Genomic DNA, 71,279 nt, shown 5'->3' with positions numbered 1-71,279 from the left:
GGGATCCAATAGGAAAGCGCAGAGCAACGACGGGCATGAAAGGGGTGGGGCTTATTTGTCCGCTGACACCGGCGTAAGAGTAGAAGCGTAAAATCTAGTGACTTAGGCATTCTTATAGTAAATTTATTCTTGATAATAATAAACAAAGACCTGGTACACTTTATCTTCAGCTAGTCTTGCACTTACCAAAAGTAAACTTCACTTGAATATACTCACAAATATGTGAAGTTTTCTTTCATATCTGATGGTAAAAAGTTATTGTAAACAAAAGCAGTGAATATCCCAAAATTGCTTAAACATGTCAAGTGAAATCCACAAGGCCGTTTGGTATTTAATCGCTCGTGCAGAATCTCAGTTCCACAAGGATAGAGTATAATCTCAAAGTAATCGTTTCGTCTTAAGACCTTTGATATCGTGTCATTCGATAAGAGAACTTCATATGGCAACAGTGATTCCTCTGGATTGCTCTGAATTTTTCGCCAAATTTGTTTAACTTCTGGTATGGTACTAAACTGCATTAACAGAAATTTATAAGAGTGTGTAAATGATCTAGTAGATAAATTTATCCTCCTCTCCTTGCCCACTTGCGTAGTTTAGTAAATATTCTTGTTTTAATTCGTTTGAATAGTTTTAATGATTTAAATGAAGAGCCGAATTCAGATATGAAGTGTAATAAAAAATTCTTCACCTCTAGAAAGTTAGCAGCACTCGAGCTCCTTTCTACCAATGGAATAGATTCAGGAAATCTTTCAAAATCTTGAAATGATTTAATGAAATCCAGTAGTTTAGTGATGATGATAGCTGAAAGTAGGACCGCCGAGAGAGCCAAACATAAGAATCTGGTACCCAATTTCCAAAAGGTTATTAAAGCTCGTTGACTTAATCTATTGCCTTCATTTTCCAACTCTGGACACCCTAAATATTTTGGTCAAAATTTTTTTAAAAGGCAAAGTTAAAATAACGGAAATTAACCACTCACATGTGTTAAGCAGTGGCCCCATGAACACCATAAATGCCTTTATAAAGCAATTTTTTACTTTTAACCTTGGATTTGCGTTATGCCCAATCATCGCGTAGAATACGATGCAAGCGAGTAATAGCAATAAAAGAACGAGCCACACCTGAAAAAATAAGCAATTCTAACTTTATTTTTGGGATCGCAGTGCCAAATGTCTCCTTGCATTTTCGGCAGTTTAAGAAATGTTGCTTACCGTTCCATTAAATACATTTAAAAACGGAAAAAGTGGATGCTTGTGACTTTGTTCCCCCACGAGAATTGATAAATAATTCATGTGTAAAGGACTCGTGAAATCTACGACTGAAAACCTAAAATAATCCATAGCAAACGGACCAACAGCAACATGAACTTCCTGCGTTAAATTTTGTTAGTTTTATATATAAAATCTCCCTCAGCAAGTGAAGACCTGGCTCTTACATTTCTGTGTACAATTCCAATCATACCACTAAATGAACCATTTGAAAATCGGTTTCCCCAAATCCCGATGGGTTCCTCAACGTATTCACATCTACAGTGTGGAAGAGATCAGAGCAACACCTACCTTTGTGGAAAACCCCCAAAACCCCTGACGGACTACTTCACTGCAGTAGATTTTCGAGCTCGTATACAGGGTGTGACATGTGTCATTGTATGCAAATGAGAACGTGCAACAAGTATCATAGTGAATATCATTTAATGATACGCACTTTGAAACGTTAAAGACCTACGATTAAGCTTAGGAACTAAGGCATCACACTACAAATTAAAGGGCTGTTTGGTAAACCCATCAGCGTAAATGTTCGATGTGCCTACCGTCGTGTTGTAGGCACTCTTCAAGACGATTGTCCATGCCTTGTATTACGTTTTCTAGCATTTGAGGAGTGATTCGTTCAATTGCGCTTCGAATTCTGGCCGTCAAGTCGTCTTCATTTAAAGGTTCTGTTGCAAACACCTTCCCCTTAACATATCCCCATAAGAAGAAATCAAGTGGGGTTAGGTCAGGGGATCTTGCTGGCCACGGAATTGGTCCACCTCTACCGATCGAACGGTTTGGAAAGTGCTCAGTTAGCCATTGGCGAACATTGACCGCCCAATGTGGTGGCGCACCATCCTGCTGGAACCACAGGTCCCGCATCACTGCTAATGGTAATGCGTCTATCGCATCACAAAACTCGTGGCTTTGGCCTACTTAGATAAGGAATCCATACGGGTTACGAAGGTCAGAATTTTCCGCGGCACTGAGAATTCGGCACATTATTCAATCAAACGTACGCGTCGTTACTAGCAGCTTAGTTCGTATAAACGTTGTAAGTCCTGTGTCGTAGACGAATGGCAGCCTACTCCAACCGAGAAAAATTGGACATGACGTTTATTTTGGGTGAATGTCGCGGTAACGTTCAACAAGCGGCATTGCTTTATGCCGAACGCTTCCCAAACCGACGAAGGCCGGTTCGAAGAACCTTCACGAACATTAGAGACAACCTACGAGATTTCGGGATGGTACGGTAAACCGATATAACTTACATTACTGGACCCAACGAAATCCATACTGGTTACGGCAACATTACCATCAAATTCGATGGAAGATAAATGTTTGGTGTGGCATTCTGGGGAACAGAATCATCGGACCTTTCTTCTTCGAGGACAACATAACTGGTGACAGGTATTTGTACTTCCTGCGCCACGAGTTTAGTGATGCGATAGACGCATTACCATTAGCAGTGATGCGGGACCTGTGGTTCCAGCAGCATGGTGCGCCACCACACTGGGCGGTCAATGTTCGCCAATGGCTAATTGAGCACTTTCCAAACCGTTGGATCGGTAGAGGTGGACCAATTCCGTGGCCAGCAAGATCCCCTGACCTAACCCCACTTGATTTCTTCCTATGGGGATATGTTAAGGGGAAGGTGTTTGCAACAGAACCTTTAAATGTAGACGACTTGAAGGCCAGAATTCGAAGCGCAATTGAACGAATCACTCCTCAAATGCTAGAAAACGTAATACAAGGCATGGACAATCGTCTTGAAGAGTGCCTACACCACGACGGTAGGCACATCGAACATTTACGCTGATGGGTTTACCAAACAGCCCTTTAATTTGTAGTGTGATGCCTTAGTTCCTAAGCTTAATCGTAGGTCTTTAACGTTACAAAGTGCGTATCATTAAACGATATTCACTATGATACTTGTTGCACGTTCTCATTTGCATACAATGACACATGTCACACCCTGTATACGAGCTCGAAAATGTACTGCAGTGAAGTAGTCCGTAAGGGGTTTTGGGGGTTTTCCACAAAGGTAGGTGTTGCTCTGATTATAATGAAATTTTAATATTTGTGTCAGTTAATACGCTTTTGTTTTGAAGCTGTTTGAACAAATATCGGGCCATGCTCTATTGTAATATTTACTGTCGCCCATTATCCTAGGGCTTTTATATTGTTATGGGGCAAAGGTAAGTTTTCAGGGCTTTAGATATTAAGAAAATATATTTATATTATTAATACCTGATTTTTAGTTTCTTCATAAAATGATCCAAAAGATTTACCATTGCTCCTTGCAAAGCAAATATTTCACCATTTTCATTTTTCTTGTAGGAAATCCACGGTGTCCACTGTTTAAGCAAAATAAATTTCAGACGTATGAAACCACCAGTATGAAATTTATTACATTAATCATGGCTTATTAAATAAAGCTATAGGTTTAGTGTTATTTTTGACACAAATATACACAGTAACAGTTTAATCTTGGAAACAAGTAGGCTAAGTAGCGATCTTTCGATTGATGCGTGTAGTTTCAAGATCAAGTCATTAATAATTAATGAAGTGCATGTTTCAATTAGAGCTTACCTCATATATTGCAGCAAGAAGAGTTTGATTGATGATTGTTAATTTGTACAAACGCATTTAGTTGAACAGTAGAAAAATTTAATAATTTTCAAACGGCGTTTTCAGACTTGGCTCTGACATTGAAAGCATCAAGAATTTGATTTTACCTGTAACATTTACCCAAAACATTTTACAAACTATAACGGACGATCAAAACTATTATGGCGTGAACTCAAACACATAATTAATTCCGCTGCTGTATTAACGATGTTTCGTTAAATATTCATAAAATCTTAAAATTTGGCACTCAATATACCTTGAAAGATCAGAAGGCCTTTAAACGGGTCTATGTTCACAAATTTTTATCGCAGAAAGTAGGAAACCACTAGATTATTCTGTAAATCTATAACCTCGAAGAAAGAATTTCCCTCAAACAGGGAATTATTGAACAACCATTTATATGGTATCTTGTGATCATACTGGCCCAAAAATGCCCTTAAGCACCAAGCTCAGCAAAGATGATTTAAAAAATATAGAAAATTAATCCAAAAGTGTTTTTTAAATAATTTCGACATTTCTTCAAAACCTCAACTTTCAACTTAGAAACTTTATAGATAGTAAATAAATCTATAGTGATATAATTTCGAGGGGTCGGATGTTTTGGAAAAAGTGTACGGGATTTCGAAATCCAATTTGATTTCTTCGGATTTTGTTTGATTTCAAAATTCGTTAAAATCCAGATGATTTTGCTATTTTTCCCTTGATTTCGTCGGATTTTGAGATTTATTTCGTGATTTCATGACTTTTTTTTCATTTCGGATTTCGGGATTATTTTATTTTGGATTTCGTGAAATTTTTAATGGATTTCGCGATTTCCTTACTGACTTTGTCATTTCGCTTCTGATTTTGTGATTTATTTACTGATTTTATGATTTCGTATTTTTTAAGGGAATTCGAAATCAGCAAAAATACTTTTGATTTCTTTCCGGATTTCTTATTTTGTTACTGATTTCGGATTTCTTAAGTTGGATTTCACGGGATTTCGTGAATTACTGACCCTCGTATAATTTAGTTAAAATTAATATTATAGAAAACAACCAACACATTACCTTATTTCCTCCGATTTAATTTTCCTACGCATATTCAGCAAAAATACTGAAAGAACGCAAATAGCGTAATACGTCAAATAATCTATTGTAATAGAATTAAACGGGTGCGCCTTGCCCTACTTGGAACATTTAATCAATACTTTCTCACGCTTATAGTGTTACGTGCTTTTAAAGCTTATAAAATTACTATAAACAGAACTATTAAACTACGTCAGCTAAAGTAGTTCCTGTATATGAAACATACCTATGTATTGTTAATCTCAATCAAGAAGTGATATCTAGTTTACTAGGGAGAAGGTATAAGATGCCTATTCGCGGGCCATAGTCCCAGTCCCCCTTTCAAAATGCAAGGTGGGACGTAAAAGGAGGCCGGGCTATTTCGCCTCTCCTCAGTCGGAAAATACGTAATTTTCGTCATTCGCGTCGCGCTGACGTGGGGTTTCAAGAACCAATGAGATGCTGGTTGAAATTTAGAGGCGGGTATTAACTCCGGCCCCACGTTTGGACTGGAAATAAAGCTGGAAATGTGGCGAATTTATACCTTCTCCCTAATAAACTAGATGTCACTTCTTGTCTCAATCAATACTTCAATAGACCGTAGTGCCACAGCCTACAGGCTTCGAAATAAGACAATTATATAAGTCAAAACTACTTTATTAACTGTTTGGGCCAGTTTTTTAATCGAAAACATGACCGTCTCTGGTCCCAAAGACTAGTTTACTAATTATAACATTACAATTTTAAATACATTTTTACTCGAGTAGTGCACTTTAATATATACTCTAATACTGAATAGTGCTTTAGTTTTTCAAGACACAATTAGGTGCAACGCGGTCTAATGGAATAGAGGTGGGAAAAAACTTTATTTCAAAGCCTTGTTAAGGCTGGTTTACATTGGTAAAACAAGATGACCCAGTCATATTACTTTTTACCGCTTTCTAGTGACAAGAATTAGTATTACTATATACATTATAAGATGATCCCAGCTAATTTAGAATTTCGGGGTTTTTTTTCATTGTTTATAAAATAGCATTCATATTATGAATAAAATCAGTCTAGTAATAAACTACAGTAACTTACTCATTAGGTTCATTTTAAACTTAACCTACAGAACTTTATCTTAATTAAATTACAGAATAATATTTATTAAACTAGGGTTGGTACTGGCAAATGTGAACGATTCTATTTTTTCTTTAAAATTGTGTAGCTAATTTTTGGGCGGCTTAAATTCCTTTTAAAAGGCTCTAAAAGGCTCTATTTGTAGATATAAGCTTTAGCAAGAGTAAAAATAATCCCACGATAACAAACCTTTAATCGTTAGATAGATCACGTTTTTCACTATAAAATTGATATTAATATCTGTGGTTTCGATTCGGAATTCGATTTTATAAATAGAGTTGGAAAAAACCAAGTAAAAATTGCAAATGTTTCAAGGCTAATTAGAATCCTTTTTAAGCTATTTTACTAAAAAATAAAAAGTAAAAGTGGTGTAAAGAATCTACGTTCGGAGAATATTAACTTTAAAATACATCATTGACCCAAAAAAGACTCAAATTTCGCGCCATTAGTAAGTTTATCAATTTAGCGGTAAGAGAGCGGTAGCTACCACTATTTATTGGGCGGGAAAGCGAGAAAACGAGACAGCTGTTATGCGAGGTATCGAAATAAATAGGACTTCTCAACAAATTATTGAACATTTTGACTCGGCTATTGTTTTAACTATATTATCCTATTATCACTTATCACATCTGCGTAAACTTTAATCTAGGTGCATGAATTTTGGCCCTACGTAATGGTAGCTCCATCAGGGTTGCCACGGAATTTTCAGAAACAAATTCCCTGACTTTTCCAGGTTTCCACTGACCTTTTTCTCAGATTTTCCCTGACCTTTTAGGCCGAAAGTGTGAATGTTTACTGCACGTTTTAAGTGCTTATAATTAAATAAACTCTCAACATCAAGTTTTCCCATGTATTTGTTGCACGAAAACAAATAAGAAACATTTTAACTATAAATAATATATAAAGAAATATATAAATAAGAGCATTTACTTTACAAAAACAATTCTAGACATTTTTAAGGATTATTCTAGAGTTGTCTGTGTTGAGAGAGCATGAGGAGAAACTTTCATTACTCTTTCAATAAAGACTTATTCCCAGAAGTTTTATCCACTAAATCAAATTCCCTGACCTTTTCGGCCCATTTTTAAATTCCCTGACTTTTCCAGATTTTCCAGGATTTCCAGGTACTGTGGCAACCCTGTCCTTTCCTAGGGCCTTTTTTATTCCTCCCATTTGATTATCATTGTTGTTCACATTTGGGTCCAGTGTTCAGTCACTACCTCCTTCAGTATTTAGGGTCAGGGTGTTTACATTTACCAGCGATTGTTCACATTTGGGGTCCGCTACGGGGATTGGGAAATAGGATATTGTGCAAAATTTAAGAGAGTTAAAAAGCTGAAAACATAGCGAATTTTGTCTAAAGAATCATATTTAATATCCTGAAAGTTTCTGGGGTCTAACGTTAGCTCCACGGAAGTTTTTCAAAGATTTGTAAAAAGTGTTCACAATTACCAGTACCAACCCTATAGTAACTTCCTCAATCGGTTAGTTTTAAACTTAACTAAACTACATCATTACTTGGAAAGTTATCATAAACTATAGTATCATGAAAATATAAATTAAATTATAGTATGATATTAATTAAATTAAAGTATAATATTAATTAAATTAAAGAATAATATTAATTAAATTAAAGAATAATATTAATTAAATTAAAGTATAATATTAATTAATCTAAAGTAAATTCCTCAATTAACTTACTTGAAACATCATTATTTATAATTATCATTAACCTCACTCGTGAATATATATTTATTTTAATCTTAATTATAATACAGAATAATATATATTGAACTTCCTCAATCGGTTTAATTTGAGGAAGTATATTGGAAAATGCTATTTAAGAACACGTGAAACTAAAGTCCACGACTAAAAAGTTACGCTAGAGTTCGTGCACTACCTGGAATAGTTGGAAAAGACAGGGAAATTGAAAATGGGCCTAAAAAGTCAGGGAACTTTCAGGGAAAAATATTTTGGAGGGAAATTGAAACAATATCAGGGTGACCACAAAATGTGCTGTCTGATACTTGACGACGGAGCGAGTTAAATTAAATTAAATTCAAACAAAATAGTTTATATAACAATAGCAACTCTTGCATATGTGATTCGGTTGAATTTAGCCATAAACATTGTATGAGGGAGCCTTTGACCTAAATCATCTCAACCCATAGATTGGGTTTCATTACGAGACACACTTTTGTAGTGTCTCTAATTACAAACATAAGTCCTAATTATGGAAATCGGTGCAAAGACCTGTCACTAGTTATTTTCAGGTAGTCTTGCACTTATCAATAGTACACTTCACTAATTGTATATACTCACAAATGAGTTAAGTTTTCTATCATGTCTGAAGGTAAAAATTTATTGTAAGCAAAAGTGTTGAATATCCCAAAATTGCTTAAACACGTTAAGTGAAATCCACAAGGCTGTTTACTATTAAATCTCTCATTCAGAATCTCGGTTGCTGAAGAATAGAGTATAATCTCAAAGTAATCGTTTCGTCTTAAGACCTTTGATATCGTGTCATTCGATAAGAGAACTTCATACGGCAACAGTTGTTTGTTTTGGATTTTTCGCCAAATTCTTTTGACTTCTGGTATGTTGCTAAACTGCATAAAGAGAAATTTATTAGTGTTGGATGAATAAACCAGTAGCCAAATGTATCCTCCTTTCTTGCCTACACAGAAAAAAAAGTGTTTAGGTTTGCAACATCTGAACATGTTATAAAGTTAAACATTGGTGTGAGGTAATGTTTATTGCTTCAATATTGATGTCTAATTACATCGGTTTCTCTAAGGATCCTTAAAATGTGTTCCAAACAGAAACACTTCTTATTTTATCATGTTTAAGAGGTAAAAACAGAATAATCTTAACACTAAGCTAAACATCAACGCTTGCCAGGTGTTTTTTAAAGTAACATGTTTTTAATACGTTGGTATATGGTTTAAATTTTTTAAATCTTTATTTTATTAAGAATTATAATATTTAAGAAAAACAATGAAAACGTGGAGGTATATTTTACCACAAGGTGAATAATCTAACACCTTGTGGCTATATTCATAATGTAAGCCACAATGACTTTCATTTTATATTGAGAAAAGGACTTCCTTTACTCAAATTTTGTGCAAAATATATGTTTAAAGTGATGGTTCGACATGAAGAATAAATAAGCTTTCTTGGCTTTAATAATAAAACAACATTTCCAACAGGTCGGCTAGATTTGTTTAAATAGGTATATTCCCATTGCGCAGAATTCCATTAGACCGAATCCCGCCAAAGTTACTTATGAATTTAGCCCAAGCGCGGGTTTGATGTCGTTTGAATTGTAAATATCAAAGTCACTTTGATATTTACAATTCAAACGACGCAATTTGTCGAATTAAGAGACCTTCAAAAGTCCTAGCGTTTTCAATACATTCGTACTGCCTTGGAAGCGCCACTATTTGACAACTATGCAACAAGATGATAATAAAAAACGACCTCGGAAAGTTTTCAACACCGTGCCTTCTAAATACTGTATATACAGAAAAAGTGAAAATTGGACTTGGGTTAAGCATTAAACAAAAACACTTTCGTCCAAGAAACGTTTTTTTTTTCAAATCCAGGTTAGGTTAGTAATATTTTATAAATCATTTAACATTGTTACGCCTTTTCCAAAATATTGATGTTTATCTTCATTGACTTCTCAAATAATATGCCTATTCCAAAACGTTACAGTTCGGTTAGGTTTGGTTTGGCTTGGTTAGAAGTACGTCTCTTTCTCTTCAGGGCGGTTATACACTTCAAGTAAAGTAAAACGGCTGGCTTAAAGTATTTTCATAAAGAATATAACATAAAAAATAAATCAATATTAGCAATTAGTTTTATTGTGTCATATTTTGCTGATTTATTACTATTTCGTTCTTATAATCCTTAGTTCTAAAATAATAATTTAGAAAATGTTTGGATCTAGTGTTCATTTTACGTAGGCCGGAAATTTTTTTAAAATACTTTAATTTACATTCCATCGGGAAAAACCCAAAGTGCGGGTTTTTCGGTGCAATCAGATTGTCCTATTGGACAGCATCGTAAATCCGCCGAAGTGAGAGTTTTTCGGTCGAATGGGGTTGGTTCGGTTGAATGGGATTCGGCGCAATGTTACTGAAGTGTTTAAATTAAGCTAAGTTGAAGTGCAACGGAAATTGTGTTTTCCCACGAGAAGCGGCGCGGGATTTTCTGAAAACGATGTATCTTATTTCGCAGGAATTATTTCAACCTATGTATTTAAACCGACGCACGTCGTAACTTGCAAATATCTTTAAAACTAAGCTTATAAACCCTTAAACATGATTAAGCAGAGCTTATAAACCTTTAGTCATGTTTAAAACCTAAACATATAATCCTGATAACATGCTATACAACTAGACATATAATCGTGTAAACACGTTTTGTTACTAAGCATTATAGCACAATAACATGACATATACCACCTTAAACATGTTTAAATACTAGATATGACAAGCGATCAACACATTTGAACCTAAACATAAGGTGTTGCAAACCTAAACACCATTCTTATTTAAACATGAGTGTTTTTAAACATGATAAAATATCTCTTGCATTTTCGTGTTTAGGCAAGTGTTCAGTTTCTAAACACTTTTTTTTCTGTGTACTTGCGTAGGGTTATATGCAGTGCCAAACTTAGATATAAAATATATTAAAGTTCTTTACCTCTAAAAAGTTAGCGACACTCGAGCTGCTGTCTACTAATGGAATAGATTCAGGAAATCTTTCAAAATCTTGAAATGATTTAATGAAATCTACTGGTCTATTGATGATGATAACGGAAAGCAAGACAGCCGAGAGCGCCAAGCAAATGAAGCGTGAACCCAATTTCCAAAAGGTTATTAAAGCTCGTTGGCTCAATCTTTTGCCTTCATTTTCGAATTCCGGACACACTAAATATTTTCGTCATAAATTATATTAAAAGTCAAATTTAAAATAACGGATATTAACCGCTCACATGTGTTGCACAGGGGTGCCATAAACACCATAAATGCCTTTATAAAGCAATTTTTTGCTTTTGACCTCTGATTTGCGTTATACCCAATCATCGCGTAGAATACGATGCAAGCAAGTAATAGCAATAAATGAACGAGCCAGACCTGAAAAAAATGCAATTCGCATTTCTTTCTTTTTTTCTACTTGCATCATTGCCAGTTTAAGAAATACTGCTTACCGTTCCATTAAATACTTCTAAAAATGGAGAAAGTGGATGCTTGTGACTTCGTTCCCCCACGAGAATCGATATATAATTCATGTGTAAAGGACTCGAGAAATCTACGACTGATTTCCCCAAATCCCGTTGGGTTCCTCAACGTAAACAAATCTGTAATGAAATTTTAATATTTGTGTCTGCAGAAGTTGATGACTTCTTATCCTGGGAAGTATTGGACACTAAGGCATTATATAGTATCCATCCCTGCAAGTCAAAATTGCCTATTACAATCGTAAAAGAGGGTCGAAAGTTTCCTCCCCACTAGGAAAACTATCCAATCTACTGAAAAAAATCCCACGCCGAGAGGCTGTGGCTCTCAAACTGTGGGGCGTGTTCAAAACTTCTTCAGCGCCAATCGTTGAAAAGCCGTCTGCAGGGCTAGAACTCTATGAAAATCCATTACAATTCGTTGGCCTAGGACCCCACACTAGTTTGACCGGAATTTCTAGCAGTATATTAAAACAGTGGTTCTTGTCACCGTTTCTGATTCGCTACCTAAAACCACAGGACGCACCTTAAAGTTTCGTTACTTGCCCGCTGCTGGCGCGCAAATCAGCCTGCCAGTACAAAATGAGAGAAGCGCCGTTGGTGGCGCGGTGATCGGACCTAAAAAGAAGTTGGCTAACAAAGATGGTTCCGGATATGGTTAGAGTCCAATACTTCCCAGGATAAGAATTCATAAACTTCTGGTGTCTGGTAATATGCTTCTGTTATGAAAACCATAGAACAGCTGTTTTTAAGTATTAAGAAAATATATTTATATTAATACCTGATTTTTAGTTTCTCCATAAAATGTTCCAAAAGATTTACCATCGCTCCTTGTAAAGCAAATATTTCACCATTTTCATTTTTCTTGTAGGAAATCCATGGTGTCCTCTGTTTATACAAATTAAATTTCACGAGTATTATACTCCGCAAGGCTAATTAACCTAAGGCTCGGCTAATTAATATATTAATAATTAAATATAATTTATATTAATTATTTTTATCGTCTGTAATTTACGACAATTCTAGTTAAATCGTTTTAAGAAACGTTATTGTTAAAATCATTTTAAACATATTGTTGACGTTTGAATTCCTGCGTGTGCTTCGTTAAAACTTTTTGGAAATTTAGGGTATGTAATGGGGATTAATTCACGAAAATAAGAAAACCCGCAATTGCGTGAACCTTTGACGTATCAGCTTATTCTTATATACTTATAACGGAGTATTTATCGATCGATGCGTTTGTAGTTTCGAGATCAAGCCATTTATACCCAAGTGCAATTTATTTCAAAAATAATTAAATAAGAGCTTACCTCGTATATTGCATCAAGAAGAGTTCGATTGATGATTGATACTGTTGACAAATCCATGTTGTTCAACGCTACAGAATTATAATTTTCAAACAGATGTTAATGACTTCCTACGCGTATTTATACTTGACTCAAACAAAGATTGAAAGCATGAATAATTTGACATTTACTGTAGCATTTACCCAAACATTTCACAAAATATAACCGTCATGGTGTCAAACTTAAAAATTTATTTATCCCCGATGTTTCGTTAAATATTTATAAAATCTTTAAATGAGGCACCTGACGTTCCTTGAAAGATCAGAAAGCCTATAATCTGGTCTATTTTCACAAGTGCGTTTCCCTTAAAGTAGGAAACCACTAGATTATTCTGTCAATATATAACCTCACCGATAGAATTTCTCTTGCGACCTATTCACGGCTTGTTACCTGAGCCATGGGCAGGAAGGTAATCATTCGCAGAGGGGGATCGACAGTATTCTGGGGTAAAGGAAGGCTTCTCATATTACACGGCGCGAGCAAATTTGAACGAAGTCAACTTTTTGTTTTTTATTTTTATACTGTTGTTCATAGGAACTATAAAGATAGTAAAGAAATATCTACTGATATAATTTACTTAGAATTTGTGGTATAGTAATAAGCAACACTTTACCTTATTTTCCGTGATTAAATGTTTTATATGCAGATTGAGCAAAGAGTACTTCTAATATGAAAGAGCGCAAATAGCGTAATGCGGAAAAACAGTGTATTTTAGAAAATGAATTAAAGCGGTTTGCCTCGCCCTACTTAGAACAGTAAATCAATATTTTCTTACACTCAGTGTTAAGAAGTTTTAAAGATTATAAAATTACTGTAAACAGTACTATTAAACTACGTCAGCTATATTAGTACCAGTACATGAAACATAACCTTTGTTTTTTAAATCTCAATCAATACTTTCATAGACCGTAGTGCTACAGCCTAACAGGCTTCGAAATAAAACAATTCTTGAAGTCAAAAAGCCCTTTATTAACTGCTTGGGCCAGTTTTTATTAATTCTAACTTCTCTTATAATTTTAGATGGGGATGGTTAAATTTTTAACCATTATAATCTTACATAAATTTCGACTCACGTGGTGAACATTAATATACACTATTCGGTTCACTTTGTATTCCATTAAACAAAACGAGTTTTGCTACGCATTCCTTAAAAACTGCATTTATACATTATCCCTAACTCTCTTTCAAACCCACAAAGGACCAGAAAATATAGCTGTTGCAATTTTAAATTAAGTTTGATCGATATGACAAGTTTGGTTTTAGTTGCGTAGTTCAAGCATTTCTAGTGATTGGATTTTTTTAAAAAGGTGATATATATGGGTCATAGACATTTTTATAAAATTTCGGATTGAGTATAAGACGAAAATCCCTGATCAGATTTTTTTAATTACAGCGACCGTTTTCGCAACAAATGTTTCTTACATTCTATTTCCGCAAAGAAAACACACGCGCAGAACAGTCCACTAAAGTAAAAAATAAAGATGCCAAACACATTATCAAGTTCGATTTGGATAACTCCCTCTTCATGCTGATTTTGGAGGCAACGGTGAAAGTTTTATGAGACCATTTGCAACTAGATTAATGGCTCTAAATTCATAAAACATAGAAAAACGTTATGTACTAAATTAGTTAATTGCTATTTAAGAACACGTGAAACTAAAAAGGTTACGTCAGGGTTCATACAAGACGTGCAAAATATTATTTTATTCGGAGCCTCCGAAATGAACTAGGCCCATGAGTGTAGCGAAGCGAGAATGTTTTTTAACTAATTTAGTTCGCCGTGTTTTCCCGCTTGGTGGTTCTTTTAGTATCGTAAAATAAACATAAGTTCAGCCTCATGACCCCGTCGACTGCCACAATATTAGGGCAAGTTATAGACGTAGAGCGGTGAAGCCGAGGTCGCGGATAGTTCAAAAAGGTTTTAGATTTCCGAAGACCTTTATTAAACAATCAAAGAAGTAAAGGATAAAAAACTTAAGGTTTAAAAAATGAAAGGTTATGAAGGGTAAAAGAATCCTCTAATGGTATATGAAGCTGTGAATTAGCAGCTTCAAGAAGTTTTGTTTTACGATGTTAAAATCTCATAATTAACTTTTTTGGTCCATACAATCTAACCAATAGATTCAATAATAAGTGAATATCTCCTAAAAAAATTACGTTAATTTAAAGGTGAAACCTTTCTCTTTCATAAAAGTTTTATAATTGGCCGCTAAAATATCAACGATAATCTATGGAACGGCCTAGTTCATTTCGGAGGCTCCGTTTTCCAAAAGGTCATTAAAACTCGTTGGCTCAGTCTTTTGCCTTCCCTTTCGAACTCCAGGCAACCTTAATATTTTTGCCATAAATTGAATTAAAAGCCTAATTTAAATAACAGAAATTAACCACTGACATGTGTGCTTGTGACTTTGTTTCCCCACTAGAATTGATAAATAATTCATGTTTAGAGGACTCGTGAAATCTACGACTGAAAACCTAAAATAATCCATAGTGAACGGACCGACAGCAACATGAACTTCCTGCGTTTAAACTTCGTCAGTTTCATGGATAAAGTCTGCCTCGGCAAGTGAAGACATGGCTCTTACATTTTTGTGTACCATTCCAATCATACCATCAAATGAACCATTTGAAAGTCGCTTTCCCCAAATCCCATTGGGTTCCTCAACGTAATCAAATATGTAATGAAATTTTATGATTTGTGTCTTTGTTATGAAAACCATAGAACAGATAGCTGTTTGGACAAATATCGGGCCCATCAAAATAATTTCACCCATCATCCTAGGGCTTTTATATTGTAATTTGGTAATTTTAAGCTTTTAAGGCATTAAGTATTGAGAAAATTTATATATATATTAATACCTGATTTTTAGTTTCTTCATAAAATGTTCCAAAAGATTTACCATTGCTCCTTGTAAAGCAAATATTTCACCATTTTCATTTTTCTTCACCAGTCAAAAAGTTAATCGGCGAGAAAATCATTCAAAACACCCTTACAACGCAGGTATGAGGCAACTTAAGAATATCCCAGGCTTGTCCAATACTATTAACTATATTAAGAGTTTATTTGAAGTTAAAATTAATTTATTGACGGTTAATTTCAATAGTAACTAAAAAATATATCCTATGTTTCGCGCATCTTACTCATTCATAGTAGAGACACATTGAAAAAAAAAAAAAAAAAAAATAGAACTAAAAAACTGTTCCAAAACTAAAAGTCGTAAACAATAAAACGGGACTTGTCTTTCTTTTTGAAAGGAGCAGTTTTATGCCAGACCCGCCACTGGGGAAAGAAGGTTTTTTCCGCAGGACGCTCTTAACCGGTTAAAACGGGCCCTGGGTAAAACGTGCCAACCCTGGAAAGCTCATAAGGATCTTTCGATCGATACGTAGGTAGTCTGAAGATCAACTCATTAATAATTAAGTGCAATTAATTCCTAAAATATTTAATTAAGAGCTTACCTCGTATACTGCAGCAAGAAGAGTTTGATTGATGATTGCTCATGTTGGCAAACCCATTTAGTTGAACGGTACAAAATTGTTATTATTTTCAAACGGATGTTAGTTACTTATTCCGCATACTCAGAGATTGAAAGCCTCAATAATTAGATTTTTACTGTAGCATTTACCGAAAACATTTCACAAAATATAACGGACGATCAAATCCATCGTGGCATGATCTCAAACACAAATTATTTATCCTCGATTTTTCAATTAGGCATACATTTTCATCCCTATGTAAAAAATCACTAGGATATTCTGTCAATCTATAACCCCGTCAAAGGAATTCTCTCAAACAGATTCATGTTTTAGGTATATTACTGGCCCAAAAATGTGCAGAATTTCCATAAGCACCCAAGAAAAAGGGTGACCTTAGCTCAGCAAAGACAAATTTAATTAAATCAAACCAATTTGCTTTTAGAAAATAATTTCGATATTTCTTCAATACCTCAACGTTTAACTTTAGAAAATGAAAGAACTAGTTTGTTCGTAGAAACTATACAGTAAAGAAATATCTACCTACTGGAACAATTTCGTTAAAACCTAGTCGTGTAGAAAACGATCAACGCATTACCATATTTACCCAAGTATAATTTCGTTATGCGTATATTGAGGAAAAATACCACTTCTACGCAATAGAGGAAATTCCTTCCTAGGCGTGTTCAGCCTTGACTCATAGATTGAAAGCGTCATTAATTATATTTTTACTGTAGCTTTTACCGAAAACATTTCACAAAATATTACGGTCTGTTAAAACCATCATGGCATGTTCTCAAACACAAATTAATTTCGCTGCTAGATTATTTATCCTCGATTTTTCAATTAGGCACTAGATGTTCGTTGAAAGAACAAAAAGCCCATAAACTGGTCTATTTAATTTCGCTGCTAGATTATTTATCCTCGATTTTTCAATTAGGCACTAGATGTTCGTTGAAAGAACAAAAAGCCCATAAACTGGTCTATTTTCACAAATGTTTATCCCTTAAATAGGAAATCACTATAGATATTCTGTCAATCTATAATGTCACCGAAACAGCAATTTCCCTCAAACAGATTCATATCTTAATTCATATTTTAGGTTATTAATCAACACACTGAAAGGTGAACATACTGGCCCAAAAATGTGTAGAGTTCGTACAAACACCCAAGAAAAAGACAAATATAATTAATTTAATTTAAACCATTTGAATAATTTCGACTTAAGAAAAATAAAGAACTACTTTGTTCATAGAAACTATATGTATAGTAAAGAAGTGTGTATACTTTAACAATTTCGTTAAAAACCTGTCGTATAGAAAGCAACCAACACATTACCATAAGGAGATTATCTCTCTCTCTAAGGGCCCAAGCGCATCTATTAGCAAAAACCTCTAGTTCTGCTAGATGTGACGTTGATTTTGTATAGGGGCTCCTTCCGAATTTTTCGTGAAATTCGCGGGAGAGAAAAATAATTTTCAAAATCAGCCACGACCGATATCCTAAGCCGGTCGTGGTCTAAGCGGTTTGGAATCAAACTAAATCAGGCGGGGAGGGGAGAGAGGAAGGGCTGGGTTTGTTTACATTTCGCAAGCTATGGCTCTGTCGTCTGTCTGTAGTGAGTTATCTGAGACCATCTGTACGGTTGGAATAATGTGTAGCTGGTGGTTGTGCTGCGTGGACAGTCATGGACAAATTAAAAGAATTGATAAGTGAGATAAACGATAAATCAAAGTTAGAAGAACATATTAAAAAAAACCCCACAAGAAATGAAGCTAACATGAGATTATTAGAATCTGATGGCGTGAAGTTAGGCCTTGGCGAGCTTCTAAAATTGGCCTTCCAAAACAAGTCTCTCATGTGTTATTTACGAGAGGTTACTGAAGCCAACGTTAAAGAAAAATTTCTTTACGAAAACTCTCTAATAGATAGTTTTCACACGCGGAGGATTCATACCATTTACACCAGGAGGCCGGGCCATCTGGCGGACAAAAACCCGTCTGCTATTGTCCTCCAGAAAGCCCGGCTTCCTGGTGTAAATGGTATGAATCCTCCATGTGTGAAAACTATCTAATGGCTCTCAAAATTATTTGGAGGAATTATTTAATTTCTACATGGCAGTAACTTTCAGGTAATATATGCTTTTTATTCTTACCTAATTTGTCTTCAAATTCCAGTTTCTACAACATTACCATTTTGGCAGTATCATAACATCAATAAGCACTCTTGTTATTTTGATACCCACAGTACTGTATAAGCATGACTTTTCATTTGATTGTAACTGTTTTTTCGTATATTATTTAGGTTTTCCCAAGAATTTCAATTAGAAAAGCCCAAACCAAAGCCCGATACCGCTACTATTCAAAAGGAAAGTCTCAGTGCTTTGATTAGATTGATTGGTGGGACATTTGAAGGTCTTCGAAAAATCTCTAAAACACAAATGGCAAACCACAGGCTTAAACCGTTAACCAGGAAAAACCACGAAAGAGTGTATCGGTTGACCTTAGCAATTAAAATGACCGATGAAGAGAAAGCGAATGGTGATTTGCCTATAGAACTAGTGAAACGGGACAGAGGAGGCATGTGCTACCCTAAGAAGACATTCTATTCTTATGTAACTGAGTTAAACGACACAATAAGGCGCATTTCAACTAAGGATGGGTTTAAAAAACATGGAAAAAATATTATTATGGTAAGTCTATAGTTTATGAAAGTCTAATTAGGCCTAACAAATGCGTATAATTATTAATATGGGTTGATTTCATAATATAGAATTGTGTTGCTGGAGTAAAACATAATAAAAACATAAGGAAACTATTTGTGGATGGAGTCGCCTCTCTCAACATTGAAAACCAGCTGTCTGATGATGCCGTAAATTTATGTTTTCAAGTATGGACCCGAAAAGTAACTCACGCCAGGATTCAAGAACTTTTCTCTGTGTACTCTAAAAATTTACAATTAGGGGGTCAAACACTCCGAGATAAGTTATACCAATTTGCCAAAAAAGCAGAACTGAAAAAGAAAATCAAAGCTTTGGAGGATTCAGAGGAACTCATAAAACAGACAGAAAAAGCAAGGCCAAAAACTCAAAGGTCCAAGAAAAAAGTAAAACAACTAACAGAAAAAGATAGTGAGCCCATTATCTTAAGAAAAAAATGTGAAAAGCTCCCAACTAAAGCCAAGAAAAAATCTGAAAAGCTGTCAGCTAAAGCTAATAAAGAATCCGAAAAGCTAACAGCCAAAGCAAGAAAGGCAGCAGAAAAACAGGAGCTTAAAGTCAGAAAGGAAATCGAAAAACAGTCAGTTAAAGCCAAAAAGGCAGCCGAGAAACAGGCTGCGAAAGCCAAAAGTGAAGCTGAAAAGCAACTAAGGAAGGCCAAAAAGCAGGCACCTAACCAATCGACAGAAAAGCTGACTAGAAAGGCCAATTGCAAGAAAAAACGTATTCCTTGCAATGAAATTAACGACAATAACTGTGATATTATTATGCCAAGTCAAACAAATAATTATCGTATAGTTAGTTAGTGAGCCTAAACGAAATCCTAATAATACTTACGAAAATAGTCAGCTTACGCTTTGTAACAATGCACTGAATTTTTCACCTAGCATTTGCCACTATTATCACGGGTCTAATAGTCAATCAACCGACGTTGATATGACAAATTATACTACAGCCTACAACTATTCTATTGCAATAAGTCAAGGATCTAATATACATTCAAGAGACGATAATATGACTAATTATCCTACAGAACCAATCTCTACCTACAACTACTCTAGTCCAATATTTCAATCAACCGCTGTTGCTACGACTACAGAAACTATCTGTTCCTACAACTACTCTAGTCCAATTAGTAGAAAATTTATTGATACTGAAACAAGTGATACATCTCTTTCTGTTGTGAAAAAACTTATATTTTTTGATACTATCACTTGTGATTACAATATTTAAGCTGGTTTAAAAGTTAATAAATAAATTGTTTAACTTTGGGTCCATGAAACGTATTTATTCACATTTTAAAAAAGACAATTATATAACAAATTCAGATATCCTTCAAGGAAAGAAATAACTTTTCGTCGCGACAGTCATGACTAGAAACATTGTCACTAACCACATTATGCTTAACATAAACAGATTTAAGTGCTGGAGTGTAATTTAATCCACTTAATTTGCTTCCAGTAGCGTATTTTAGCTGTGAAAAATAAGATTCCATTAATCCTTAGTGGTGCGACAAAATAATCTGGATAGCGAGACAAAAAATCCTTTACAAACATCTGGAAACCAAAAACAGAAATCCTCAGAAGATCCCACGTTTGCCATGAAAGAAAGGACCTCTGTTGCGGGTCTTCTAAGTTTATTTCCGGATCTTTGCCCTTGATTTCACAGGCCCATTCGACGAAATAGCAGTATCCTTCCTTAATTGAAAGCATCGCTTTATTGTCTACGCTTTAAATTTTTTCGTGTGAAAGTAGACCATTTTCAAAGATTTTATTACAGGCGCGTAAATAGTTGCAGCACTCCCTAGCTCGCTTTCTGGCTTCCAATAAATCAGTTTCCTTACTGTAACCAAAGGCATACAGCTCTGCAAGAACAGCTTCTTGTTGCATGATTTTGCTAGGTTTCACATTCAATTTTGTCCACTGATCTCGAATTATGTAGCTATCATGCAATCGGGGAACGGATCTAAGTATAGCCAGCTTTGGCTCTTTCGTCGTCCCTAAATTTCATTTCACGGATGTCTTCCCAGCCAAAATAAGAATCATTCTTTTGAAAACTTTTTGTTCCATTTTGTCTAGATGAACGCAGGGTACTAATCATACTTTTAAGTTCGTGGGTTGGACATACCACCCAGTATATATTCCTATTAAGTAAAAATGGGTTGCGGAAAAATGCTTCAATTTCAAATCCTTTATCTGCATCAGCCATGCTGGTTCCAAAGAACCCTTGTAATTCATGGTTGCTTTAATGGTAGCAAGGTTGGTGCTCGCACCGTCGCAAACCAAGCAAGAGGTTTTAAATCCAAATGCGTTTAGGACTCTTATAGTTTCCATTATGCAACCCATCAGAAGGTTTTGTTTAGCAGAGCTGTCTAAAGTGAAATAAGGCCTTATCAGATCGTAACCTGAAGTTAGGTCACGCCACATGAACTGCAGAACATACGAAGTTGGCCTTGGTGCCATTGAATTAGTCAAAAGATCGCTTAAGAATGGATACTCTGATTTGTCCATCGCAAAACCTTGAAGCATATGATTACTTGAATTCCATAAAACTTTCTCAATGACCTTCACTTCGTCAAATATAAGCGCACCATCACCCTTTGGGGTTCGCTTATTTTCTTTACGCGTCTTTTCTTGAAAAACGTTATACCTTTCTTGCTGCTCGCTTAAATAAACTTGATCGATGCCAGGCTGGTTGTTAAGGTGCTTGGACAGGTTTTTCAAAGTATTCGTACATGGTAGATTTAAAATCTTGAAAGATTTTAAAGCCTTATACGCTGCTGGACTTCTATGGTATATGGCCAATGCTATTCTTAAGGTGATAGTATTCCATCTATTGGCCATGCTTGAATTGTCGCACTCAATTTGATTTTTGAAAAATTCAGCTTTATCGGTTCGGAATGAGTCCTTGTCCCAAAAATTTCTTAGAACTTCGCTGTGTGGTCCAACATATTTTAAAGCCTTATCAACTTCATCTCTATGGTCACGGTTTATAATTTCAGTAATTGTTCTCATTTCTTCTGATTGAGAAGCCCCTAACAAAATACTTCTGTGCGCAAGCTGTGATTCTAATTTCTTAACTCGGTGGTTCAAAAAAGACCTGGCTTGAGAAATTCTTCTCAACCTGATCCTTTTGGTTTGCGGAGTAACATTTGTTAATGGACATTCGCTGTTGATTTTCCTTCTTTTTTCTTTTTTCGTTGGTGTTTCTTCCCGTTTTCTTTTAAAGGGCTTTGCCATCGAATTTGTACTTCTATTGCAGTTAACACACTTAACCGTGTTTTTTGTGAAATTTCTATCACTCGTGTACCACACTGGACATGAATCAGACCGAAGTCTTATAAACGGGTGCCTGTGCAAAGTTGCTCCGTGGGGGATTCGTTCAGTTTCATTAAATTTAATGCCAGGACAATAAACGTAATTTTTGCCACTAATTATTTCCAGAATATTCTCAAGATCAACTCCCCAATTAGAATTAGATGGTGACAAATCCAAAATACAAACTGGTCGAAAAACAACATATAAATATGTTTTCCCACTTTCATGAAACACCGCATAAACAGGATCAACATTATCTTGAACTTTCCCAAAATTATTGTTGTTTGAAGCTGTTACAGTGCGTTCTCCCAAAATATTTCTACGAAACTAAAAGAAATAATAACAAAACTTTAATTGGGAGTTCTATTAGCAAGGTTGCCACAAAATTTCAAAATAAAACTCCTTGACTTTTCCAGGCCAAAATTTATCAATGTTAAAGGCATTTGTTTTTAAAACGCTGGTTTTTAAACGTTGGAATTGCACAAGAAAAAAATGTCTATTAGTTTTTCTTTTCCATAAGGGGCTGTTCATGAATTACGTCACGCGTCCAGCCGGGTTTTGCCAAAGTTTAAAAAGTCCAGTAATTTTTTGTTAAAAATGGGACATTTTGTGGCTAGTTTAATAAATAAATTTGTGAAGGGTAAGATTTTGGTAAGTAATTTTAGGGTGGTTGATACATGTGACGATGTGTGAGGGGGGGAGAAATCGGATTTTTTTTATGTAACGTAATTTGTGAACAGCCCTTAAACACGACAAGATGCTCCGCTATTTTCTCCTGACAAACCCTAATGTCTCGTTTCTTTCAGCCCATTTTGAAATTCCCAGATTTTTCCTGGCCTGTGGCAACTCTGCTTAACAACAATTAATGCTAGTAAATAATACTTTTAAATCCAGATTGAGACGAATACATTTTTCAACAGTTATCGAAAAAATGTTCTGTGTAGTTTTGACACTATCAATGAGATTAACTAAGGTCTCTTTCTCGTGTAATGAATTAAATATGTCGAAAACATCTGTTTGCACACTTGCATTCTCTGACATAGTCATGCATGCATAATTTCCTTTAAAATCTGTCTGCATTAATTTGTTTGAATCTGATATAATATATTTAAATTTCAATAGATTAATTAAATTAGCATAGGCCTATATCAAAAACTTACATGCTTTAAGTACAGGTTCGGTAATCTTTACTGGATTAGTTTGAGTTCTTTCATTCTTCTCTAAATATATGTAAACACATTTAGATTTTATTTAAGGACATCAATTTGAAAAGAAGTAATTATCCCGGGGGTTGGGGGGGGAAATTGATGACGTCACGTGATGGTGTTGGCGGGGGGATGGGAGTGGGGGGGAATTGATGACGTCACGTGATGTTGTTGGCGGGAAATTTGAATTGTTGAGCCACCTGGTGGTGGTTTTCTTGATAACGTCACGTGGCTGATACCTGTAGGGATAGACTTATGCTATTGTAGGCTAATGCTATGGTAGATTCTGAAAGGTAGGCTTATGCTAGGTTATTCTAGGCTTATTATTATTACAATCAGATTTTAAATCAAAAAACATTTAATTAGCGTGATAATAACATACATAATTAAGTTAAATTAAATTAATAATAAATTAGTTAAATATTTAAAAAAACCTCCTCCTTAAACTTGATTCTAGCCGTATCTGAAGATGTGTTTTTCTATACCGTACTAATAAAGCGCCGTTGGTAGGAAGTCGAACCCTGGAATGGAAACTCAAATGTTGTTGAAACAACACAGAGCTGGACGCATTACCACCAGGCAACCACACGGTTTGTTAATAAGCTCCTTTTACACTTTTTAGTCGCCGTATATGATTTTGAAATTGTTTAGCAATTTTCATATCGTTAATTTTTTGATTTGCGGTAAAAGCTTTTAGGAAAGCTTTCGTACTTTTCTTCTTACTTCTATGAATACGATAGAGGGCGCTATACTGCCCACATACGCTACTTTCTAACCTCTGAAGTTGTCGCTTACCAAAAGTCCATTTTCTACAGTTTAAAGATAAAAATCTTCTTATACTAGGCAGAAATGGTGGTAAACCGTAGCTATCGAAATAATACCCTACACGAGCTCCATCTATGAAGGCCGATACCCAGTGAGACCCCTTTTCATAGTGCTGATCTAAATGTATAATTAACGATGCGGGATATCTGGTAACCTTAAGTAACCTATTTGATGCGAAAACACCCAAAAAGTTGGGCGTATCTGATAAAGCGAGAATCAAGTCTACGGTGGTAGTTGCTTTTAATAATCTACAATTACGTTTCTATTTTTATCGATTTGAATCATGCTTTGAAATTCGGCGTATACAATGCAGACTGCGGCTTCCGACAAATGTTTAGCGAATCCCATGTCCAATCTTAATTGTCCTTGCTTAACGGGGTTCCAGTGGTTTGTTTCGCTAGCCGATAGGTCCGGTGTCGGATCAAAAGCGTAGAGGGTTAACTCATTGGGAGTAATATCGTTACCGTCGTCTTTATAATGAATACCCGTGCCCGCGAACAATGTTTGATAAGCTTGTATATACAAGTTTTTACCGAAATCAGGAGTCAACGGTTTCGAAGGTATTTGTTCGTTATCGAGGTACAGAGACAAAAAATTTAAATCCCAAGTTTTAAAGTTAAAGGGATTCAGAGCGTAACTGCCCTTGAACGCCGCGTTGGATACTATTCCAATAATGACGCGATTAGGCTGAGGGCCTAGATATATATTGTTAAAACTCTCGGTGCTACTTCCGGTAGAGATAGTTTTAGTTTTAAGTTCGGTGCGCGTAAAATTATATTTGGCAGTACCGTTATTAAGCGCTGCTTCATGTGCTAACAATATTTTAGGACTGAGTTTAACCTTACGTACCGCGAGTGCAGCGTCTAGTATCTTGACTTTACAGTTTTTGAGAGTGGCTGTTTCTTCACACATTAAGGCAAACTCGTCCTTGTTGCGAGTAAACACGACTTTAAGGTCCACCCCGTTTAAGAGATATTCGGGAATATTAAACACGTCGCTAAACACGGGTGTAAAAAATTGAATCACGGCCGATTTAGCAGTTTTAGCCATTCGAGCGACGAAACCTTTATTTGAAAAGTCGTCGAACTTTCCGGCTTCGTCCTTTTCCCATCCGGCCATCATGAGGTGAGATTTTTGGCCGCGGGTCTGTAATTTGAGACAGTTTCGATAAAAGAAGTGAAGGCGTAGTTTTGGGCGGCTGAAGAAACTCGGGTATTGTTCAAGTAAACATCGCAAGTTCTCCACAATGCATGGCCAGCGTTGTTCACGAAAGCTACCACGGCTGCATCAGGAAGATCACTTCCCTCTTTGTTGGTGATTTTGACTTTGTTGTAATGCATGGTGTGGGCTACATCGATGTAGCTATCTCCATTGCCCGAGATGAGGTATTCGAGGGTAGAGCTATCACCAATGGCCCCCAAGGGTTTGGCCCATACACCTTGAGCATGTTCGACACTAGTTTGAATCGCCACAGGGGCAAAAATGTCCAATTCACTCTTAAGAGCTTGGAGAGAAAACATGATTTTTTCAGGAGCTAAATATATCGCGTGGCGTCTGCTTTGAATGACGGTGATAAACTGATAGGCGTTTAACTTTGCGTCTCTTTATCTTTAATCCTGAACCTTGCTAAGGAGCAGTCATGTTCTCATAAGTTTCCTGCAATCTCTTTTTCGCGGCACTTTTCACATTCTGACCTTGCATTACGTCACCAAGAATCTTTTGTCCCGTACTAATGGCTCTAGGTGCCAAATACTTTGCACCTCTAATTAATAAGGGGCGTGCCCATCTAAATAACCCTTTCAGGGCGCTCCCTATCCCGTGACCTTTTTGGTGGGGGGTCCCGACAAATACTTTTGACACCCCTCCACCCCCTACCTGATCTATAATTTCTATAATTTCAGCTAGCTAGCTAATTGGACCAAGTCATCTTGCGACTTATTGCCACTTATCTAACGCCTTTACAATGCATAGACGGGTGGTGGCTAGCCCCTACGCCACAGCTAACCGACAGCGCCCTATACTAACTATTGCCGTTAACCTCTGCAAGTTTTAATGGAAAGGAGAAACCGGGTTAGACCGCGGAGGAAAACTCCTTTAACAAGCGGGGAGAGAACTTGCAAACTCTACGCAGAAGGATTGCTTCCCAGATTTTTCACCCGGTGCCACAGTCCGGGATCGAACCCGGGATCCTCTTGCTGCGAGGCGAACGCGCTAACCGCTACGCCACCCCATCTAAATAATACCTCCTATACTCGCAACGAGACTCTAATGTTTGGGGTTTTGGCATGGTCTAAAGTGTAGTTTACAGGTCGACGTTCCAAACTCGAATGACGCGGCTTGGCCTAAACTATTCCTTATATCAATGTCTATAGTATGAAAGTAACGTTTAGCAACTTTAACGTACTGGGGAGAGTTGGATGATTTAGTTATAGTCGAACCGTGAGGTTTTTCGCTGTCTACGCCTACTATATCGGAATAAATAAACAATTGGTCGGGAATATAATAATTTAAATGAGCGGGAACAGAGCTTCTTTACGATGGGCTGGTTTTATCTGAAGGGCAAGAGAAAGACGTACTTTGGCCTTTTGGGGTTTTAAATCCTAATATCCTTTTCAAAGTGGGAGAAAGAGCCAAGATACCGTTAGGTTGAATAGTTAAAGAAATGTAATCAGAGAGAGGATCCGAATCAAATTTAAACTTTGAACCGTATTGAAAGCCGCTTAATCCGGAAGCTATTTGTTTAAGGAGGGCTTCTAATGATTTGTAATAACCCCCGGGAACTATAAAGGCCTCGGCTTTAACAATAGGCTGTGATTTTCCGTCCCGACCTTTTTTATTTTCATGCGAGACCACCTGCACGTGACCTTTCTCACTGGGTATGTTAAAAAAGGACATTGGGTACAAAACTTCTACTAGAGCTACCTCCCAGTCATCCCCGATCAGCTCTATAGCCTGGGGCAACTTGGTAGTGTACGAAGAGATCTTGTTGTTGTCATAATTTTTCATGCTAGCGTTGCTTGGTAGCGTTAGGTAAAAGGGAGACTGCATCTTTAGCCGGAATCCAACAGTTCATAGAAGGGGGATAGCCTAACCACTTTACAAAGAGCTCCTTTTGTCCTCTCCTAGTCCGCTTACGAATTACGTTCTCGATCTTGTACGTCTCGGGTCTAGCTACCGACTGAAGTTCCATCCCGTAAAACACCCCCTTTATTGGTTCCCCGTTTAAATCTTCTAGTTTGAATACCGGAGGGCGTCTCTCTATTTTAAGGACATTGGTGCCAGTAACTTCCAAAGGAGTCATTTTTATCGCGGAATGCACCGAGTTATTGTAAGCATTTACCAGGTCATCTAAAACATCTATATATCTATTGGTATTCTTTTCTGTAAAATACCTGTACATGCGTGACTTTAAAGTTTGATTTAATCTTTCTACCATACACGCTTTTATATCGTCATTCTCAGTTGTAAAAAATATAACCCCTTTCTCTTTCAAGTATCCTTGTAATTGGGAATTTCTAAATTCGGTACCTTTATCCGTCTGTAGCTTCCTAGGAACCCTTTCTCTAAAGACAGACTTAAAAGCCTCAACCGTTTCAACACCGCTTTTTGATTTTAAAGGCACGGCCCAAGCTCTTCTGCTAAAGCAATCTATTACGGTTAATATGTATTTGTATCCGTCGTTGTACTGACTCAAAGAACGCATGTCGTTCAAACCAGCCTGATATTGATCTCCTATGTTAGTTACAACCACCTTGTTTCTTTTAAACTTTCTGAAAACTCTCTTATGTAAAGTGTACGCGTCTTTTCCCTTTAACCAATCTAGTACTTGTTTCTTACTAATCCCCTTTAATTTTACTGCTAAATATAATTTTTCAGCACCCCCGAAACTGGCGGGGTGGGAAGGGTTAAAGTAGATACCTTCTAAAATTCTGGAGATTTTACGTACGCTGCCCATTTCGGAGACTCGGTTTTAAGTTTTTTAGCTGCTGCCTTGACACTAACTTTGGGAGCTCTAGTTCTTTTGATTTTAATTTGTTTGGGTACTGTATTTGAGGCTAGAGTGGAAAAACTAGAAAGTAGGTTTGTAAATGCGTAAAAACCTCTAGGGTTTGGGTCTTTGTTAGAGGAAGGCTTGACAAATTCTAAAGCTATATCTCTAAAATTCGAGCCGGGTATTATTGCATCATTAACTATAATTTCCCCCTATCTGTCCACCTAAGCTTTTCAGGGGTAGTGGACATCTGATCAATGATACTTTGTACATGCCCTATATATTTAAGGGGGATATCGTCTAACCAAGCCAAGTTATAATAGTTGGATGTCGGTTGGGGGACCGTGGGTATTGGTTGGCTAGCGATTATATGTAAATTATTATATCTTTGTAGAGTCTGTTCGTATAAGCGCCATTTTGAAGCTTCGTCTAAATCTTTACGAGCTAAAATAACATTCATCTCATTGTCCAATTCCGAAACTGCTTGTTGTTGGGGGTGGGGAAAGGGGTCGCTTTTAAAGGTAGAGCTAGGGACAAGGACCATTTTCTGAGCGTACTGCATTTTTACTGACTACGTCCTGTTATGGCGCCGATAATAGAGGAAACGAGAGGGAAAAGGAAAGAAAAGAAACTAGCGCCCTCCTGAACTAGTATATCACGTTTTGTTTTCCAAGATATTCTCTTATTAGCAATTTTTCTAAGTTTTGCTGAATGCCTAGCTAATCTAGCTTTTTGGCTTTTATTTAATTTAACGTTACCGTGTAAAGTATTTTCAACACACTATGAGATTGCGTCAATTAAGGGTTTCTTGGCGTTACGAAATATGATCCTACGTTGTTTTCGAGGGGATTTGGTAATAACGGAGAGCAAATTTCTTTGCGACCGAACGGCATAAGGCATAGTTACTAAATGAAGAGATGGCTAAACACCCGTCTATTATTATAATTATTTGGGAATGTAAACTTCGCAAGGGCTGTCGGGAAATATTCCAGTCCTAAGTCTATGATTCTCGGGGCATCTTTGGTGTAGATCGAATAATAAATATCCGAAAGGTAAACTAGTAGCGTCACGGTAGGCGTGGACAGCGAAACGCCATTTATCTACAAACATTGGTCTAGCTAGCTTTGCAATTTGTCTCTAGGAGATTTCATAAGAATAAGATAATGAGCGTTCAAAGAAACATCTCTAGAGTCTTTGGATCGATGGAATACGTTTTGGACGATGTAAATTACACTCAAGTTGCGATGATGCGTTCCCTTGGTAAAAAGAGAACCAACTTCTCCTTTGTTCTCGGTCATCAAGTCATCAATGATTAAAAGGCATGGCTTACCGCCTGTATACTCTGATAAATCTGGCATACCTTGTTTGAAAACCACAAATTTTCTCAAACTTTCGAAAAAATGTTGCCATTCACCGTAGAACCAATGTATTTCGCTTATATTAGGGGAAAACATGGCTTCCCTATTCTCTAATATTTTTAAAACTAATTGAGTTTTCCCGCTTTGAGACGGGCCTGCTATCACCATGTTAAAAGGATGGTAGAAAGGATACATGACCTTACCCTTTGACTTTCAACGAACGAATGAGATAAAGATTGTAAAAGTTTGTATATATATATGTATATATGGACGAGATCGACACGAAAAATGAACAATTGCAATTTCGAAAATACATGAGGGTATTTAAGGAAGCATTGACGAAAAAATTAGTTAATCACAGGACATTTCACCGAGACAAAAATGAGTAATTGATAATATTGATCAAAAAAACAATATGGCTAGACTTTATATAATGACTAAATACATGTTGACTAGATAAATATATAAATAAATAAATATCACCGGGACTGACTAGATAAATAAATAAATAAATAAATAAATAAATAATTAAATAAATAAAGAAGAGACCCCCCACAGAAATAGATACGGTCGAATGTGCTCAAACTCGGTAACCGTAAGGTAGCGTGCGGAAATCTTCAATTAACCTAACCTTATCCACCACAGTTCTATAAACCTTAGATTGGTCTACACTTATAACAGTGTGATCAGCCTTTCGGCGTATTTGCTTGGGGATTGGTACTTGGATTGGTTCCGCCGGCGGTTCGTAAATGCCTATAAGCCCCATTAACCTATCCATGTTAACCAAATCTCTGGTGGTATGGTTAAGTCGGAACCCCTTAACCTTCATCTCGACGGCTGTCGATCCAGTATCAGGGTTCACAACTCGGTATGCGTAGCTCTTACATCCACCACTCGCATATTCTTCGATGTAGGCCTGGGGTCCGTACTTTTCAAGCTCATTGGTCATTTCACCGAGGAAATTCCCAGTTTCGATTTCGACGCCCCCTGGTGTGTAAACGTACAGTATCGAATCAGTGTCTGTATATAAAACAGACTCACCCAAGCGTTCTAAGTAGGAATAAAGCTTAATCCTGGCCATGGCAGTGGTATACGCTGCGATCGGAACACTGACATTTTTATTAATTGGGTCAATCTCGTTGATATAACACCACTTAGCAACGCAAATGTCGTCGCTAACTGGTATCAACGTCTTGACCTCAATTGCTGGGTCATAGAACAAGTTAAAGAACTTCTGTGGATCATCGAAGACTTCTACCTTGTCAAGCCGAGTCCTCTCACCAAATTTGCCCCAAAACGAATTCAAACACAGTTTGGCAATGGTACGCTTGCCAGCGTTCTTCTCGATACAGCTAGGATCAAGTTTTACCCCTTCATTTTCATAGTACTCGGCTACGTATTGATCTTTCTGCGCTTGGGTTACTACGTCAGAAGGCCAGCCGCTACTTTCCTGTTTTAGCTTCAGAAAGCAGTTGACGTAATTGTTAAAAAGCCCGCCTGATTTAGTTACGGGGTCGTACTGAGATATTTTGTACGACCAGGCCTCGTGGATTTTAACAACCACGTAACCCTTTCTAACCGCTAAATGGACTTCGTCCGCCACAAACGTCCCCCTAATAACTCTTTCCTCGTCGGAATGTGTGCAATCCCCCTGATATTTGTTTTCAGCACACAGCTGACACAAGGCAAAGCACAATTTCCCCCCGATCTTTTGGGGTAAAACGGGGTGGAAGAGGTTACGAGGGGGCAGGATATCCAGTTTAATAAAACCTTCAATCTCGTTAATGGGTGGGAAGTTGTCTGTCAAGATCGTAGGGTGGCCGTAAGGTAGTTTGCCGTATTTGTTACACCATGGATATAGACTGGTGACGTCGACATATCGAATCTCCTCTCCCGGCTTAACCTTGTGATGAAGACACAGAGCGGAAGTACGTCCCCCGAAAAATGCGTTGCGGGGATTGAGTGGTTCCCACGCATCGATTTGGACATGAATCGAAGAGAGAAAGGTGTTAATTTCGGGCTTTTGCTCCCTCAATTTGTGGAATACACATTCCCACATTTTGATTACCTTATACCCCAGCTCCCTAAGCCTCTTATTGCAGTTCAAAGTATCAGTATAGCGGGAGTGCAAAGTTTGGGTGACGTCACCGTGCAAAACCAGGTCTCTGTTTACCGGGAAATAGGTTCTACACCCGTGCCAAAAACAACCTTGGAATTGGTAGACGACCTTTTGATCTGCGCCAAGATCGTCTAATAGAAGCCCGTCGACTTTAATGTTCAAAATTTTAGGTTCCGAACCGTTAAAGGCCGACTTAATAATGAACCCGCGCTTATGGGATTCCCACCTCAACCACTCGATGGCTACTTTAGACTGAGGGTCTTTCATTCTATAGCCGTGAGGTGGAACAATTCCAATTGAATTTGGCGCTAGGTGGTCCTTCCTGAAAACGGCGTTGCAAAGCCCGGCAATTGTCACGGCAGTGGTAAAAGGGTTAACGTCCGCAATCTTCTCAAAAATCCCCTGTACTTTAAACACCCCTCTCTTAAAATCCTAACGTCCAAACGACAATAATGGATCAATTCTTCAACATAGTTGGAACATTTTTGGCTTCAACTTGTTCGTTGTACCAAGAAATTAAAACCGAACGTTGTTTTTCGGTTAGCCTGTCTGGCGCGTAAGATTCTAATAGAGGCATGCTTTCCCTCAAGACATAATTTGTACTCGTAGGATCTTTTGGATCAAACACGTGTTCGGGAACAAAGTTGAAGAGCAAGTGCGGGAAATGTCCCTTATTTAAATTAGGGTCTAAACCAAAAGTGGATACAAAGCTAGATAAGGGGGAAGGAATGAAATTTAAACTATCTACACAGAAAAAAGAGTGTTTAGGTTTGCAACATCTGAACATGTTGTAAAGTTAAACATTGGTGTGAGGTTATGTTTATTTCTTCAATGTTGATGTCTAATTACATCTCTGTTTCTCTATGGATCCTTAAAATGTGTTCCAAATAGGAACACTTCTTATTTTATCGCGTTTAAGAGGTAAACACAGAATTATCTTAACACTAATACGCTTATTTAATTTAACATGTTTTTAAAACGTTGGTGTATAGCTTAAATTTTTTTAAATCTTTATTTTAAAAATAATTATAATATTTTAGAAAAACAACTAAAAAGTGGAGGTATATTTTACCACAAGGTGAATAATGTAACACTTCGTGGCTATAATAATAACGTAAGCCACAATGACTTTCATTTTATATTGAGAAAAGGACTTCCTTTACTCAAATTTTGAGCAAAATATATGTTTAAAGTGATGGTTCGACATGAAGAATAAATAAGCTTTCTTGGCTTTAAGAATAGAACCACATTTCCAACAGGTCGGCTAGATTTGTTTAAATAGGTATATTCCCATTGCGCAGAATTCCATTAGACCGAATCCCGCCAAAGTTACTAATGAATTTAGCCCAAGCGCGGGTTTGATGTCGTTTGAATTGTAAATATCAAAGTCACTTTGATATTTACAATTCAAACGACGCAATTTGTCGAATTAAGAGACCTTCAAAAGTCCTAGCGTTTTCAATACATTCGTACTGCCTTGGAAGCGCCACTATTTGACAACTATGCAACAAGATGATAATAAAAAACGACCTCGGAAAGTTTTCAACACCGTGTCTTCTAAATACTGTATATAATACAATAGTATACAGAAAAAGTGAAAATTGGACTTGGGTTAAGCATTTAACAAAAACACTTTCGTCCAATAAAACCTTTTTGATCAAAACCAGGTTAGGTTCGTAATATTTTATAAATCATTTAAAATTGTTAAGCCTTTTCCAAATATTGATGTTTATCTTTATTGACTTCTCAAATAATATGCCTTTTCCAAAAAGTTACTGTTCGGTTAGGTTTGGTTTGGTTTGGTTAGGACGTCTCTTCCTCTTTGGGGCGGTTATACACTTCAAGTACAGTAAAACGGCTGGCTTAAAGTATTTTCATAATGAATATAACATAAAAAGTAAATCAATATTAGCAATTGATTTTTTTATGTCATATATTGCTGATTTATTACTATTTTGTTCTTATAATCCTTAGTTCTAAAATAATAATTTCGAAAATGTTTCGATCTAGTGTTCATTTTACGTAAGCCGTAAATTGTTTTAAGTTAATTTAATTTAAATTCCATCGGGAAAACCCGGAAGTGCGGGATTTGCGGTGCAATGGGATTGTCCCATTGAACAGCATCGTAAATCCGCCAAAGTGAGGGTTTTCGGTCGAATCTGGTTCGTTCGGTTGAACGGGATTCGGCGCAATGCTACTGAACGTTTAAATAAAGCGAAGTTGAAGTTCAACGGAAATTTGGTTTTCGCAGGAATTAATTCAACCTATGTATTTAAACCGACACCATTCAAATATTTCAAGATAAACCTGCAAATATCTTTAAAACTAAGCTTATAAACCCTTAAACACGATAGGAAGCTAAGCTTATATACCTTTAGTCATGTTTAAAACCTAAACATATAATCCTGAAAACATGTTATACAACTAGGCATATAATCGTGTAAACACGTTTTGTTACTAAGCATTATAGCACAATAACATGACATATACCACCTTAAACATGTTTAAATACTATATATGACAAGTGATCAACACATTTTGAATCTAAACATAAGGTGTTGTAAACCTAAACACCATTTTTTTTTAAACATGAGTGTTTTTAAACATGATAAAATATCTGTTGCATTTTCGTGTTTAGGCAAGTGCTTAGTTTCTAAGGACCTTTTTTCTGTGTATAAATGTCAAATTCTCATGTCGAATTTGCATAATCTTCGTTCCCGTCATTATCACTTGAGGGCGCCACGCTTTGATGGCTAACATGGCTTTGTACAGAAATTGTAAATCATAGCCCTTCTTATTATGGGCGATAACCGTTATTTTGGGAGAATTGTGGAATTCTTTAAGATAATTTAAAAAATCCAGAACAGGATCATTCCCGAGAAACACCCGTTCTCGAGGGCCGCAGGTGGCGCAATTAAATTGATCAGATTTCTCGAGAATGCATTGATCACAGATTTTTTGAGAAATACATAAGATAGGAGTGTGTAGGAAAGCATTAGGGTTTGAAGGGTCTGGGGTATTTTGAACACATTCGAGATCATAAAAGATAGTAACCGCAGGATGGGTCTTAGCATTTTTAGACGCAGGGTGGGCTTTAGAGTCGGTAACCTGCATGAAACAATAGTGGGGGTGTGGGTTGAATTTATTACAGATGACGCAATAAACTTCTCCGCAAGAATGGGGTGACTTGCGTTTCCCCATATCTATTGTTTTTGCGCAACGGGGGCAATTAAAAACCCTTTGGCATACGGATAAGGTTTTGCTTCCACTAGCCTTATGGGCGTCAAAGCATTCTTGCCCCCTAAAGTCGCGATGGCAGGTCCCGCATCTAATTTCTCCCCCTTCGCAATCTTCGGCCCTTTGACAGGAATAACAATACTTGTTGCAAGCGTGAGTAAAGTCAAAGTTGTTATATCCCACAAGGCACCTCTCGCAGAAATAATGAAAATTGAAGAGAGGTTTAGGTTTAGTGATGACGTCAAAATGGTTTTGATAGTTGAAAAGGTATAGCCGTGGCTTTGGATTACCATCGGCACGGGGATAAAATGTGGTTCCCCGAAAATACGGTAGGGGACGTTTGCTCTAACTGTAAATACTATAATTTGGTATTCAGCCAAGTACGATTGAAATCAAGGTAGAGCACCCGCCCCTGTGCATTCGTCCAATGGTACTTCCGCCGCCAAGGCTAATTCCTCCGCCATCTTCCTAAGCCTCTCTCCTGCTTTTTTCCTAATAGTGGGACGACATAGTGTTTTGAAATCTGCCTCGAGGCTTTTGTCAAGGGTATGCATTGTATGATCCCTGTTTATTCTAGCAAAAACTAGAGAATAAGGGAGGCATAGCCGATCGTTGTTCTTGATCTGAACAATGCATTTTTTCTCCCTGGCAAAAGTCTCGAAGCTACAAATTCCTAGCCTTTTCGAACGGTAGGCGCCTTGGGGCAACCTCACTCGCTGTATGGTTATTCCTATAGGTCCGAGAAAAAACCTTGATCCTCCTTCGGAATTATACGCCTTATCAGCGACTACTTCTAATATAAATCCAATATCTATTTGATCCCTTCTTCTAAAACTAAAGTCCGCGGTTTCAATGCCTGGATTACTAATGCTTGTCATTGAAATTGCAATCATGTCATCGGATAAACAGTCGTCCAAAACGTATTCTAGGAAGTCGCTTACAGATTTGACGATGTTATTGTCAAATTGTACTTCCATTTCCCATCCATCCAGATTAAAATTGGGGAAGGACACTACCCCGCTAGAAAGTACGTTTACACCTGGTGGTGCAACTAGCGGAGATGGGGGTGGAGGAGTAAGAACCCCACCCCCTACCTGTCCTTCCCCTTCATCCATTGACTCATTCTGAGATGGAGCTATAGGAGGGGTAGTATAACCGTCTAAGAAAGAAACATCGTCGTTTTGAAACGCCTCTTCCAGAGGCGATAAAGGAGGAGAAGGGCTATTGTTTGCCATAGACAGGGTGGGAGACGGAGAGCTATTGATAGACCGAAGGGTTGCATAGTTTGCCAAGAACGTGTCATCGGCATTTAAAAAGGCTATTTCTAACGAGTCTGGAAAGTCGCCTAAAAAACTATCAACTTCAATAGGGAGTTCAATTTCTACATTAGAGTTGGCCATTGCGATAATTTAAAAATACAAATAACACAAAATACTAATAATAAATCTGAATAGGCTTAAATAATAATAATACTAAAACACTTATGATAAAACAATAAAATACTAAAACACTTATGATAAAACAATAAAATACTAAAACACTTATGATAAAACAATAAAATACTAAAACACTTATGATAAAACAATAAAACAGTAAAACAGTAATGTACTTATAAAAACTAAATTGAAAGTACTTTAAAAAATTGAAAGTACTTATAAAAAATACTAAATCACTTGTAAAAAATCTAAGTTAAATTGAAAACACTTGTAAAAACTAAGTTAAAATACTAAAACACGTATAAAAACTATGTTAAAAATACTAAAGCACTAAGATATGGGTCTTTGGCATTGTAAATGTTCAAAAACGTTTTACTTTTAACTCGAAATGTGTTGGTAAAAGCTAAGTAACATCATACACTATAACCACTGAAAAGGTTTTGTCAAGACTGTAGTAGGTATAATAGCATTACAAAGAACAAATTAAGGAAAAAAATTATATTTATTTCGAGTTACATTTCAAGTTTTTTTGATTGGTTCTTTTATAATTTAGAAACGTAATAAGGTATGGAATATATTACAATATTAGGATCTAACTTTCATGTCGCAAAAGTTCTTGAATAAACATTTCAATTATAGCTTTCTCGAGATTAACGCGTTTAATTCTTAGTACAATATCGTCATTCGGAGTAAGTGTTGTTGGTATGGGTTGGGTTGGCGGAATGACTTTTTCTTTCTCCCACTCTTCTTGAGGGACATCTCTGTACTTTCTGTTTGGTGGCATGTCTTTAGTCAATGGGTTTTGGATGAATATAGGCATGTTATTTGTTGGTAATCCTTGAAGTAATGGACAGTCTGCCTTGAATTTCTGATGCTGCTCGAAAACATTATCGTTAGGTTCCCATCCTCGTAGCGTTAAGTCACAAAAATGGCATTTAACGGCGTCGGTCCCCGAACTTAAATAGTAAAACCCATGACGGGCTAGTTCTGACGGTTTTACAAACGTACTCGCAAATGCACCAAACGTTTCTAGACGTGTAATTTCTCGATTCATCTTATTCTGGCGGTGTGTAACAATCAAATGAGGTCCTGACCAAATCAGACGCTATTTATATCCCAAATAAGGGGATGAAAGGTTAGATTGTAATGGACGCTGTTACTAAGCAGACGTTAATTCGCGAAGCTCTTTCAAAGCCAGGGAAAATAGTGGCCGTTACTTTCATCCTAGTTGAATTTGCATTTTGGTATTTTAAAAATATTACTTTAATTTCGGGTAACGCAACAAAGACATAACATGTTGAGACTTGTCAGGATAATGCCTTCGGGGCAAACACCTGGAAACAATTAAATGTTTCGTGGTAGGAAGAGTCACCAACTAACAAAGCAATAAATCCGAAAATAGATTCCATTCATAACAATACAACTGATTCGACCATGCCCCTAAACCCATTAAGACACGTCTTTATAGTAAAAAAAATAAAAACGGATGGGGATAAATTCTTTTGTTCAAGTTCTGTCCCTTTTTATGGCCATAGACCCGTCTGACCATGGTTACGTATAAATATTACGTATAAATAAAAAGCCGATGGAATGTCTTAACACGTTGGTGGTGCGTCATAAATCACTCAGATTCCATTGATAACAATACAACTGGTTTAGCCACGCCCCCTTTTAAGGTCTTATTGGGTGGGCAATAAAGGGCAATAAAAAAAGAAAAGCACCAGTCAATATACCCTCAGGCTAATTATCAACCCCGCACTCCAGAAAATCTCGCGATAAAGATCATTCAGTCCTCAGCTTTTAAACCGTAAAGACCTGTCGTAAGAATGTCCACCAAGATCGGAGCTTACCGCGTGAACGCCCGTGTTGGACTAAGTAATGAATGTTATGCCGTTTTCGGGGTAAATGGATTCGAGCCAAGCCTACTTTTGACAAAGGACGGAACAATTCTCACCATCTCGGAAGACGTTTTGAAGGAATTTATTGAGGAGTGGACGGAGATCTATTCAGCTATAGAAAGTGGTGACTGGGGTAATTATCGTTACTTGAACTTGAAAATAAAAATAACCGTTATGGGTAGTATTCAACGATGGTAGCGTATTCACTCTAACAAAGGCCGAGGCAGGGAAACTGAACGAGAAATTTAGTTTTATGAGATTTCACTTCAAGCTTTTAAATGATCAAGCCGAAGTTATTAAATGCATGTATGAAGCGATTGTAAAACGCATGAATGATATATATCAGAAATATTATGTAAGTCGCGGTACTATGTCTCACAATGATTACGACCGTGTAAAAAATTTCCTAGCAGCGTGTATAGTTCCTTCGATCATTTTCGAAGAGTTTTGTAACTTGGTTCGTGACAAAAACTTGACGCGTAAGCTACAATTATATAATTTATTCTACATTTGCTTAAATAATGATGCGTACATTCGCGAATTAATTGGAATTGATTGTGTTCATTAAAGGTTTTTGACTAAAATTCTGATTCATAATTATAATGAACCTAGAATAACCTACCATAAGCCTATCTTGCAGGATCTAATATAGCATAAACCAACCAGGATCTACAATAGCATAAGCCTATCCCTACAGGTACCATCCAGGTGACGTCATAAAATAATTAGCCGTGACGTCATACCAATACACTAAAAATAAATTAAAATTTCCCGCCAGCACCATCACGTGACGTCATCAATCCCCCCCCCGCCAACACCATCACGTGACGTCTTCAATTCCCCCCATCCCCCCAACCCCCAGGATGACGGTATAGAACCAAAAATTTTACCCCCCCCCCTGAAAGGGGGGAAAGAAGGGGGGTCAAATTTTTGGTTCAATACCGTCATCCTTACTCTTTTATTTTATAAATTTTATTATAAAGACCAAACTTACGAAATTTTTTAGGATTTAGTTCCGCAAACTTTACTGGATTAGTTTGAGTTCTTTCATTCCTCTCTAGGTACAGTTAAACACATTTCGGATTTATTTAAGACAACCAATTTGAAAGGAAGTAATTATTTTATAAAAAAAATTGTAAAGACAAAACTTACGAATTTTTTTAGCTTTTGGTTCCACAAACTTAACCAAATCTGTTTGGGTTTTTACATTTACACCTTGAAATATAATTTAGACCATATGTTAATAACGGGATTTATTTATAATAACAATACTTTGCTTTAAACATACAATGAGTTTTTTTTCCCTCCAACGTTTGCGTTTCTTTAAACGAAGTTTTAGTCGTGATATTCACTTGAAAAGATTTTTCAAATTAAGCTTTGGTGGAGGAAGCAACGTTTGCGTTACTTAAGCTAAAGTTTTAGGTTTGATATCCACTTGTAAAGACTTTCCGCGACATTTTTGGACTTTCAGAATAGCCTTTTCTGCCGCGAAATTGCACTGAGTGTGTTTTGAGAATATTCGTTTATGAATTTCTATTTAATGTTAAATTTTGACGCTAAAGGGTGTGTAGAAAAGCCAAGTGATTCGAATACCGCAAGCCTCGGTTCCAAGGTTCCCCGAGACCCCTTAAACGTACGTGACCGTCCGACTAAACAAAATCATCTACTTTAAGGATCCCGCCTCTCTATTGGATGCTTCATTTATCACGTGTGTTGCAAACCGCCAATAAAATATTTGAAGTTTCTAGACTATTAGAGGGGAAAAAATAAGTAAGAGAATTTTCAGAACCCCCCCAGTTCTCTCAGACACAAGAGGTAAATTCGCGCTTAGTAAAAATCACGAAGAGCTGTCGTGAGAAATCTTTGAAGGAGGGAAAAATGTTCAATGCCGGGTTACTCTGCAGCGAATGCGCTCAGCCTCTATACAATATTTTATACAATTATTATACCACTTGAGATGAGACGGATGGCTAACCAAATCGGACATACATACATTTCAACCGTAACATAGAATCTTGGGCCCTTAGAGAGAGAGATAATCTCCTTATGACATTACCTTACTGCATCGTTCATGCTTCCACAGATACTGTTTTGTCATCCACATTGAAGGATAAATAGTACTCCTATACAAGACAGGAAATAGCGTAAACAAACAATTTATTAAATGAATTATACCGGTATACCTTGCCCTACATAGAACAGCCAATCATTATTCTCTTAAGCTATATGTTAGCTAGTTTTAGTGGTTATAAAAGAAACAAAACTGATAAACGGCGTCAGCAATATCAGTTAAAGTAGATGAAGCATACCTTTGCACTCTTAAAGGGAGGGTGAAGTATAAAATCGAGTAATGTTTTATCGATTCTTCTACTAATTATAAGACCAGTCTGCATAGTCAAACGTTCAGGAAATACTTCTGAATGATTTTAAAATTCAAATTAGGTTCAGATTTTAAGGATAATTTTAAACAAGGACTGCCGACTAATTGCGTAACGCCCTGCCTTTTTTGTTAACAAAATTCTCGTGGCACGTTCCGTGTTGAATGAAATTTATCACGAGATTTGATAAAATTCGCGCGCGACGTGATAATCGTGGCGCGAGACATGGAGCGTGCCACGAGAATTTTGTTAATAAAAAGGCAAGGCGTTACGCGATTGGTCGGAGGACCTTCTTTAAAATTATCCTTAAAATCTGAACCTAATTTGAATTTTAAAATCATTCGGAAGTATTTCCTGAATTTTTGACTATGCAGACTGGTCTTATAATTAGTAGAAGAATCGAAAAAAAATCACTTGATTTTCTACTTCACCCTCCTTTAATATCAATCAATACTTTCATAGACCGTAGTGCTACACTACAGTCGGCACGCTTCGAAACAATACAATTCTACAAGTCAAAAAGCAATTTATTTATTTCAGGTGGCATAACATTATCCTTAATACAACGGCCTTTTTCTAAATATAAAAGGAAAAATATTAAAAAAATAAATGATTTTTTATTTCAAAATGATTAGCATTTTATTAGTCTTAAAAACAAGGACCACTGCGCCGCCATTGCTTTAGTGGCGTCTTACAGTATTCCATTATACAGAAACGAGTTTGCTACGCAGTTCTTAAAAAACTGCATTTATGCACAATTCTTAACACTCTTTCAAACCCACAAACGACCAGAAAATATATATTTATATAAGTATTGCAATTTGAAATTAAATTTAATCGATAAGCGAAATTGGTTTTAATTGCGTAGTATAAGCATTTGCAAGGATTCAAAATTTTACAAGAAACTGACTTACATGGGGCATAGAGATTTTGATGAAATTTCTGATTGAGTATTAGAATAAAATCCCTGATCAGATTTTTTTAATTACAGCGACCGTTTCGCAACAATTTTCTTTTACATTCTATTTCCACAAAGAAAACACACGCGCAGAACAGTCCACTAAAGTAAAAAATAAAGATGCCAAACACATGGCCAAGTTGGATTTGGATAACTCCCTCTTCATCCAGATTTTGGAGGCAATGGTGATAGTTTTCCGAACTCTTTTCAACAGCACGTGTCACGAAACCATTTTCAACTAGATTAATGGCTCTAAATTCATAAAACATTGAAAAACGTTATTTACTAAATTAGTTTAATGCTATTTAAGATCACGTGAAACTAAAGTCCACGACTAAAAAAAGTTCCGCTAGGGTTTGCACACTACCTGGAAAAGTCAGTGAAATTGAAAATGGGCCTAAAAAAGGGTCTGGGAAATATCAGGGAAAACTATTTTGGAGGGAAGTTGAAAGTCTGGATAACGATATCAGTCCGGTTGACCAGAAAATGTGTGGTCTGATACACTTTATCTTCAGGTAGTCTTTCACTTACCAAAAATAAACTTCACTTGAATATACTCACAAATGTTTTAAGTTTTCTTTCATGTCTGAAGGTAAGAATTTATTGTAAACAAGAGCTTTGAATATGGTAAAATCGCTAAGAGGCATTAAGTGAAATCCACAAGGCTGCTTTCTATTAAATCGGTCATGCAGAATCTTGGTTCCAGATGAATAAAGTATAATCTCAAAGTAATCTTTTCGTCTTAAGACCTTTGATATCGTGTCATTCGACAAGAGAACTTCATATGGCAAGAGTGATTCTGCTGGATTTTTTTGAATTTTTCGCCAAATTCTTTTAACTTCTGGTATGGGACCGTCCATAAACTACGTCACACTCTTGTGGGGGGGAGGGGGTTACTAAATTTGTGACGGTCCGTGACAAGGGGGAGGGAGGGGTTCTTCGATGCGTGACGTCACATTTAGCATTGATTTTGTTACGAAGTCAGTAAGAGGCCGATGTTATAGAAGAAGAAAAACAACATTCCAAAGTCCACCGTTACAATAATTTACCAAAATTGTTATTCCATCATCGCTTAAATAGTAGAAAATTTAAGCAATTATCTACTATTTACACCTTTGTATAGCCAATTTAAATAGCGCATTTAAAATGAACAGCTTAAACTCTCTTGTGTCTCTGTTTATTCGCCCCTAATATTAGTGAGGATGAATCAAATCCCGCTGTCGATTAAAATTGTTTCGTTTCCTTGGCAAATTTTCTAAATCTCAGGCTCGATTAGTCTGTTTTCGATGTCGAAACCTATAAAGTGTGTCCATTTAACTAAGCTTTATGGAATTATATTATTTTACTTTTTCGAAGCTTATAAATAAGCACATCGAGACATTAAAATTCTAAAGGTCAGTCAGAGGGGAAAAGCTTCAAACGGAAGAGAACTTTGAATTTTCAGCCGAGCAAAATATTTCTGAGAGGGCGGCATATCACTCAAGAAATTAATCAAATTAAATTTGTAAATAAGACAAATCATAGTGCGGTGCGGGGGGGGGTTAAAGAAATGTGACGTGGTTTTTAGGGGAGGGGTCTGAGAAAACGTGACGAAGCGTGATCAGGGGGGACGGGGGGGTCAGAAAATGCTTTTTTTTGCGTGACGTAGTTTATGGACGGTCCCAAAGATGAACAAGCATAAAGTTTATCCTCCTCTCCTTGACTACTTGCGTAGTTTATTCGTATCTTTCATACTCTTATTTTAAAGAATTAAAGAAAAGGTTCAGGTAACGTAACATGATACTTTAAAAGAACGGACTTTTAAGGTAAACGAAACCTTTTACCCCTACCTCAACTTTACCTCTCCCAGCCTATGAGAATTCAACCAATCCCATAGTGGTAAGGGGCTTTATCTAGCAGACGCCACTAAAGCAATGGCTGCGCAGTAGTCCTCGTTTTCATACTAATTAATTTCTAACTATTTTATAATAAGATATCATTTATTTTTCATTTTATATTTAGAAAAAGCCCGTTCTTTAAGGCTATTGTTATGTTACCTGAACTTTTCCGTTCGTTTAATTAGTTTTAATGATTTTAAAATAGAGCCAAACTCAGATATAAAAACATTATAATTCTTTACCTCTAGGAAGTTAGTGAGACTCGAGCTCCTTTGTACTAATGGAATAGATTCAGGAAATCTGTCAAAATCTTGAAGTGTTTTAATGAAATCTCCTGGTTTAGTGAGGATTATTGCGGAAAGCAAGACAGCCGAGAGCGCCAAACATATGAAGCGGGAACCCAATTTCCAAAAGGTCATTAAGACTCGTTGGCTCCCACTTATGCCTTCCCTTTCGAACTCCAGGCAACCTTAATATGTTTGCCATTATTTGAATTAAAAGTCAAATTTAAATAACGGAAATTAACCACTCACATGTATTTAACAGGGGTGCCATAAACACCATAAATGCCTTTATAAAGTAATTTTTTACTTTTGACCTCGGATTTGCGTTATGACCAATCATCGTGTAGAATGAGATGCACGCGAGTAATAGCAATAAAAGAACGAGCCAGAACTGAAAAAGAAGCAATTCTGACTTGTTTATTTTTGAGATCTCAGTGCGCAAGGTCATTGCCAAATTTGCCCTTGTATTTTTGGCAGTTTAACAAATGTTGCTTACCGTTCCATTAAATACTTCTAAAAATGGAAAAAGTGAATGCTTATGACTTTGTTTCCCCACGAGAATTGATAAATAATTCATGTATAGAGGACTCGTGAAATCTACGACTGAAAACCTTATATAATCCACAACGAAAGGACCGACAGCAACATGAACTTCCTGTGTTTAAATTTTGTCAGTTTCATGGATAAAGTTTGCCTCGGCAAGTGAAGACATGGCTCTTACATTTCTGTGTACCATTCCAATCATACCATTAAATGAACCATTTGGAAGTCGCTTTCCAAAAACACCGTGGGGTTCCTCAACGTAAACAAATCTATAATGTAATTTGAATATTTTTTGTCGGGTAATATGCTTTTGTAATGAATATCATAGAATTCTTAGATTTTATTGAATAGATTGCTATTTATTAGACAAATATCGGGTTATACTCTATTGAAATATTTGTATGCGCTTTATATATTGTTATAAATTTTAAGTTTTCAAGGCGTTATTTATAAAAAAAACACATACCCGATTTTTAGTTTCTTCGCAAAATGTTCCAAAAGATATACCATCGCTCCTTGTAAAGCAAATATTTCACCATTTTCATTTTTCTTGTAGGAAATCCATGGTGTCCACTGTTTCGACAAAATTATTTTCAGACGTATGATATCACCAGCATTTTATTACACTAACTCCTCAAAGTTTATAGCCAAAGCTATGGTCAATAGCCCTATCTTGGAACTCTTTCTCAAGCTCTTTGGAAAGTCAGATTTTTCAGTACCAAATAAGTTACTGAAGTTTAAAAGCAGACCAATACAATAAGTTTGAACTATTGCCGATCGATTTTCAGATTGCTAAGACGCGTACTTTTCCTGCAAAATGGGTTTTAAAAAAGGTCGATTTCAGCCCTAACTTGGAACTCCCCGTCCTAATTTGGAACACCCTAATTTAAATACGAAAATATCTGAGTTTTTGCAACTAATAATAAGCAAATATAATTTGTTAGCGGTGCTACGACCATCTAGCGACCAACGCTTGCCATTTATACCTGTACATATATTTTAAAGGGCACTGAGTGTCATCTGCTTAAAGCTTCAAACATTGGCGCGCTGTCAGTTCATTACGGTTAAACATTGTAAATTAAATGCACTCCAACGGTATTTCGAATGAAATAATTAGGTCAAAGTAACCTACACTGTTATGTTTTTGAGGCGTAATTGTGTCGAATCTACATTTTACATCAAGTGAGTTATGAAACGGTGTTTGGAAGTGTAGTTAAACCCAATATCACTCGGCCACATGCTAAATCAGCTAAAATTGGCATCACGTTTATGACTAAATCTGGATACTGGGCTAATAATTCCCGTATCTTTTCCGCATCTTAATCTACGCTTACGGGACCAAAATTATTAAATAGGTAATGAATCAACGCATCTCCTAAGGTCTTTTTTGTTGTCCTTTAGTGAGTAAAACATAGGTAAGTTATGGATGTAAAAAGATAGAGCAAATTTCCGTGTTCCATTTTAGGCAAATGATGATATATTTTCTATTCGAGTTTTCTCAATAATTTTTGCGCCTAACCTGGCGTTTAAAGTGTTTAATTTGAAGAGAAAGATCCGAAGTTTTCAATGGAATTGTTTTCGTAAGCCTATGTTTTTCCCATTGGCCGTGAAAGCTTATTTCCCGAGACCCATGGGAGAACTTTCCCTTCATTTTGGAAAAAATAAATTATGCAAAATATGAGGTTGTCTAATTAAGCTTGTATCGTCTCTGGAATTTATGATGGAGTCTTCAGGCCGTATTTTATGGATAGAGGAATGTTCATTCTTCAAAATGAGCCCTTAAAATATTCATTTGAAGCCCTCAATTTTAAGTTATGACGATTGTAAGAAATGTTTTCCAAATTAGAGCTGTTCCAAATTAGGGCAGCTGACCCTACACATTATTGACAGTTTTGGGCTTTTCCCTCTTTTTCAAAACTGCCTTACAACACAGATATGAGGCATCCTATGTATATTCCAAACTTGTTAAATTACTATTAACTATATTGAGAGATTTTTTATAATTAACATTAATTGATTGACAGTTAATTTCAATAATAATCAAAAAATATATCCCAAGTGACGCGCTTCTTACTCATTTATAGTAGAGATATATTTATCCAAAATTAAACTAAAAAGATTCCAAAACTAAAAGTCTAAAACGATAAAACGCGCCATGTCTGTCATTTGGAAAGGAATAGTTAAATACCAGTTCGCCACTGGGAATTTTTTTTTCCCAGGATGCTTTTAACCGGTTTTAACCCTGGGGAAAACCTTCCAACCCTGGTTATTGGGAAAGTTATGGGGATCTATCGATCGATGGGTAGGTAGTTTGAAGATCAAGTCATTAATAACTAAGGGCAATCAGAAGGGGATTATAGAAAGAAGAAGGATGACACTCTGAATCCTCTTAATACTTCAGTTATGTAACGTCATTCTTCCCAGGCTCACTCTTTTTGTTTGCTTTTCCGCTCATCAAACTTCAGAAGGGTATCGCACCGTAAGGTGAATTTTATGATTGGCTGGCACTAAATCCCCAGCAATCAACCCACAAACATTGTCTTGGGGTGGGTCAAAAATCCGCAAACGTGTTTTGCCAAATAGTTCAGCGCTAATAGAGAAATGACCAGGAAACTATTTATCGGGTATGTGATTCGGTTTAGTAACCTTGCTCCAAATGTTCTGACGTTGGGAAGAATGACGTTACACTTACACCGCTTCGTGGTACACTCCTCTCGAAGAGAAGTATTATATACTTTTGGTGCAATTAATTCCACATATATTTAATTAAGAGCTTACCTCGCGTACTGCGGCAAGAAGCGTATGATTGATTATTGGTAATGTTGACAAACCCATTTAGTTGAACGGTACAAAATTATTATTATTTTCAAACAGATGTTAGTTAGTTCCTCCGCATACTCAGAGCGGTAGCTCTCTTAGATAAGACTTCTATCGTATAAACTGTTTTGAAAAAATTCCACAGAACTGCAATTCGGACCCTAAATACGTGGTTAAAATTTCAAATAGATCCATTTAATAGGTTATTTTATATAAAATAAAGTTGCTAAGGGTGGTTTTCATTTCCATAAAATTCATCACACCTTTTGATGGAAAACGGGAATTTTTCCCATAGAAATAACATGGGAAATTTTTTTGAAAAAACATTCCGGTTACTCGGATTTTAGAAAAACTATACGTTTGTGATTTTTGAAAACGTTTTTAAATGGAAGGTACAACACCTAACGTTGCGCTAAGCGATTTTCATTGACTATAATTAAGTCTAAGTATGTTTAATTTTAAATTTTCAAAACCATTCCAATCTGCGATATTTAAGCAGTGTAAAGAGTCAGTTTATGATGTTTAAAGCTATTTGGAGGTGGAATTGAAAAACAAGGGGACCTAACTTTGTGTGAGCTAACAAGTTAAGTTGGAAAAGGTCCCCCACACTACTGAATTATGTAACCAACTGCCTTTGGGACAGCAAAAAAAAAGGTGATTTAACAATATTACCGACTGCTGGTAATTACGATATATTACCAACTGCTGGTAATTACGATAGATTACCGACTGCTGGTAATTACGATAGATTACCGACAGCTGGTAATTAAGGTAGATTACCGACAGCTGGTAATTAAGGTAGATTACCGACTGCTGGTAATTAAAGTAGATTACCGACTGCTGGTAATTAAGGTAGATTACCGACTGCTGCTAATTAAGGTAGATTACCGTCTGCTGGTAATTAAGCTAGATTACCGACTGCTGGTAATAAAGATAGATTACCGACTGCTGGTAATAAAGATAGATTACCGACGGCTGGTAATAAAGCTAGACTACCGACTGCTGGTAATTAAGATAGATTACCGTCGGCTGGCAGTTAAGATAGATTACCGTCGGCTGGCAGTTAAGCTAGATTACCGACTGCTGGTAATAAAGCTAGATTACCGACTGCTGGTAATAAAGCTAGATTACCGACTGCTGGTAATAAAGCTAGATTACCGACTGCTGGTAATTAAGCTAGATTACCGACTGCTGGTAATTAAGCTAGATTACCGACTGCTGGTAATTAAGCTAGATTACCGACTGCAGGTAATTAAGCTAGATTACCGACTGCTGGTAATAAAGCGAGATTACCGACTGCTGGTAATAAAGCTAGATTACCGACTGCTGGTAAGGTAATTTAGCTAGATTAGCGACTACTGGTAAATAAGGTGGAATACCGATTGCTGGTAATTTAGCTAAATTACCGACTGCTGTTAATTGAGCTAGATTACCGACTGCTGTTAATTCAGCTAGATTACCGACTGCTGTTAATTGAGCTTGATTAGCGACTGCAGGTAATTAAGCTAGATTAGCGACTGCAGGTAATTAAGCTATATTACCGACTGCTGGTAATTAAGCTAGATTACCGATTGCTGGTAATTAAGCTAGATTACCGATTGCTGGGAATTACGCGATGAAATAATGGCTAAAATCCACCGCCTAGTAAACATAAAAATGCATTAATAAACAATTAAGACTGAAGTTGCAGATATTAATCAAAAATGCCTTGATTACAACTAGACTCATAAAAGTATCGATAAGACTGAGGTTATCACTTGACTGAAGGATCAGATATTAATTTTCCTTTTTAATTGAAACTTAAAGGCACGCTTAAGAAAGAACAACGTTCCATTACCGTTTTCCGTTGAAATAACTTATTTTACAGGTAATCAATCTCAAAAATTTACTTATCTCGTGTTTTCGGGCACAATTCCATTCCCCCAAACATTTTATAATTACATTAATTACTTCTGAGAGATAACGTGTCAAAATAAGCTTTAAAACAATAAAAATCTGAAATAGCGGTCTCTTTAGCCATGACCAAAACCTTTAAATCAGTGTTGCCAATGTTAGAAAGTGAATTTTCCCACATTTCCCACACCCCTTTTTTACAGTCATATTTATCCGGACTATTTTTTCCTACTAAGATTAATACGGAATATCACTCCGCATGGCTTTGACAATATGTACAAATGCGCCAAAATGCTATAAAGCTTTAAAATTCTCAAAATATGCTTTCCTATTTTTTTCATACCAAACTTAAAATCACCGAATTTATTTCAAAATGTCGCTTGAAATTATTTAACCCGGCAAAATTTTCGAAAATGCACTAATTTTAACTGCATAGTCTGCACTATTAACCCTTTAACAGGAAAATTCCGACATTTGATCGATTTCGGAAAAATATTACCTTTTCCCCACAGATCCTAAAACCAAACCTAAATTTCTCACGATGTGGGAAATTACCCACACATTGGCAACACTGCTTTAAAAAGTTACATCAAGCACCCTTTCGAGACATGTCCTGAACAAATTAGTGCTTAACTCGCTAGTAGTACGACCACGGAGAATTGATTTAAACTGCAGTTGAAATATCATCATGTGCGACCTTCGGCACTGAATAGTCTCTAACCATTCCTTGAAACTAGAGATAGTAATAAGGGAGTAGTGTTAATCATTCCCTGAGCTATGAGAATGAACAGTATGACGATTGACTAAAGTACACTAGACATTACATCATTTTGCATAACCACGAGTAAAAATCTAACTGTCCCTACTGAATTTTCCGCCATTGTTTTAAAATGTTCCACTGCGAAGAATGCCGGGCACAAATGGGGGGAACTTTTTAAAACTCAATGTCATACACGTACTCTCTCAAAAGTAATTAATGTAATGATAAAATGTTTTGGTGGAATGGAATTGTGCCCGAAAACCCGAGATAAGTAAATTTTTGAAATTGATTACCTGTAAAATAAGTTATTTCAACGGAAAACGGTAATGGAACTGTTGTTTTTCTTAAGCATGCCTTTAAGTTTCAATTAAAAAGGAAAATTAATATCTGATCCTTCAGTCAAGTGATAACCACAGCCTTATCGATACTTTTTTAAGTCTTATTGTAATCAAGGCATTTTTGATTAATTTTTACTGTAGCTTTTACCGAAAACATTTCACAAAATATAACAGTCGATCAACCCCATCGTGGCATGTTCTCGAACACAAATAAATTTCGCTGCTAGATTATTTATCCTCGATTTTTCAATTAGGCACTAGATGTTCGTTGAAAAAACAGAAAGCCTCTAAACTGGTCTATTTTCACGAATGTTTATCCCTTAAAGCCGAAGTCCATTAAATTAGCCTTGGAAGTAACCAAAAGCGGGGTTTGGGTATCCCCTCTCTTGTGTAGCAATACTTTAGAAGGGCGACACATTCGCCACCTCGCGGTTTTTTTTCTCAGATCTCCGGTTTAGGTGCGACTCTTACGCCAAAATTTGCCCCATTGAGAGAGAAAAAAACTATTGGCTTAAAATGCACACTGTATCTCTAAACTGACCGGAAAACGCCCCCTTCCACTGTAAAACCGAGCCCCTATTAGCATAGAATGGGATGGGGGTGTGAATTTTGGAACAGTCAAGGTCATACAGTTCATAAATCTATTGGAAAAAAATCTATTTAACGACTGTGGCCGTTTTTTTATTTTTTTATAAAGCAAACAATCTACCCTTTAGAGATCCAGCGTCAAGAAAGACTTCCTAGAGAGGAGCTCGAGATTTCTAACAGTGTTAGGAAAGGGGGAAAATTTAACCCCCTATCCATGGAGTAAGAAGAAGTTCTTACCCCAGCAGAGACGTACGTTATACCAGCTATTGTAATTGTTTACTTATTTGGCTAATTTAATGGACTTCTGCTTAAAGTAGGAAGTCACTAGATTATTCTGTCAATATATAACCTTACCGAAGCAATTTTTCTCAAACAGGTTCATGTCTTAATTCATATTTTAGATTATTAATCAACCCACTGAAAGGTGCACATACTGGCCCAAAAATGTGTAGAATTCGCATAAACACCCAATAAAAAGTGGTGACCTTAGCTCAGCATAAACAAATTTAATTAATTTAAATTAACCCATTTAAATAGTTTCGACATTTCTTATAAAACCTCAACTTTGAACTTTAGAAAAATGAAGAACTACTTTGTTCATAGAAACTATATGTATAGTAAAGAAGTGTATACTTTAACAATTTCGCTAAAAACCTGTCGTATAGAAAGCAACCAACATATTACCTTACTTCCACCATGAACGCTGGATTCAGTGTTCATGCTTCCACAGATACAGTTTTGTCATGCACATTGAAGGAAAAATAGTACTCCTATACATTAGAGGAAATAGCGTAACCAAACAATTTATAAAATGAATTATACCGGTATACCTTGCCCTACATAGAACAGCCAATCATTATTCTCTCTTATAAGCTAAATGTTAGCTAGTTTTAATGGTTAGAAAAGAAACAAACTGTTAAAGGGCGTCAGCTATATCAGTTAAAGTAGATGAAACATAGCTTTGTACTCTTAATATCAATCAATACTTTCATAGACAGTCGGCACGCTTCGAAACAATACAATTCTACAAGTCAAAGCAATTTATTTAATTTTAGGTTTAGGTAGCATAACATTATTCTTAAAAGAACGGCCCTTTTTAAATATAAAAGGAAAAATATTAGAAACTTAAATGCTTTATTATTTCAAAATGATTAGCATTTAATTAGTCTTAAAAACGAGGACCACTGCGCCGCCATTGCTTTATTTGCGTCTGCTAAACCGAAACATATCTCGCCCTGCGAGAATTACACCAATCCCGTAGGGGAATAGGTTCGATTTAGCAGACGCCACTAAACTAATGGCGGCGCAGTAGTTCTCGGTTTTAAGACTAATTAAATGCTAAATATTTTGTAATAAGAGTTAATTTATTTTATATACACGTTTTTCCTTTTATATTTAGAAAAACGCCGTTCTTTTAAGGAATAATTTTGTGTTACTTGAACTTTTCCTTCAACTTTACCGACTGATAGTTTATTAAACTTGCATGATATTAGCTTATAGTTTTCACTTCGCCATTTTCCAAGAAATCCACTGACTTAATACAAAGACAGTCATTTCTTTCAATGTATATAATGAACTAATTTATAAACATCAGTATAATCGGTTGAAAGTTTGTGGATCGGGATGTTTTCGTTTATTCTGGGGTGAGGCATTTTCCAAGACAAATTTGGATACAACAAGACGGCCCAAGGGCTCGTAATAGTAGCCACATCGTACGAGTGAATAGCCCCTCTATACCCTACCCCAATGAGTGGATAACCCCTCTATCCCTTACCCTAATGAGTGAATAGCGCTATATTTTACTATTTTACAATGCTTAAATGATTTACCGTACACAAAATCCGAGTGAATAGCCCCTCGATGCCCTACCCTAAACAGTGATAAAATTATTACCCGTATAAATTTAATATCTTCCTGGGGCGTTAGTGTACCATATGCATATCAAAATAAATTTTAAGGAACTTTTAATTATACACAAACTTAAAAATATATTTCTGACACAAAAAAATAAGGGACCAGATGTGAAGGTTAACGGGAAATTAATATGGCCTTAAGGGTTATAACGGAATTCTATAACTTGATCTTAATATTGACTTCCCCTCGAACTTTTCAGACAGCAACAGTTTAGACTGCTTTTTGGATTACTTGATTGGAAGGTTTATGAGTTTTGGTGAATCATTGATCTCCAGATCTCCAGTTGTGTTGGTTTTGTTTTTTATTCATTCGGCACACACGGCTTCATTGGTTTTTGCCTCTTGAATTTTTTTTGTAATTTTAAGTTAACGGCGCTTCGGGTAATGTTTTTCTCTATATTGGTAGAATTTTTTCGAAGTGTCTTAGCAGCTTCCTAGGCATTGTTTCTGACAGTGAAGCACCGTCTTTTTAAGGAAATGAGGTTTACTTGGGAGGTGACGGAAGGGGTGTGGGGGTCAATTCACCTCCGGCGGACACGGGGCAGTCGGCACCTATAGGGTAGGATCGCCGACATGTGTCTTATTCCCTCAAACTTTGCAGCCCTGAAGCTTGGCTTACAGGAGTGCGCCACACTCCCGGCTGTGAAGCACCGTTTCGCTGATATAGTTTTATTCATCTTGTCTCAACCAAGCTTTTGGATGTGGTTTTAATTGGATTAAAACATTTCGAGGGGGGATATTCTTTACATGTGGGATGAACTTGAATAGTTTTCTAAAGAACTACATATCTGGTCTCCTTAATTTAAAAAATAATAAAACAATTTAGTTTTTTTTTGCATTTTAAATCTTGATTAGATAGGTAATTCAATTTCCTTAATTTCATAAAATAGTTTGATTATAGTGTCAAATACTTGGTTTAATATTTATAGAGTGTAGATATTTGATAAATTAGTTTCTTAGAATGTACATATTTGATAAATTAGTTTCTTAGAATGTACATATTTGATAAATTAGTTTCTTAGAATGTACATATTTGATAAATTAGTTTCTTAGAATGTACATATTTGATAAATTAGTTTCTTAGAATGTACATATTTGATAAATTAGTTTCTTAGAATGTACATATTTGATAAATTAGTTTCTTAGAATGTACATATTTGATAAATTAGTTTCTTAGAATGTACATATTTGATAAATTAGTTTCTTAGAATGTACATATTTGATAAATTAGTTTCTTAGAATGTACATATTTGATAAATTAGTTTCTTAGAATGTACATATTTGATAAATTAGTTTCTTAGAATGTACATATTTGATAAATTAGTTTCTTAGAATGTACATATTTGATAAATTAGTTTCTTAGAATGTACATATTTGATAAATTAGTTTCTTAGAATGTACATATTTGATAAATTAGTTTCTTAGAATGTACATATTTGATAAATTAGTTTCTTAGAATGTACATATATACTTATAGATACGAAAGAAAAGTTTACGGGGAGAAATTAATAATAATAGGAAGTTTATAATAGCCCCTTCCAAAAAGTTTGACTGCCTTGTGCATCTTGTTGTTTAAGTTCTTGTCAATGTTGTTGGAAACCATATAGCGAGCACTAATTTGCAAGCGAATTTTTTCGCTCAATCCGTAAGTTGAACTGGGCTTCAGTTGTTTCGCTCTATCCAGTATATTTTTTCGCACAAGCGCTTGAAAGTCTCCTTTGACGTTATCGAAAGCCAAAGAATCGCAAAATTCAGTATTAAACTGACTGAGAGGCATCTCATTGAAATCTGCCGCGCCTTTGTTCGTAGCATACAGATGTATGGCGTCGAGAGGAGGGTCACCTTTTACATTCACCTGCTGTTTCTTGATTAGTGATACGTCATTGACTTCCATTTTTCCTATTGCCATTCGATTCAGAGCCATAGCGAATTCCTTGTCTTCCTTCTGACGCATGATCTCATTCAAGAAAAAAACCTTAAATTCTTTCCATTGCGGATTATTATCTAGCAATCCAGCATAAGGGGTGTCACGAGCTTTAGGAATTTGAAACGCGTAACTATCGCCTACTGGTTTCAGTTGGTTAAAATCGCCAACAACCAAAACTGATAGTCCACCGAATGATTCTTGTGACCCCATAACCTCTTGGCACCTAGAATTGACCTTCGTGAGTATCCCTACTCCTGGGCTCTCGAAGTTGGAGACGCAAGCTGGATGGCGCGCTTAATTTCCCCCCCTTGCCTTGCTGTTCTGCCTTTTCTTTCGCTTGCGCGACCGCCAGCTTGGGTCCTCAACAGTGCGTTGTATCACACCTCCTCGGTGGTGAGAGCTGGTCAACCACTGCGCTTTGTGGGCTGAGCTGATACGCGCCCTTCCCAAGCCAAGGTGTGCAGGTATCGTGCTGAGGGCTGTGTGGTACCGGGGAAGTTAATCTACGGTATCTCGAACGATCCCCTCGGGGCACCAGGCGAAACCCCGTTGTAATTAGCCTTTCACCCGGGTTGAGGACTACCTTGCTCAACCTTTGAGGGTTGAGGACCTTTTACTTGCCTCATTACTCGTGGGATCTTCATGAATTCTTTAATAACAAAAACCAAAAACAAACCTGGGCATGGAGCCGGTTCTACCGGTACCCAGCCTTCTCTCAGGGACGGAGGCAACTCCCAACCTGCTTCTGGGCGAGATGCTGCCTCCGGCAGCACCCACCCGCAATCGGCGGAAGGCCAAAAGTCACTTCCTGCTCCTCAATCGGGTTCCACCAGGTTGAGTGAGGTTAATAGGAGGCGCAAGGCAAACCGCCGAAGAAAGCAATCCCAAAAAGGTGGGTTGAACTCTGCACTGGGTGCAAGAGATACGGGCCGAGATGGGACTCCTGTACCTTCGGGTGCTGGGAGTAACGTCCCGGGTACGGACTCTACGCCTGGTGCAAGAGAAGCTACCACCCTTTCTGGAAAGAGAGCTAGGGCGGAGGACCCTGATCCCTCGCCTAGCTTACAAGCTGCGGCGTCAAAGAAGACCAAGTCTTACTGCGACGTCGCCAGTATTGTCAAGATGGCCATCGTTAAAGATGGCTATCCGACTAATGCGGTCACGGAGGAGGACGTCGTTCCCATCCAGGCCGCTATACTTGACGCACTGGACGCTGAGCTTTCTTCGGGAAGCTCGCTGCCGCGTCCTCTCAATTTCCACATCATGGCTGGGGCCATGATCTACTCATGTGGGGATTTTGCGACCAGTGAATGGCTCGTGAAGGTGCTACACCATAATGAGCGTGCCATAGGGGGAACACGGCTTTCAGTGATGAAGGCCTGTGAACTCCCGAAGCCGTTCAAGGTGTCCTTCCGGACCAAGGACCGTCGCACCACTGATCCGGCGGCTCTTCTCCGGCGATTGAAGGCCTACAACGGCAGGTTTCTGACCGACTGTTGGCGGTGCCTGAAGTCGTTCGACGAGAAGAGCACCAGACGCTGGATCTTCCTAATTGATGGCTCCTCCATGGAGGCCATCAAGGAGGCCGGCTTCGAGGGTCTTACTGGTGTGGATGTCGGGACATTTAAAGTCCTGAATGCGGCAAAGGACCCTCTCCAGAATGCCTCTGAGGCTTCTGAAGAAGAAGGCAATACTGCAGCCAGCGTGAGTGGGGAGCTGGCAGCAAATATTGCTGGTATTGATTTAGAGCCATCCTTTCCAGATGGCTCAGACATAGACCTCGGGACAGAGTCCGACTTTTTGAAAGACTCTGATACCGAGAGGACCTACGCTCCTGTGACTGGGATGGAGTTGGGGGCCGAGGGTGCTGCTGGTGGAGGCGAAGGAGATACCGGTCCTGGATCGGGACTCCGCGCTACCGCCAAGCAAGTAGCCGGGGCCGCCTCTCTTCCTAAGACATGAGCATCAAGGTGATCCAGATCAACCTGCATCACTGCAAAGCAGCCTCGGCAGTTCTATGCCGGAGGTTTGCCTTAGAGGGCCTGGATGTGGCCCTCATTCAGGAACCTTGGATTCATAATGGCAAAATCCTTGGTTTAAAGAATGCAGGTAATATCTCTTATGATTTTACCTTACCCAACCCCAGGGCGTGTGTTCTGACCAGGAAGGGTCTTGACATCCTTCCGCTTCCGAACTACCTCACTAGGGATACTGCTGTGATTAAGGTAATGCCCTCCTCTTCTGGAGTGGCAACTGGCCTTATCATGGCGTCTGCTTACTTTCCCCATGATGCCACGGGTTCCCCGCCACCACAGGAGGTTGTCGTTCTTGTCGACCGATGTGAGAGGCAGGGGGACAGGCTCATTTTGGGCTGTGATGCCAATGCCCACCATGTCACGTGGGGCAGTAGTGACTGCAACAGACGTGGTGATGAACCTGCATATTCTCAACAGGCACAATGAGCCAACCTTCGTTACTTCTAACAGAAAGGAGGTCATTGATGTCACCCTGGCCACAGACAATATCAGTCTGTCGGTCTCTAATTGGCATGTGTCTAATGAACCGTCTCTTTCGGACCAGAGGCACATCTGCTTCTCGGTCGCGGTCAAGTCAACTTCGGTTAAGACGGAACTGCGCAACCCCCGTCGGACCGATTGGTCCGGCTACAGGGAGGAACTTTGCCTCCTACTCAGAGGTAGTGCTCCAAAGCTTTCCTCGGTGCTGGAATTTGATTTGGCAGTTGATCTCATGCAACAAGCCATTATCAATTCCTACCACCACAACTGTCCGGCGAAGCCTGCCAGCCGGCCGAGGCTCGTTCCTTGGTGGAATACGGAACTTGGCAAGCTTCGCAAGCTTACTCGTAAACTCTTTAATAGGGCTAAGAGGACTGGGGACTGGACTATTTATAGACAGACCCTCAACAAGTATAATAAAGCCATCCCGGTGGCCAAAAGGAACTCCTGGAGGAACTTCTGCGGTAGCATCTCTGATGCCCCCGCTACTGCCAAGATCATGAAGATCCTGGCTCATGATAACACTCACCAGCTCAGCACCATCAAGGTGGCAGAAGGTGAGTTTACCAAGTCAGGGACTGATACTCTTAAGCATATGCTCAAGGTACACTTTCCGGACTCCAAGGCTTTTGACCTCACAAGCACCGACGCTCCCCCCGTGCTCTTTCGTAGAGCACACAGGGTGGTCTGGGGCATCGCCAATAAGATAGTTACATACTCTAGACTTAAGTGGGCTGTAAACTCGTTTCAACCCTATAAGTCGCCTGGCCCAGATGGTGTCTTTCCCGCCCTCCTCCAGGAAGGCATAGACGCCATTGGCCCTTATCTGTGCAGGATATTCAGAGCCAGCATTGCTCTGGCGCATATTCCAGATATCTGGAAGCGCTCGAAGGTTATCTTTATTCCCAAACCAGGGAAGACGAGCTATCTTGAGGCTAAGGCATTTAGACCTATCTGTCTTACCTCTTTCTTCCTAAAGACCTTAGAGAAATTGGTGGACAGGTATTTGCGGGATGGTGTTCTTTCCCACACACCCCTGTCCACTTTTCAGTTTGCCTATCAGAAAGGCAAGTCTACAGAGACGGCGCTTCATGGCATCTTGAACTGCCTTGATAGGGCCATCGAGTTCAAGGAGATGTCTTTGGCCATCTTCCTTGATATTGAGGGAGCCTTTGATAGGGTCTCTAGTGAAGTTATCCTTCGCGCTACGGAGCGGTTTGGTATTGACGACACTTTGTGTCGTTGGTTTAAATCCATGCTCACGCATCGTAGGGTGACGGCGTCTCTTCTCGGGGAATCCTTGGAGATCTCCACCGACCGTGGCTGTCCTCAGGGAGGGGTTCTTTCCCCTCTTCTTTGGTGCCTGGTGGTGGATGAGCTGCTGGGTCGACTCGGGGAGGGGGGGTGTCACTGTTTTGGCTATGCGGATGACATCGCAGTGATTGTTACAGGGAGGTTCCCTGTGACTATCGCTGCACTGATGAAATCCGTCCTGCATGATGTTGAGGAATGGTGTAGGGGAGTTAACCTGACCGTCAATCCTAACAAGACTGTCCTTATACCGTTTACCCGGAAAAGGATCAATGACCTCTTCAACGATATTTCCTTCTTTGGACAGGTTTTAAAGAAGTCCTCCGAGGTCAAGTATCTTAGCGTGACTCTTGATGCCAAGCTTACTTGGAAATCCCATCTTGATCTGAGCATCAAGAAGGCCAAAATTCTATTTTGGCGTTTAAGGAGTTCAGTCAGCAAGTCCTGGGGTTTAAGCCCTAGCGCTGTAAACTGGATTTATACTAGGATCATCAGGCCAGTGGTCTCCTATGGAGCTCTTGTCTGGTGGCCCAGGGTTCGCCTTAAGACAGCCCAAGATGAACTACGCAAGCTTCAAAGGCTGGCGTGCATCGGTATCACGGGGTCCATGAGGACAGCCCCCACAGCTTCTCTGGAAATCCTTCTTAATATGCTTCCCCTTCACCTCTTTATTGAGGAAGAAGCTATTATGGGAGCCTGTAGGCTCAACAACCTCGGCTGGTGGAAGCCCAAGCAATGGGACTTCAGTCACACCAAGCTTTTCAGTGAGTTTAGCAGTTCTGAGCCATCACTTGCGATGGTCTCAGATAAGTCTGTTATATCATACCACTTCGACAAGCCCTTCAGCGAGCACTTTCCCAGTCGCGCTACTTGGGAGACTACCCCAGTCCTTGGAACTGGGGGGGAATCCGTCTGGTTCACGGACGGCTCTAAGACGGACTCTGGTATTGGTGCCGGGGTCTACTGCTTGACCAAGAAGTTTGGTTTTTACGAGAGCCTTGGCAACTTTGCCAGTGTTTTCCAAGCGGAAATCATGGCCATTAGTTTATGCGCGGATTTCTGCAACAAGAAAAACTACCGCGGACGGACGATTCAGATTTATTCGGATAGTCAGGCCGCCCTCAAGGCACTAAATCAGTGCCTTGTCGATTCTAGACTGGTACTCAGCTGTCTGGATCTGCTGGGCTCTTTGGCTGCCCGCAACAAGGTTCAATTGTTGTGGGTGCCAGGGCACTGCGGATACCTGGGCAATGAGAGGGCTGATATGTATGCCAAAAGGGGGGCTGAGGCGAAGTTCTTCGGACCTGAGCCTGCGGTTCCCATCCCCCATGGCATCATTCGCCATAGGATTCACTGCCGGATGTCTGCACTTCAACTGCAGCTCTGGCTTGACATGGATGGGCAGAGACAAGCCAAGGAGTTTGTCCCGGGTCCTTCTATCACTAGGGCAAAGGAACTGCTTGCCCTCACCAAAAGCAAAATTAGGCTGGTCACCAGTCTCCTCACTGGACACTGCCGGCTGAATAGACACCTGCACTTATTGGGCATCGTTGATGACCCACTCTGTAGGTTCTGCCGGGAGGTAGAGGAAACCTCCTCCCATATCCTCTGCAGCTGCGACTACCTCGCGGCCATGAGGTTTGAGCATTTTGATATGCATACTATGGAACCTCACCAGTTCTCTACTGTCTCGGCCAATCGGATTCTCCGATTCATCGGGGCGACAGGACTCTTCGCAGTCTAACCAGCTCGGGGCGCACAATATACCCTTGGTATCGGTGCTCGACGCGGCGACGCGTCACCCCCTTCAACAATAACATAACAATAACAATAACATCCCTACTCCTGCCATTGAAATCTCGTCAATAATTATCAGTTTAAGATCCTTCCAGGCAACCCTAATTTTGTTCAGAGTTTCTGATTCCATTCTCAACATGGGCCCTCCGTATTGGCTAACTGGAAGCGAGAAAGCCGTATGCAAAGTGGTTCCGCCAATGTTAAAACCGGCTTTTCCCGTGAAAGCGCACTTCAAGACAATAATGTTGGAGTTATCAGCCCCAGGTTGTTTGTGGAAGTACCTAGTGACGCCCTCGCAAACGGCGTTAATGAGAACGCTTTTACCTACTCCGGCTCCTCCAGTGACAAATAGGCGGAGATACTGGTCGGGCTTAGTTTTGAAATGCCCAAGAATGTAGCCAAATACTTCTCTCTGCTTTACGTTTAGACCCTGTACCATTTTGGCATACTCACTGTCCTCTACTATCCGAACAGTTTGCACGACTGTGTAATCTGGGACACGGCAATCGGGGATTTCCCGTCCGATGTCTGCCGTTGCATCTCGTGCGCAAGCCAGAACGGCGAATTCTAGATCATCCATGGTGTATTGGCGATCTCTTTCATCTTGATGCTCCAGTATTGGTTGCACATTAGCCAAATCTACTTGAGCTTCACTTTCGAGGAATTCTACCCTCGCTCTTTCAAAGTCGGCTTCACCAGTTTCATTTACAAATCCTTTTCTTTTCCGCGAAATCAGTTCCAGATTTGCTTCATAGACTTCTTTGAAATCTTTTTCCAAAACATCTATGGCCTCGTCGCGCCAAGGATAGAACAAGAGAATTTGCTATCTGAAGAAATCCAATGCATCTTTCTCGATACTGTAATTCCTGTATCGGAGGACTTTTGCCTGTGTACGTTTGCGTACAAACTCATGGCCATGGTTCAAAGCGATCCAAACCGAAGCTACATTAGATTCGGGCTCGCTATCATGTCGTTCATCTTCGTTTAGACTTGAAACTTGCTGACCTTGGCCTTTTTTTTATTGGATTCATACCAAGCTGAAAATTCAGCCAAACAGACTGATTCCATATCATCTGGCCTTAAAGGGTAACGATCAATTAGGCCTTCCGAAAAAATATCTGTACTATCTTCTGGCAAATCATCAAGCTGACTCTTTGGTTTGAGAATATGAACTCGTTTCTCTGGCATATTTGTGTTGATAAAGATGGTAGCTCTACTAGACTTAGACACGGTTATCTGCAGGCATAAGTACGCCGCTTCTTGGGCGGAAATTTCATGACCAGTGAGAAACTTGTTGGTGATAACTTTAAGCCTTTCTTTAACAGTAGAGCCCGCCTGCCTAGCGGCTCTCATAGCTTCCTTAAGTAATTGGGAAATGCCACGCTGTGATTTTCCAATGTAAGCGATGACGTACATAATGCACGAGAACAAATTGAATGTCCATATTGGCTCTCCATAATCTAAGAATGTCTTTGTTGTAGGCGTTCACTCTTACTTCCAGAGGAGATCTTCAGGAGAATGGTTTTTCTCTTAAGATTTAACGTAACGCAATCAATATAGACCCGTTCCGTCATTTGAAGAGGCCGCAAAAACTCTTCAAATGTTTTAGGAGAATCTTCAGTTGTCAGAGCCGCTATGGCTTTTTCCACTTTCTTATATTCCAATGCGATATGTTGACCGTACTCCTCTGTCCAATTTCTTAAAACAGGATCGTGAACATATGTTCTCGGCATTGGAGGCCAGGGAATTCCAAAACGACAAATCGTTTCTTCTCCCCGTTTCACCTTGCACGTTCTTGTGTGTTTGTGCGTTTGAAGAGGAACCAGGTTGACCAAATCTTCATTTTCTGATTTGGCGCAAGAAATGAAGCGCTCAACAAAAGTCTCGACTTCTTCAGTGTTTGAACCATCCGGTTTTAATTTTGGAGCACCGGAAACCCAAATTACACTGTGCACATGAGGAGACCCACGATGTTGAAACTCAACTCGATAATAATAGTCCACCACTAGCCCCAGAGGTCCAACCTTGCTCCTGAGGTACTTTAATAATGCTTGAAATCTGTAATCAAAATATCTCGCGCATGTAATAGGGTCCTCCTGAATCAACTTGGCTTTATCTTTGAAAGCCATAGCTTCAATGTCTTGGTTATTCGTTAGCCTTTTGCCAGCAGTTACCAACAACGCATTTATTAACTCAGGCCATCGGGTTTCGGCCGCGCTTACAGTCAGGAAAAACGTAGGAATTCCGAGTTGTCTCACCATGGCCAGAAGGTCCCTCGATTTTCGTTGCCAAAATGCGGGGGAGTTGCGAAGGGGCTCCAGTATTCTGAAACCATCGTCATGGTGAAGCAGCGATTCAATTCCACCTTCCAACCTCAGTGTCCCCGCTGTTAGTCCACGCCCGTCAGCAGACTTAGTTTTGCGTAAACAAATTTGAATTGCTTGACTGACTTTCATAGTCTCAATCTTTAACCATTTAAAAAATAGATTGGTGACGTCACTAGCGCATCTTCTGTCTGAAGACAGCAATTCCCATTTTACAATATCTTGATAGCTGCATTTGACCTTAATGTCCCTTTTCTGCCCTCCATAAATTCGAGGAAAGGACAGTTCTTCGCAATCTTCATCGTATAGCAAAGACACGGGACGGCTACCTTCTCCTGGTGCAAAGGTTACCGTGATATTAGTGTCCAATAAATCATCAGCTGATAATAGCAACGAATCTCTGGCTCCACAATTGACGCTTTCTTCTTCCTTTTCCTCAACCCATTCTTCGTCACTATCAATTTCCTGCACATTGACACTCTGGTCCACTTGCCCATCACCTTCGATTGAGGGTGTCTCGTTCACTTGTGCGGCTTCACTGTCGTTTTCGTTTACGACGAAATCAACCGTTTCTTGCACCAACGTGTTCATGAGGTCCTCCGAAAGAGTGTTGCAATGTTTCTTATAAAATGAGATTGCAGCAAACCCTTAAGCGCGGCTAAAATAAGCTTAGGGCGCACAGTTTCAAACAAAAATGGGTAATGATACTGCATGTGACGCATTAATTTCACTTGTATTGTATGTGTGTTGTCAGGCAGCCTTGGTAAAACGGAACAGGACGTGTCCACGTTACAAGGAACATTAACAACGGTGCCCTTTAACCCTTTTTGCGAATCACAACCAAGAGATCGTATTTGAATGAAGGGAATTCTAGGGCTTACAAGCCGTTGCTCGAGATTAGATAACCCTGTAATAGTCTCATTTACGACTGGAAAAAAAAGCCATTAACGGGGCTGTATTTTGGAACCAACCCTTTAGATACGGCTGCGTGACAAGGCATGCACAATTCCACTAAGGGAGTCAAAACACTGGTAACCAATCCGACGCGCGCCTGAAAAGTTTCTAAACTTATTGAGGTCGAACTGTTCTTAAAACAAAGTCCAGAACATATTTCGCACTTGTGCGTAGGTACATCTTTAATCGATTCAGAATATAACAAGTTGGGAAACCAAAATAAACCTCTCCGAGTCGAGACGAATTTACTTTCCAAACACAGGTCCACCATGGACGAACTAATACTGAAGGACGGATGGCAGATGGAGAAGGTTGAAAAATACTTGTTGATTCGCCTTCTAGCGGCAGATAGTAGCAAACCGGATAGTGGGGGAATCAACGTTCTAACGAGGGAAGCAGCTAACGTCTTATTTTGTCTAGATGGCGCTAGCGTTTTCCGGGATTTGACTCCGCATTTTCATAACCCCCTCCATTTTGGAGCTGTAAGCTTTACATTGGTTGTTTTTGTCGCTTAGTAATGGGGGCAGAAATGGGCTGCCGTTGGTTCTTCAGTATTACTTCGTCCACGGGTCCACCAGCCAATGAGAAAACCGGAAATACGTAGCTCAAATTGGCGGAATATCGCGAAGGCCATTTGTAAAGGTTTAATCGTTTAACATTTCCCTGTGTATTCTCATAAGTCTAATGAGGACCTAATATCTATCACTTAAGTGTGTATTTAACTTTCGGCTCACTCTGAACCGTTAACACCTCTTGTAAGAGGACACGAAACAAGGTCAATTCTAGTTCAAATCTAGGGTATCTTGTTTCATTGACTCAATCGCTTCAACACTTACAGAGAGACGAAGTATTGAAATCCATATTGTGTAGTGAAATTAAAAGTTGCATTTACACTATATATAAATGTAGTAAAGCTGAATTAAAAAGTAAACACCAAATTTGAAATGTTAATATCAGAAGATGTTCTTGGAATATTGAGATGAAACAGAGCTTTATAGCTACAGAACTACTAAAAGAATCGTAATGCCGAAAATTATTTAAAATATTTCCATTTAATATTCTGCAAAAAGGAAATGTTATCGTTTTGTAAGAGATCTTATCATCCTACTCGCTTTATATTAACTTTGATATGCGTGTAGTGTTTCGATTCAGATGCAATCTTCATAACTCGTTCTATATAAACTCTCACTTGTGTTACTTCAAAGAAATAAGTTTATCTTAAATAATTAATTAAATATAAATGATATTAATTATTTTAATCGCCAGTAAATAACTTTAAAAATAGTTAAATCGTTTAAAATAAAGTTGTTCCTATTATCTTTCGAAACTTTGCTAATATTGACGTTTAAAGTGAAGGGTACCCCTCTTGCCCGCTTTCTTCAAATTTTGGGGTATATATACGATTCGTTTCCATTATAATAATAGATAAAAACGCATTCGCGTGAACCGATGTTGGAAGCCCTGCCATTAAGAGGCTAGACGTTTCTCGTAATACTAGCCGATCGCCGCGTATATCTTGAAACCAATAATAGATAAAAACGCATTCGCGTGAACCGATGGTGGAAGCCCTGCCATTGGGAGGCTAGACGTTTCTCGTAACCCTAGCCGATCGCCGCGTATATCTTGAAACCAAACGATGACGAAGGAAAAGAAGCCAGAATGGACTGACTGGCGTCCATGTGGAATGGACAAAGACCTGAAAATGGTGGTGCATAGAAGCTGGTGTCAATGTGGAATTGACGAAGAACAGAAGATGGTGGTGCATAGAAGCTGGTGTCAATGTGGAATTGACGAAGAACAGAAGATGGTGGTGCATAGAAGCTGGTGTCAAGGTGAAATTGACGAAGAAGAGAAGATGGTTGCGCTTGGAAGCTTGCAAGTACAGACTAGTGTCCATGTGGGATGGACAAAGACTAGCAGATTGTGGTCCTTAGAAGCCAGTTAGTAAAGACTGGTGTTGGTAGATGAATGGCCAAATTTCCGTGAACCGCGAACGCGTTCCGGAAATCGGGTATTTGTTTGCTCCGATACGCAAACTGTGAACGCGGTCACGTGGGGTCTGACAGACAGACAGACAGACAGACAGACAGACAGACACGGCCGGTGTAATACCTCTCCGTGACATACGTCACTCGGAGAGGTAAAAATTCTTGATATAATTGGTCATCCTTTTTAATAGCCCTCCTAAAGCAGGTAGCGAAATTTTCATTATGACGAAATTCAGGGTCATCCCTACGTTCCGCCTTATTGGCCCTCTCCTTCTCCAGAAATTCAGGGTCTTCCCTACGTTCCGCCATATTGGTCCTCTCCTCCCGAAATTCAGGGTCTTTCCTACGTTCCGCCATATTGGCCCTCTCCTTCTCCCGAAATTGAGGGTCTTCCCTTCGTTCCGCCATATTGGCCCTCTCCTTCTCCCGAAATTCAGGGTCTTCCCTTCGTTCCGCCATATTGGCCCTCTCCTCCCGAAATTCAGAGTCTTCCCTTCGTTCCGACATATTGGCCCTCTCCTTCTCCCGAAATTCAGGGTCTTGCCTTCGCTCCACCATACTGGCCCTCTCCTTCTCACGAAGTTCAGGGTCTTCCCTTCGCTCCGCCACCTTAGCCCTCTTCTTTTCAAGAAATTGAGGGTCTTCCCTTCGCTTATCCATATAAGCTGTATACCTCTTCCTATTTCCTTCCTCTTGCCTTGTTTCAGATTCGTAGGCTTTGTCTTTTTCCCGGAAATCGAGTTCTAGCCTTCGCTCCGCCATATAAATTCTAGTTCTCTCTCTATTTTTTGCATTTTGCCCTCCCTCGTTACTTTTTGGGTCTTGCCCTCCCTCGGCTTTGGCAATCGTCTCTTTTTCTCGCTTAATTTTATATAATTCTCTGCGTCTAGCATTTAATTTAGCTTTACCCTCTGCATTCGCAATTGTTTCCGCTCCTAGGCCTTGCCCATCTGCTTTGGCATTTTTCTCTTTTTCCCGCTTAATTTTATATAGTTCTCTGCGCCTAGCATTTAGTTTTGCTCGAACCTCAGGATCCACAATATTTCTCCCCTTTTTATCACTAACTTTGTCCTTCTTACTTCTCTCACCATCATCTACATCGTCCCCTTTTTCGCTACCAGACATTCTTCTTTATGAGCTTATGACAAAGAACTATTTTCGAATATGGGATATATAAGAAATAAAAAAGTGAAATATCCTACTTGAAATCTTCCAAGATTAACCAAACACTGTACCAGTCTTTCACAGATTAACCAAACACTGTACCAATCTGTCACAGATTAACCAAACACTGTACCAGTCTTTCACAGATTAACCAAACACTGTACCAGTCTTTCACAGATTAACCAAAATCGGTACCAAAACACTGTGAGTCTTTCACAGATTAACCAAAACACTGTGCGTCTTTCACAGATTAACCAAAACACTGTGCCAGTCTTTCACAGATTAACCAAAACACTGTGCCAGTCTTTCACAGATTAACCAAACACTGTGCCAATATTTCACAGATTTACCAAACACTGTACCAATATTTCACAGATTAACCAAACACTGTACCAATATTTCACAGATTAACCAAACACTGTACCAATATTTCACAGATTAACCAAACACTGTACCAATATTTCACAGATTAACAAAACACTGTACCAATATTTCACAGATTAACCAAACACTGTACCAATATTTCACAGATTAACCAAACACTGTACCAATATTTCACAGATTAACCAAACGCTGTACCAATATTTCACAGATTAACAAAACACTGTACCAATATTTCACAGATTAACAAACCACTAAGCCAGTCTTTCACTTTAAAAGGTAGAAAAACTTTACGGTGTAACTTAACTCTACCTTTTATAGTGAAAGACTGGCTTAGTGGTTTGTTAATCTGTGAAATATTTCACAGATTAACAAAACACTGTACCAATATTTCACAGATTAACAAAACACTGTACCAATATTTCACAGATTAACAAACCACTAAGCCAGTCTTTCACTTTAAAAGGTAGAAAAACTTTACGGTGTAACTTAACTCTCGTTTTTACACACAAAAATATTCACCGACAGAAAAATACACACCTCGACATTGAAATTTCAGTCGAGAAATGAAGAGGATTTAAGAAAACTCCCAGCGTAAAAAGCACGAAATGGTTAACATACCAACTCAAGGAAACCTTATCTCATGTTAACTTGCCCAAAAGCCATAATAAAGGTAGAGGCAGGGTAGTTTCATCGCATGTTAACTACCTATAAGCCGTAATACAGGCAGAGGCAGAGCGGAGCCTCAGGCAGTCAAGACCGTACCGGCGCCAGCGGGATGGGGAAATATAACAAGCCATACCTTTTATTTCCATTTAGTTTTCAAAAAACTTAGAGAATACTTTAGATAAGCCCAACTCTCACAATGATTTCATTTTTGGCGAAAAGCTAACGAAAATGAAAGACATATAGTAGTGTGATCCCATGTTAACTTGCCCAAAAGCCATAATAAAAATAGAGGCAGGGTAGTGTCATCGCATGTTAACTACCTATAAGCCGTAATACCGGTAGAGGCAGAGCGGGACTCAGCCAGTCAAGGGCGGCGCCCGCGGGATGGGGAAATATAACAAGCAATACCTTTCTTTCCATTTAGCTTTAAAAGATTTAGATTATTAATGGTTATTTTAAGAATTAAAGTCGCCACTTTCACTTTAATGAAGTCTGGTGGAGTATACGACCCGAAAGATACAAATTCAGAAGTATCCGACCCCAAAGATACAAATTCAGAAGTATCCGACCCCAAAGATACAAATTCAGAAGTATCCGACCCCAAAGATACAAATTCAGAAGTATCCGACCCGAAAGATACAAATTCAGAAGTATCCGACCCGAAAGAAACAAAATCAGAAGTATCCGACCCGAAAGATACAAATTCAGAAGTATCCGACCCGAAAGATACAAATTCAGAAGTATCCGACCCGAAAGATACAAATTCAGAAGTATCCGACCCGAAAGATACAAATTCAGAAGTATCCGACCCGAAAGATACAAATTCAGAAGTATCCGACCCGAAAGATACAAATTCAGAAGTATTCGACCCGAAAGATACAGCACTCTCCCGTTCCAAAAATTTGCCCATTGTTATCTATTTAATTAGCACATAAATAAAAAGAAAAGAAATATAAAGACCAAAAGACACAAATTAAAAAAAAAAGAAATATAAAGACCAAAAGACACAAATTCAAAAGTATCCGACCCCAAAAATACATAAGTATCCGACCCCAGAAATAAATAGGGCCCTCCCTCATTCCCGACCCTTTAGAGATAAATTAAAGGAAGAAAACTCGCTTGTATTGTCAAGCCTTCGTGGTATGGTGGTAAAGCGTCTTGCTGCTGCGTGAGCGTCCCGGGTTCGAATCCCGGCTACGACCAAAAAATATTGTAATTAAAATAAAATCTCTAATCAAGCTCAGTTACCCCTATGGGTGGTTTGAGGAACTATCGAATTCCTTTTAAGCTAAAATCTAACGATAACGAAGCGACAACCCCGGCCACTACTACTACTACTACGACGACGGCTCGGGTCAAACTAAGAGCCTCATCGTATACTACGATGTGGCTAAAGAGGCCGTTGCTATTTTGGGCCAAAATAGGGTTAGTATTCCATTATACAGAAACGCGTTTGCTATGCGCAATTCTTCAAAAAACTGCCTTTTTAAACACAATTCTTAAGACTCTTTCAAACCCACAAAGGACCAGAAAATATATATTAATATAAGTATCGCAATTTGAAATTAAATTTAATCGATAAGCCAAATTGGTTTTAATTGCGTAGTATAAGCATTTGCAAGGATTCAAAATTTTACAAGAAATTGACATACATGGGGCATAGAGATTTTGATGAAACTTCTGATTGAGTATTAGAAGAAAATTCCTGATCGGATTTTTATAATTACAGCGACCGTTTCGCAACAATTTTTTTTACATTCTATTTCCACAATAAAAAAGGTGCACGCGCAGAACAGTCCACTAAAGTAAAAAATAAAGATGCCGAACACATTATCAAGTTCGATTTGGATAACTCCCTCTTCATCCAGATTTTGGAGGCAACCGTGATCGTTTTCCGAACTCCTTTCAACAGCACGTGGCACGAGACCATTTTCAACTAGATTAATGGCTCTACATCCATAAAACATAGAAAAACCTTATTTAGGAAATTAGAAAATGCTATTTAAGAACACGTGAAACTAAAGTCCACGACTTAAAAAAGTTCGCTAGGGTTCGTGCACTACCTGGAATAGCTGGAAAAGTCACGGAAATTGAAAATGGACCAATCAGGTCAGGGAAATATCAGGGAAAATATTTTGCAGGGAAATTGAAAGTCAGGGTGACCAGAAAATGTGTTGTCTGATACACTTTATCTTCAGGTATCTTCCAATTACCATTTACCAATTTCAAACTTCCCTTAAATATACTCACAAATATGTTAACGTTTCTTTCATGTCTGAAGGTAAGAATTTATTGTAAATAAGAGCAGTGAATGTCGTAAAATCGCTAAGAGGCGTGAAGTGAAATCCACGAGGCTGCTTTCTATTAAATCGCTCATGCAGAATCTTGGTTCCAGATGAATAGAGTATAATCTTCAAAGTAATCTTTTCGTCTTAACACCTTTGATATCGTGTCATTCGATAAGAGAACTTCATATGGCAAGAGTGATTCCGCTGGATTTTTTTGAATTTTTCGCCAAATTCTTTTAACTTCTGGTATGTTGCTAAACTGCATAAACGGAAATTTATTACAGTGGTATAGATCAACAAGTAAAAAGTTTATCCTCCTCTCCTTGACCACTTGCGTAGCCATACTCTTGTTTTAAAGAATTAAAGAAAAAGTTTAGGTAACGAAAAATGATACTTTAAAGGAACGGAGTTTTAAGGTAAACCAAACCTCTAGCCCGTACCTCACCCATCCTATGAGAATTCAGGGGCTTTGGCTAGCAGACGTCACTAAAGCAATGGCTGCGCAGTAGTCCTCGTTTTTAAGACTAATTAATTCCTAACTATTTTATAATAAGATATCATTTTTTTTCATTTTGTATTTAGAAAAAGCCCGTTATTTAAAGGCTATTGTTATGTTACCTGAACTTTTCCGTTCGTTCAATTAGTTTTAATGATTTTAAAATAGAGCCAAACTCAGATATAAAAACATTATAATTAAATGTTTTAATGAAATCTCCTGGTTTAGTGACGATTATAGCGGAAAGCAAGACAGCCGAGAGCGCCAAACATATGAATCGTGAACCCAATTTCCAATAGGTCATTAAAACTCGTTGACTCCGTCTTTTTCCTTCCATTTCGAACTCCAGACAACCTTAATATGTTTACCATAATTTGAATTAAAAGTCAAATTTAAATAACGGAAATTAACCACTTACATGTGTTTAACAGGGGCGCCATAAACACCATAAATGCCTTTATAAAGCAATTTTTTACTGTTGACCTCGGATTTGCGTTATGACCAATCATCGCGTAGAATGAGATGCACGCGAGTAATAGCAAAAATAGAACGAGCCAGAACTGAAAAAAGAAGCAAATCTGACATGTTTATTTTTGGTATCTCAGTGCACAAGGTCATTGCCAAATTTGCCCTTGCATTTTTGGCAGTTTAAGAAAAGTTGCTTACCGTTCCATTAAATACTATTAAAAATGGAAAAAGTGGATGCTTGTGACTTTGTTTCCCCACGAGAATTGATAAATAATTCATGTTTAGAGGACTCGTGAAATCTACGACTGAAAACCTAAAATAATCCATAGTGAACGGACCGACAGCGTTTAAACTTCGTCAGTTTCATGGATAAAGTTTGCCTCGGCAAGTGAAGACATGGCTCTTACATTTCTGTGTACCATTCCAAT

General features: G+C 38.1%; 7 protein-coding genes across 8 annotated transcripts in view; 3 read left to right on the top strand and 4 right to left on the bottom strand.

Moving 5' to 3' along the window:
- The first annotated feature begins 15,150 nt into the window (after positions 1-15,150).
- LOC149719786 (uncharacterized) lies at positions 15,151-19,639 on the top strand. Its single transcript, XM_089861803.1, has 5 exons — positions 15,151-15,192; positions 15,896-16,026; positions 16,093-16,167; positions 18,419-18,806; positions 18,887-19,639. The coding sequence occupies exons 1-5, from the start codon at positions 15,151-15,153 to the stop codon at positions 19,637-19,639; spliced, it is 1,389 nt and encodes a 462-aa protein (XP_089717929.1).
- Positions 19,640-41,109: 21,470 nt separating this feature from the next.
- LOC149719785 (uncharacterized) lies at positions 41,110-42,725 on the bottom strand. Its single transcript, XM_089861564.1, has 2 exons — positions 42,117-42,725; positions 41,110-41,807 (listed from the first exon to the last, which is right to left on the bottom strand). The coding sequence occupies exons 1-2, from the start codon at positions 42,413-42,415 to the stop codon at positions 41,579-41,581; spliced, it is 528 nt and encodes a 175-aa protein (XP_089717690.1). The 5' UTR covers positions 42,416-42,725; the 3' UTR covers positions 41,110-41,578.
- An 837-nt stretch (positions 42,726-43,562) lies between these two features.
- Positions 43,563-47,588, bottom strand: LOC149719784 (glutamate receptor ionotropic, delta-1-like). Its single transcript, XM_089861512.1, has 5 exons — positions 44,726-47,588; positions 44,438-44,528; positions 44,213-44,371; positions 43,966-44,107; positions 43,563-43,901 (listed from the first exon to the last, which is right to left on the bottom strand). Exons 1-5 carry the CDS (start codon positions 44,767-44,769, stop codon positions 43,588-43,590), a joined length of 750 nt encoding a protein of 249 aa, XP_089717638.1. The 5' UTR covers positions 44,770-47,588; the 3' UTR covers positions 43,563-43,587.
- Positions 47,589-55,137: 7,549 nt separating this feature from the next.
- LOC149719783 (uncharacterized) lies at positions 55,138-56,391 on the top strand. The gene is made up of 2 exons (XM_089861802.1): positions 55,138-56,199; positions 56,258-56,391. Exons 1-2 carry the CDS (start codon positions 55,138-55,140, stop codon positions 56,270-56,272), a joined length of 1,077 nt encoding a protein of 358 aa, XP_089717928.1. The 3' UTR covers positions 56,273-56,391.
- Positions 56,392-56,935: 544 nt separating this feature from the next.
- Positions 56,936-58,722, top strand: LOC149719782 (uncharacterized). Its single transcript, XM_089855323.1, has 3 exons — positions 56,936-56,988; positions 57,078-57,568; positions 58,630-58,722. Exons 1-3 carry the CDS (start codon positions 56,954-56,956, stop codon positions 58,662-58,664), a joined length of 561 nt encoding a protein of 186 aa, XP_089711449.1. The 5' UTR covers positions 56,936-56,953; the 3' UTR covers positions 58,665-58,722.
- A 6,690-nt stretch (positions 58,723-65,412) lies between these two features.
- On the bottom strand, positions 65,413-67,504 carry LOC149719781 (uncharacterized). The gene is made up of 2 exons (XM_089855227.1): positions 66,588-67,504; positions 65,413-66,523 (listed from the first exon to the last, which is right to left on the bottom strand). The coding sequence occupies exon 2, from the start codon at positions 66,508-66,510 to the stop codon at positions 65,446-65,448; it is 1,065 nt and encodes a 354-aa protein (XP_089711353.1). The 5' UTR covers positions 66,511-66,523; positions 66,588-67,504; the 3' UTR covers positions 65,413-65,445.
- Positions 67,505-70,340: 2,836 nt separating this feature from the next.
- Positions 70,341-71,279, bottom strand: part of LOC149719780 (uncharacterized) — a 4,653-nt gene continuing 3,714 nt past the window's right edge. The window contains exons 1-4 of one of the 2 annotated variants that reach the window (XM_089854696.1): positions 71,050-71,190; positions 70,802-70,943; positions 70,506-70,737; positions 70,341-70,426 (exon numbers count right to left, since the gene is read on the bottom strand). In XM_089854696.1, coding sequence (XP_089710822.1) covers positions 70,423-70,426; positions 70,506-70,737; positions 70,802-70,943; positions 71,050-71,178 — 507 coding nt within the window. In that variant the 5' untranslated portion in view covers positions 71,179-71,190 and the 3' untranslated portion in view covers positions 70,341-70,422. Of the gene's footprint in view, positions 70,738-70,801; positions 70,944-71,049; positions 71,191-71,258 lie in introns of those variants that run through there. The other variant, XM_089854750.1, reaches the window with a different exon arrangement.

Source organism: Phalangium opilio, unplaced genomic scaffold, assembly GCF_054372755.1.
Source record: "Phalangium opilio isolate 3A_F unplaced genomic scaffold, DU_Popi_V2 ptg000002l_1, whole genome shotgun sequence".
Taxonomy (NCBI): Eukaryota; Metazoa; Arthropoda; class Arachnida; order Opiliones; family Phalangiidae; genus Phalangium; species Phalangium opilio.
The sequence above is the reverse complement of the archived record's forward strand: the minus strand, read 5'-3'. Positions and strand labels throughout refer to the sequence as shown.

Excerpts from the sequence above, each read along its gene's own strand:
- LOC149719786 (XM_089861803.1), top strand. The coding sequence starts at position 15,151 with ATGAACTTCCTGCGTTTAAACTTCGTCAGTTTCATGGATAAA. Across the intron at positions 16,027-16,092 it reads AAGGATCTTTCGATCGATAC|AGCTTACCTCGTATACTGCA; the intron begins GTAGGTAGTCTG and ends TATTTAATTAAG. Across the intron at positions 16,168-18,418 it reads CAAACCCATTTAGTTGAACG|GTTTTCCCAAGAATTTCAAT; the intron begins GTACAAAATTGT and ends TATATTATTTAG.
- LOC149719785 (XM_089861564.1), bottom strand. The coding sequence starts at position 42,415 with ATGGACGGTCCCATACCAGAAGTTAAAAGAATTTGGCGAAAAATTCAA. Across the intron at positions 41,808-42,116 it reads AAAGAAAACTTAAAACATTT|AGCCATTAATCTAGTTGAAA; the intron begins GTGAGTATATTC and ends TTATGAATTTAG.
- LOC149719784 (XM_089861512.1), bottom strand. The coding sequence starts at position 44,769 with ATGGTATATCTTTTGGAACATTTTGCGAAGAAACTAAAAATCGG. Across the intron at positions 44,529-44,725 it reads GCGAAGAAACTAAAAATCGG|ATTTGTTTACGTTGAGGAAC; the intron begins GTATGTGTTTTT and ends ATTACATTATAG. Across the intron at positions 44,108-44,212 it reads TAGAAGTATTTAATGGAACG|TTCTGGCTCGTTCTTTTATT; the intron begins GTAAGCAACATT and ends CTTCTTTTTCAG.
- LOC149719783 (XM_089861802.1), top strand. The coding sequence starts at position 55,138 with ATGAATTCTTTAATAACAAAAACCAAAAACAAACCTGGGCATGGAGCC.
- LOC149719782 (XM_089855323.1), top strand. The coding sequence starts at position 56,954 with ATGAGCCAACCTTCGTTACTTCTAACAGAAAGGAG. Across the intron at positions 56,989-57,077 it reads TTACTTCTAACAGAAAGGAG|GCACATCTGCTTCTCGGTCG; the intron begins GTCATTGATGTC and ends TTCGGACCAGAG. Across the intron at positions 57,569-58,629 it reads CACCATCAAGGTGGCAGAAG|GTTTTAAAGAAGTCCTCCGA; the intron begins GTGAGTTTACCA and ends TTCTTTGGACAG.
- LOC149719781 (XM_089855227.1), bottom strand. The coding sequence starts at position 66,510 with ATGTCTGGTAGCGAAAAAGGGGACGATGTAGATGATGGTGAGAGAAGT.